Source organism: Gossypium arboreum, chromosome 6 (assembly GCF_025698485.1).
Source record: "Gossypium arboreum isolate Shixiya-1 chromosome 6, ASM2569848v2, whole genome shotgun sequence".
Lineage (NCBI taxonomy): Eukaryota > Viridiplantae > Streptophyta > Magnoliopsida > Malvales > Malvaceae > Gossypium > Gossypium arboreum.
In genome coordinates this window covers 94,619,411-94,691,499 of record NC_069075.1, presented here as the reverse complement: position 1 = coordinate 94,691,499, position 72,089 = coordinate 94,619,411, and the positions used below count along the sequence as shown (strand labels likewise).

Genomic DNA, 72,089 nt, shown 5'->3' with positions numbered 1-72,089 from the left:
TCTTCTTCTCTTCTCTACCGAAATTTTCAGCAAGAAAGGGGTTTTGAAAGCTTGAAAATTTCAGCCATTAAGTTCTCTCATAAGTAGGTGATCTTATGACTTTTCTTGATAATTTTTTGTACTTTTGGGAGCCTTGTAGCATAAGCTATCTAATGAAGGGACTATTTTGCAAAATGGTTGAGAGTCTAGGGTTTTTCCATGAAAAAATTTATGTGGTTAACTAAGATTTTATAGAAGAAAATGAATCGTGGTTGTTAAATAAACAACTTTTGTGAAAGGGGTTTCATGAAAACACCTAAATGGGTTGTTTTGTAAAGCTTGTAAAATTGGTGGTAATTGTATGAAATGTTTGAAATTTTGAGTTGCTATAGGTATAAAAAGAGTTCAGTTAGGCTTGGTTAATGAGGAAACTCGATAAAAATTGATTTATGAGCCTAAGGGAAAAATCGTAATTTTTGTAAAGTATAAGGGCGAAACGGTCATTTTTTTGGATTGTGAATTGTAGAATATTTTTATTAATCTGATGATGAAATGAGTGAAATTTTATTATTTTAGATCAAGAAATACACAATCCGGACATAGACTGGGGAAAAGTCAAGCAAGCTGATTAAATACAATTAGTCGCCTACATTTTGTATACCGAGGTAAGTTGTACGTAAATAATTTAATTAATTTGTATTTATGTATTGTATAATTAATATGGCATAAATTGTGGGCTATTGCTGTGAATGTGCATGATGAGAATTGATGTAGTAGAGACTCCCGATTGAACCTCAGGAATAATTTCGATATCAATGCCATGACAATTGGGTGATGTATGTGTTAGTGTAAGACCTGTCTGGGACATGGCATCGGCCTCATGATATGCAAACTAGTGTAAGACCTGTTTGGGGCATGGCATCAGCCTCATGATATGCAAGCTAGTGTAAGACTTGTCTAGGGCATGGCATCGGCTTGAGGTGTGTTAGTGTAAGACCTGTTTGGGATATGGCATCGACACAGATAAGTGAGCTAGTGTAAGACTTGTCTAGGACATGGCATCAACCTCGATGTATGTAAGTCAGTGTAAGACCTGTCGGGGACATGGCAATGACTTAAATGTGTGAGCCAATGTAAGACCATGTTTGGAACATGGCGTCGGCATCGTACCCTATGTTTAAGACTTGGTGATTATCCTATAGTATTCCAAATGGTTCAACGGGAAATTTACGGTTTATGTCAAAATGATAGCACTTATGACCAAGTTGTGAGTGGTACAGGTACTTACATGAAATTGATGATATGTCAACTTTGTTCTTGTTGTATGAATAGCGAGGAATGAGCATGAGTAAGAATTGTTATGAGTATTTTCTGTTTGTGCGAGTTATGATATATTGGGAGTATGATAACAAGTGGTAACATGGTTGTTATTTCGATATTTACATGCAACTTAGTAAGCTTTGTGCTTACCCTTTTCCTTTCCATTTTCTTGTAGTGCCGCCAAATCAACCCGTGAATCAAAGAACATCGGAGGCATCACTCACACTATCACTCTAAGCTTTTTTTATAGTTAGTTTTATTAATTTAAGTATGGCATGTATAGGGATTGAGTCTTTTTGTTATGTGTCATATTGTTAAGTTAGCCAATTGTGTTGGCATGGGACAAAAACCTTCTTTTTGTATAAGGCCATGGTTAATGGTTAATATTCATTATTGATATTTGCAAATGATGATGCTTCCCTGGATGAACAAATGTGTGAATGATCGAGTGCATGTTCGGTTGTTAGAGTGTTATAAGGTTTGCATTTGAATGACATGTTATGGTTGATTTAGTCTTATATTGTTGTGTGGATTGGAGATATCTGTTGTTGTGTAGGCTGGTGCAAGTAAGGGTGGAAAAAATGCTTGGTATATAGCCTTGTTTTGTCCACACAGGTAGACACACGGGCATGTGGCTAGGCCGTGTGCGACACACGGTCAGCCCCATAGGCATGTTGTCTGGCCGTGTGTCCCTTGCACCTTAAAATTTCAAGTTAGTATGCATGGTAGTAAACACACGGGCAAAAACACGGCCATGTGTCTCAGCCGTGTGCAGGACACAGCCTCTGGGAATGGGCGTGTGCCCAGCCCGTATGAAGTCTGTACCTTAAATTTGGAATTTAAATTCACCACACGGCCTACCACACGAGCGTGTGCCTTGGCCGTGCACGTGTGCCTAGGCCGTGTGCCCCTAAATGGTTGCTGACATCAGAAACAGAATGTCAAGGTTTTTGGAAATGGACGTGTCATGGTCGTGTGAGGGACACAGGCCATAGACACCGGTATGTGCCAGGCCGTGTGAAAACCCCTGTAGGTTTGAATTAGGATTTAATTCTACACGGGTTAGGGACACAGACGTGTCTCGATGTGTTTAGGCCGTGTGAACAGCACGAGCCTTCAACGCGGCCATGTCAAGAAGGCCACACGGGTGTGTCGCCCCTTCCACACGAGAGTGTACCTCTTGTTCAAGAGTCATTTTCCAGAGTTCTTTAAAGGACCCGGTTTGGTTTCGAATCGTCCTTAAAGTTTGTTTTAGGCCTCGTAGGCTCGTAATAAGGAATACTAGACATGGTTTGAAAATTTTTAAGTTTGATCAAGTTTTTAAGATTTGTAAATGTTGGAATGCATGTGTTTAAGTTTAGTAATGCCTCGTACTCAGTCCCGGCCTCAGACTCGAGTAAGGGGTGTTATAGTGAAGGGGGAGCGAAAGGACTGTGATGGGGGAAGAAGAGAGGGGATTTTTTTTTATTAAATCTTAATATAACTATATTTATTTAATATTAATAGTAATATTAATATAAAATTTAAATTTATTATTATTATTATTATTTTGGAAATATTTATGTATTTTTTATATATTTCCTTTTAGTTTTTAGAGTTAGGATAAAATTGAGAATATTTGTAAATTTTGAGGTTAATTTTAAAATTATGACTAAATTGATATAATATATAAAAGTTGACTACTAAATTTTTATTATACCTATTTTTTAACTATCATGTTAGCTTGTCGTTTGTGATTTTAACGAGAGTGACCAAAATGACCAAACTATCTAACGTGAGTGGTTAAAATGCAAACTTTTTATCTTAAGTGCCTAAAATGAATTTTTTTTTATAGTTGGCTGACTATCTTTGTAGTTTACCCTTATTTTAAATCACTTTGTTACACTTCTACAGTTATTAGGTGGCATTTGGTACATTCTTATTGTAAGATTTCAATAAAATGTGATTTTTGGGAATGTAATTGTTAAGAATGTGAGTACGAAGATCAATTAATTCTAGCATTTGGTATATTTGGAAAGTACTAATTAAAATATCGAAAAAGTTACATGGATGCATTTTGTTCACTAAGCACTGTACTAGTGTCACGGGCCGCAAATCAAAGCCCATGATCAATACGCACAGGACGTCCCATAGAGATCAACAGATGAAATAAAGCTCATTTGACCCACTTGAACTACCCGATTCATAAAATATAAGCAAAATCCCATCTCCTTGAAGCCTTGGTGGCTTAGTGAAACACTCTAGTAAAACTTGAGTTACTAGGGCAATTAATGTAAATCCTAAATAATGAATATGTATAGAGTTCAAACCCCTTAAGACTCTCATCTTATAGATAGGTACCAATCTTAGCCATTAATGTAAATCGATCTATACAACCACATTTGGGGAGCTCAACTATAAATACAGGTCTCCCCCTCCATTTGTAATCATTTCATTCTTTCTAAGTTAATAAATTGAGAGAATTTACTTAAACACTTGATGTGCACTCTCTTTTTATGGCTTTCTTTAGTTCATTTGTAGCTTCTTTCCTTTCAGAGTTTGCTTCCACTTTGTTTTGGTGCCTTAGAGAAATTTTACAAGAATTCTCACTTTACGAGGGAAAGACTAACTTAGGCAAATTTGAAGTGAAGAGATCGCCTAAGGTCATATGGATTCTGAGACGAAAGGTGTAGTCTTGTGATTGTTGGTACTAGAGCTAGTGGTTGAAGGCACAGATCAAAATGTGGAAAGAAGTTGCTGAGGATAATTAGCCTATAGAGAACCGTGGGAGGGGCAAAAAAGATCGCATCTCGAGGGATATATCATCACTCTTGAAGGTAAAGTTTCCAAACTTGAAGGTTCTATAGGGAATGTGAAGGAGACCCTTAAGTTAGTCAAAGGGTGCATCGATGAGTTGAACAAAATGAAAGAATGGCTCAAGGACTATGTGAATAAGGCTCTTAATGGCAATTGGAATGTGATGAAAAAGGTCTTTAATACCGCAAAGAGTGATCAGACTGAGAAGAATGAAGCTTTCGAAGCCATGATAACAGATTTGAAGTAACAGGTTGCGGAGCTCATGGGGGAGCTCACTATCTGTAAAGTTGTTCTAAGTAGTGGGATGCTGGTTTTGACTCCAAAGCAAAGTAGCATAGATGTTTTCAAACCAAATGAGTTCAAAGGAAGGAGGTTCGCAAGAGATGTGGACAATTTCCTCTAAGGGATTGAACAGTACTTCTGCGCGATGGGTATCAAGGATAATGCCACTAAGGTAAATATTACTGCAACTTATTTTATTGATATCGTTTTTTTATGGTTGCGTCGTGTGTCCATATATGAGAGACAAGGTGGGACCAAAATCAAAACTTGGGAAGAGTTCCAAAAGGAGTTTAAGAAGCAGTTTTACCCACATTATATGTCTAGAATGAGGTTTGGGCAAAGTTGCATCGACCTACAAAACAAGGCACTGTTCAGGAGTACGTTCATGATTTCAGTTAATTAATGCATCAAATCTTTAGCTTGAATGAGAAACAAACATTCTAATGGTTTGAAGATGGCCTAAAGATGTTAGCAAAACAAGAGTTGCATTGACAAGGCATCACCAAACTTACCATAGCCATGGTAAAGGTTGAGGCATTTTTTGAGTTTAAGGGCAAAAAGTTAGGTATTCTTAAGTATTCCAAGCCCAAACTTAAACACAATGGTAACGGTGGGGAAGGCCATGAGGAAAAGAAAGATGAAGAAGGAAACAATGACTAAGGTAAGAATGGTGGTAATATGAAACCATGTAACGAGAAGTGGAAGCCCAACAACAAACCGAAGGGGCCAATAAAGTGTTTCCTTTGTGATGGTCAACATATAGTGAGGGACTGCAAAAAAAAGTTTGTATTATTTGCCATCATGTGGGATGATGAGCCAGACAAAGCATCGATGAAACTTCGCTTGATTGTGTGTTCTATAAAAGCTAAGAGGGTAAGAGAGAATGAGAAGAAGCCATTGAAGTGTTTCTTGTGTTGTGGTCTATATAGGATGCGAGATTGCCCAGAACAATCCAAGACGTTTGCAATGAGTAAAGAGAATGAAGCGGAGCCTGTTGAGAGTAAGGATTTAAAGCTTAGGTCAATGATACTCAATATGGCAAAGGTGAAAAGGGATTGCAAGCAAGATTGTTTGACGTATGTGGACATCAATATTGTAGGTCAGAGTAAGAGTGGTCTTATTGATACTAGGGCAATAGATTTTTTTATTCATGGGTAAACTCAGTCTTTCAGTGAGTAAGTCAACTAAGAATATCAAGACTATTAATTCCAAAGACGTCCTAACAATGGGAGTAGCATAAGTAGTTGAGCTACAAATCAGTCAATGGAAAGGTAAGGAAGAATTCGAGGTAATCCACTTGGATGATTACGATTTTTTTCTTGGCTTGAATTTTTTTGTCAAGATTAATGCTCTTTTGGTTCCTTTTATCATGGGAAAACTCAATCTCTCAATAAGTGAGTCAACTAAGAAGATTAAGACTGTTAATTCCAAAGAGGTCTCGACTATGCGAGTAGCACAAGGAGTTGAGCTATAGATCGATCAATGGAAAGGAAAGGAAGACTTTGAGGTAATCCACTTTGATAATTACGATTTTATTTTTGGCTTAAATTTCATTGACAAGATTAATGCTCTTTTGGTTCTTTTTTCCAACTATATATGCATCCCGAGTACTAGACAACAATAATACATTGTGCCAGTGAATCGAGAAATGAGGGGTGAAACAAAGGTATTGTTGGCAATCTAACTAGCTAATGATATTTTGTATAGGAGGAATATTGATCAAGACCCCCTTGGTTTTTGCGATATAAAGCATGTTGAGTCATCAAAAAGGTTACCACCTAAAAGAAAGGTGGGTTGTGCATCAGACTTCGAAGGAAAAGTAGTGATGCAAACTAAACAATTAGAGAAAATAAATGCTATGAAGAGGTACATCTCAAACACTTTGGTAATGTTTTACAATATGATTTACTATTGCCCTTTCAGAGTTCGGAAGTGAGTAAGTTGATGGGTTTATAAACTAGAGGTAGCAGCAACACTCAAAGTGAACTCGATGTTCAACGTGGGCATGCCTAAGCCTATTTATTTGAATCATAAGGATTTCAATTGAGGCAAGTCACAATGGGGGCAAGTAAGAGTGGTGGCCTCTTACGAACGTAATGTACAAGAGAGGAATACATTTTGAGTTAGGCAATGGTAGAGTCATAAGCTGAGGCAAATATTCCAAGGAGTGGAACTATCCAACAGAGAGATTAGCTAGAAATTAGTTGAGGCATCGAGATCGTTCTAAGACGAGTTAAACTAGTTTCATTATAAAGATGTGATGAGGGCATCGTGAGAATGGATGGGGAGAATTTCACAAGCCGTGGATCAAAGCTCGTGACCAATGCACATGGAATGTCTCATGGAGTTCAATATATGAAATGGGGCTCATTCAACCCACTTAAATTTGCCTGATTCATGGAATATAAGTAGAAGCCTATCTACTTGAAGCCTTGGTTGTCATATCCTAAATATACGGCTAGAAGAAATAGGAGTAAAATTTAGAATTTTATTTTTTAAAGCATAAGGTAAGAGAATTAGAAGGCCTTAAAAATTATTTGTGTTAAGAAAGTAACAAGAATGAGTCTTCTAGATTGTGGTAGAGCCTTAGCTTACCCTTAGGTCCTAAGTTTGAAACCCCTTGTATGCATTTAGTCAAAAGATTTTTATTTTCCTATTTTTACCCCCATCAAAGTACCAAGATCTCAAAATACCCAGCCAAAAACCATTTTTTCAATTTAGTCCTTATTTTAAAATAGTTTTAATTTTACATAAATTCTTAAAACTTATTTCAATTAAGGGAAATAGTTTTATAAATAAGAAATCTTTTCAAACCCTAGAATTTTTATCTAGCAAACTTTTCAAGAAAAAATCCCAAGTTCTTCTTTTTCTCCACCATTACCAAATCAATCTTCAAGCAAAAGAATTTAAAGTTTTCAAACTAGTCCCTCTCATCCCGAGTAGATCGTCAATCTCCTCATCCGATTAAGGTTTTTGTGTTTTCAAAATCAAGTGTGGGATCTACACTTAAATCATTGTGTATAATTAATTGAAGTACTAGGAAATAAGTATCAGTATATGCGAACCTCCTATATATGCGAACCCTCAATGTACGAGCCCTTGTGTAGGAACCCTTGTATGTGATCCCCTTACATGTGTGCAAACCCATATGCATGAAAACCCTATAGTATACAAAACCCCCTATAGTATGTGAACAACCTATAATATACGAACCCCTTTGCATGTGCGAGGCTTCTCATGCGAACCCCTATAGGCGAGCCCCTTATGTGAACCCCCTATTGCGAACCCATATGTAAAATCATATATGATTTATTATGAGAACTTCTAATATATATCCTTGCGAACCCTACATGAAAATCATACGAACTTTATGTGTTATTCATGCAAACCCTTCATGATTATTTATGCGAACCCTATGTGTTATTCATGTGAACCCTATATATTTGTGTATATGTAAACTATATACATGTTATTACGCGAACCCTCATATTGCAGTATGCGAACCCTAACTGTTCCACTATGTGAACTTTACATGTTTAATATATGAACCCTTTATGTGTACTTTACGAACCCTGTATATGTGTTTATAAAAACCCCCTTGTATGTCTAAACCCCTGTACGCAAGCCATATATGCGAACCCCTTTTTGTATGTACAAACTCAGTATGTGCAAACCTTACTTGTGCGAACTCTTCTTGTGAACCTGGATGTATGCATTAGTCGAACTATGCCTATTAAATTCGAATGAAGATACTGTATATGCAATATTGTTTTAAATCACATAAATTAATTATATATGTGAAATTGATGGGAATAAGTGCATGAATACATGCCAATGAAGAATAGTATAAAATATTGAATAGAGCATCAATTAATGATAAATAGCATAACATGCTAAGTATATGTGCATAATTACATGAAATTGGGTATGGAGGATGGAAAAGTTCCATAGGAGGCAGTGGCAATTTAAGTCCATATTGAATGATAGTACTGCATGAAGTAGGCGGCAATGTCATCAAAATCAGATAAACTAGGATGTTAGTTTAAAAAGCCATCAAAACCAGGCAACCAAGATTGTAAGTTATTGAAGTAAAAGTCATCATCATAGATGACAAGTGAACGACCATCTTCATCGAGAAATCTAAGATGGTTAGTTATTGATATGTATTTTGGAGTGTTGAGCAATGCTCGAGGGCGGATAGGATGGACAACTGGGAAATTCAAATTAAAATTGCATTGCATCATGAACATAACCTGTTTATACATTGGTTTACCAAATTTCCTTACATTATGCTTATTTTTTTATTATGCCATTAATTGAAAGCTTTATTGTTTATAAGTTTGTATATAATGGTTTAAAAATTAGGCTCACGTTGAGCTGTTATAAGCTCACTCCCCCTTTTTCCTTACTTCACAGGTAACATAGAGAACTAGAACTCAAAATGGTATCAGAGGAACCTCAGATTAGTAGATTATTTTTCTTTTATTTTAAAAGTTTCCATTAAATTTTTCTATAATCGTTTTATTCTTTTTGGATTGTAATTATTAACTAATTTTTGATTTCACATCATTAGGTTTGGGTTTGCTTAGTTTATTTATGTTAAGCATGATACTTAATTAAAACTCTGATAAATACATGTTATATGGTTTAGAAAACTAATATTCATATATGTTTTCCATTGCTTTACAAAATACCTAAAATTTTGATAAATCTTTTTTTTTAGAACTTTAACCGTTTTCAAAACGCCACGATAATAATGTCATAATTAAATCTCTAAGAAAAGTCGACTTAATGAAAGAATGTTTTCCTAAAACCGAAAGGGTGTTTTCTATTCAAAATCAAATACATCTAAAATAGTGGTTTTATAGGATCATTTCGGTGATCGAATGTAAAGCCTTAGACTTAGCTAAAATTCCTACTCTTGGGAGGTGTTACATTGGTGGCCTCGTGAAATACTCCAGTAAAAACTAGAGTTATTGTTAGGGTATTTGAGTGGAGAAGATAGATTTGGAGACGATATCGAATTAAATAGTAGACTTGGAGGCGCAAATGACGCTTTCCAAGTAGAACAATTTCCCTCTTAAACAAAGCTGATAGAGAGTTAAGACAAAGATCCTCTTGTAATACAATGAAGCTTTTTTATTTTCTTTTATTAGCAAAATCGAGGAATTCCATAACTCTGACTCTAATTTCTAAAATTAGATTGATTATAATGATCATCTTTTAAGTACTATAGTCCCTCTATTTATATGCACTAAAAGGACATTATTGGAGAACCATAACTCTTCGTACTGGACATACTTCTTAGAAGAAACATGTCTTATGGAAATCAAATGCATCTATTAAATAAATCATCACTTTCTAATTTGAATAAGTGCTCATGAATAATGAATTTTGAATCTGCAAATTTCCAACAATCCCCTACTAGATTGCTAATTCTAGAAAATAAGTACACAATGATTATGCATAAGGAAGGGTGTATGCAGATTGAACCTTACTTTAGTGCAAACTCCCAAAGTATCAACAATATGAATGGTGGCTAGTCACTTGAACGACTACTCTTAAAGTTAATACCAAAAAAATTCACACATAACCATAAAGTATTAGAGTAAGATTTTCTCTGCTTTAGCACCGTTATGGCCATGTGTTCATCCCGTTTCATGAACATGTATGAGAGAAAACTATAAGGAAACTCTCGTTGAAGCAACACCACTTCATGTCCATATAGGTGGATTTCATGAATATTAATGTCCATCCATTAAGAGTAAAACTCATCCTCCTAAAATAGAAACACTAAATCCTGATTCTTAGTACATGTTATTATTCGATAACTTGTTATTACCTTTTGAACCTTGAAACTAACTTTTGGCTAGAATAAGGTAGGGTTTAAATTATCAATGACGCGATTAGAATGGTTTTAATCCCATCTTAATGGTGGTACTCTTAACCAAATCCCTTGACAAACCTTTTGTCAATGGATCCGCTAAATTTTCAATTGACTTAACATAGGTAAAAGTTATCACACCGTCCCTAATCAATTGTCTCACATTCTTATGTCTCAAACTTATATGTCTAGACTTTTCATTATACACTTTATTGTACGCTTGAGACATGGTGGACTCACTATCATAATATACAAGAATGGTGAACCTACGTTGTGGCTAAAACTTTATATCAAACAATAAATCTCTTAGCCATTCCGCTTTCTTGTCGGTAGCAGCCAAGGCTATAAATTCAGCCTCTATATTTGAATGTGAGATGCAAGTTTGTTTCTTGGAGGCTCAACTAATAACTCTACCCTCTAATCATAAAAATCCATCCTGATTTGGACTTATTGTCACTTAGACTTGTAATCCAACTTGCATTCAAGTAATCTTCTAGTATCGCAGGATAATGACTATATAAAAATTCCAAATTTTTTATTTTCTTAAGATAGGCAAAAATCCTACAAATTCCGTTCCAATGATCAGTACTAGGAAAACTTGTAAATCTTGCCAATTTGCATATAGAAAATGCAATATCGAGTCTAATGCAATGCATTGCATATAGTAGACTTCCAATTACACTGGCGTACTTAAGTTGAGCTATAGGCTTACCATTATTCTCACTTAACTTGAAGTTTGAACCGAATGGAGTGTTCGAATCCTCGAAATTCAAGTGTTTGAACTTTTTCAATACTTTCTCGATGTAGTGAGATTAGCTTAGTGCAAAGTCGCTTTCATTCTTTTTCACCTTTATACCTAGAATTGTATATAACTCGTTGAGATCTTTCATCTTAAAACTTGAGGCTAGATACTCTTTGGTCTCGCGAACGCCTTCCATGCTCGTCCCAAAAATCAGTGAATTGTTTACATATAGACAAATAATTACACTGTACCTATCGGTAAATTTAGTGTAAATACTTTTATTCATACTATTATGTAAAAAAACCATATTACAAGAAAATCGAGTCTCATGTCACTGTTTTGGCATTTGTTTTAAACCATATAATGACTAGATCAACTTACACACCTTATGTTAATTCCCAGAAAGCATAAAGTTTTTTGGTTGCTCCATGTAGACTTCCTCTTTGAGATCACCATTCAAAAAAGCTATCTTAACATCCATCTAATGTACATATAACTTATGGATAGATGAAAGTGCCATAAGAATTCGAATGGAAGTCATCCTAGCCACTGATGCATAGGTGTCAAAATAATATAGGTCTTTCTTTTGCCTAAATCATTTTGCCACCAACCTAGCCTTAAAGGTTGGAGAACCCCCAGATGGAGTATTCTTTCTTTTAAACACCCATTTGCACCTGATAGGATTTGATCCTTGAGGGATATCAACAAGAATTCAAGTATTGTTGGAGAATAAAGAATTCATTTCATCATTGATCGCCTCTTTCCAAAATATCGCATCCCTAGGAGTCATGTATTCACCATAGGATTGTGGGTCACCATCCACATTAAACATTATGGGGATATTCTTAATTATGGATTCTCTATTTCCCTCAATGAGGAATGCTAGAGATTGTGAGGAAATAAAATTGAGACCAAGTTCCTTAACTTTTCTCACTCTTTACTTTTCATCAGGTCCGTATGTAACAACCCGATTTTAACTAAATCAGATCAATGGTTTTGGGACCAAAAATATGAGGTTATCAAATTATTTTAATATTATTTTTGGTGTTTATAGCATGTGAATATATATGTATAAAAATTTCGCGAGCTAATTTTATCATTTAATAGCTTAATTTGAGAAAATGACTTAATCGCGTAAAATGCAAAGGTAGCATGCTATAAGTTAAAAGTGCTTAATTGCTATGGCTTATTAAATTAAAGGTCCTTATGTTGCAATTAGACCATTGATAGTGGAGATGGACATTAATAACCTTATATTTGATGATTAAATGGTTTAATAACCAAGGGTAAAATCGTAAAATATGCATTAAGTTTTAATAAATAAAAGAAAAACAATTTTAAAGCCTAAATTATCATCATCTTCCACCGAAAATCAAAAGAAAATAAAAGGTGGAAGCTCATCTGGGGTTTGACACTTGTGTGGATTAATTGAGGTATGTTTTGAGCTCAATTTTTTATGATTTCTACGTTTTTGTGATCGTTGCTTCGTGTTCTAGCTAGCCCATGTCTCAATTTTTGAAAGTGTTGATGATTTTGAAAGTTACCATTGATGAATTCATGTGTTTTTGGATGCTTGATGATGAATTATGAAAGCTTAGTGATAAATGTCTAAGTTTTGTAAAGTGATTTTTGATGAAAATGTCAATTAGGGATTAAATTGAGAAAATGTGAAATTTTGTTGTTAAAAGTGTGAAATAAATGAAAATATGGGTTGTTATGAAGCTATAGAGAATTCGGCTAAGCATGAGTCTTATTGAATTTTTGTGAATTTGGTGTACTTATAAAATAAGGACTAAATTGTAAAAAAAGTGAAAGTTTAGGGCCAAAGTGTAAATTGGCTTAAATATGTGATGAAATTGAAAAATTATATGATTAAATGATTTGAATTTGTTATAATATAGATCAAAAAAAGAGGAACCCATACTTAGATCGAGGCAAGAACAAAGTACTCTATTAATCGACAAGTTTCGTCGTTTTTACATCCAAGGTAAGTTCATACATGATAAACATTGTTACAATTATTTTTTAATGCTTTAATATTGCGTAAATTATATATATGAGACGATGGTTGTGTACGACGATGAATCGATTATATATGGCACTTAGTGTGCAAATCGGAATAGCTTCGGCTACATATGGCAGTTAATGTGCAAGACTGAGATAGCTTCGGCTATGAAAGGCACTTAGTGTGTGAGATTATAATACCTTTAACTATGCTTTGGCACTTAGTGTGCGAGATATCGAGTATTAGACATTATTACAAAAAGGTATGAGTTCGATATGAATTTGTACATGTATGTACATATAAAGCATGAAATCCAAATAGAAGAAGTTATGAACTTGTTCATAGACACTTGAGTGAGTATGAGGAAAGTTTGTTGGTCATCATGATTTAGATATTAATTAGTATGAATTGATGATTTGTATATTATGAACTGTTGAGTATATTTAGTACGAACTTGCTAAGCTATGAAGCTTACTCTGTGTTATTTGTTTATGTTTTATAGAGAATCAAAGCTAACTTGGACTCGAGAATTATTAGGAAGCGTCATCATACTATCGATCATTTTGTTGGTACTTTTGAAGCTTTGTATATATGGTATATGACATGTATAGGCTAGCATCATCTTAGTATGTTTTGAGTTATGATTTTAGCCATGAGATTTGGCTTGTAAATGTTGGCGTGCATGGCCATTTAAGTTGGCTTGAATTATGTGTTTGATAAATGTTATATGTGATGAATATAGTGCTTTATGTGTTAGCTTGTTTGGAATGGTTATATGGTTGCTCTTTTGGATAGTTATAAGTTGTGGTATTATTGCTTGGAAGTTGGCATATTGTGGATTGATTGAGATGATGATATGGTGTGTTATGTGTCTTGAATTAAAGGATAAGTTGATGAGTAAATGCAATTATAAGTTATGTTTGTAACATCCCAAATTAAGGCCTAGTAGGAATAGTAGTTTCGAGACCACAAAATTGACATAAAAATATTTATTTTATAATTGTTTTGAGGTCTGGGACATGAAAGCATGCATGTGTGAAAGTTTCATAAATAAAATCTAAGTGTAGGGTGTCCAATTTAAAAATTAGGGACCAAATCGAATAAATTGCAAAACTTGTGTTCTAGAAGCAATTTGTATGAAATTGCTTTGGATTATTAATTAGGAGGTTTTAAATAGCAATTTGCCCAAATTCTAAGTTTTTGGACAAAAATGGGCATGGATAGAAAATTTTGAAAGTTTAGTAAGGAAGGACATTTTGGTCATTTAGTAATAAATGAAATGAAAAGGGAAAATCAAAGAAAAATTCACTCATTTTCTTCCTTATGGCTGCCGAAATTTTCATGGGTTTCATAAGCTAGGGTTTTGACATTTTCAAGCTTGATAGTAAGTGACTCCAAGCCCCGTTTTTAACGTTCTTTACATTTTTGAGATCCTCGTAACATGCTCTATCCATTTCTACCCATATCTCAAGCCAAGGTTGATGTTAGAAATTTGACCCATGCATGAGATGATTGTTCTTTGATGATTTATGGAGGATTATGAAAGTTAGATGTTAGATAAACATCTTTTACTAGATGATTTTTTATGAAAACACTAACAAGGAGTCTATTTGTAAAAGATACAAAATGGGTGGTAGAAATGTGAAATAGAGGAAAAATGTGGCTGATATAAGCTTAAAATAGATTCCGCTAGGCTGGGGTAACCAAGAAAATACATGCATTTCGTTTTACGAGCATTAGGACCAAATTGTAAAAATGTGAAAGGTTAGGGGAAAAGTGGTCATTTTGCCCAAGAGTGAAATTTTGGGCTGAATTTGAATAATGAGATAGAATAATAATTTATTTTGTTTATATAGACCCTGAGAGACCGATTCTAAAGGTTGACCGTGGAAAACAAAAGGTTTCGGAATAACCGAAATCAAATCCGAAACATCTTCCAAGTAAGTTCATGTAACTCAAAGTAATAATTTTAAAATACTTAAATGTATATCCTTGAATGTGATATCAATTTTGATACTCAATGTATAATAATTCATGAAACATGATTGTATTGATTTAAAAAGGATTTAAATATCCCGGTTGAATGAAAAGGGTATCCGATGGAATTCTTGAAAATGAATTGACGGTAAAAAGGACCTAACCTGGACGGGTGTTCCTTATGTGATTTGGCCTCCCGAAGAATATGTGTTTTAAATGGATTTAGCCCGGACAGGTAGTCCGAATTAGGATTTGAATTTAGCTTGGACTAGTAACTCAGATCCAAGCTCATTAGAGTATTTGTCATTGCAGGGGATTTATCCTGGACTAGTAATCCCAACATTACTCTATGAGTTTCTACTACGAGGGATTTAGCCTAGACTGGTAATCCCACCGTAAAAGAATGAGGTTCACAGGAATGCACTCGTTGAAAAGGTCACTAATATGAATTGATGATAAATGATTTAGTACGCCATAAGTGTACTAAAGAATATTCATCGAGATTCCGAGAAATTCAACGAGATTAGTATGAGAAGTGGAATTAAGATTTTTGTTATGACGAGCTCATCTACTGATTGTTTATTATCATATATTACTATGTGTCTAACTTGATGATTGAGTACATGTGTTAGGGAAAATATTCTATACTTGATGGATTGCCTATTTAATGTGGTTGTATGTTAAAATAATCGGTAAGTTTACTTTCTTGTTATATGGACTTATTGAGCATGTCAATGCTTACCCCATTTCAGTTTTTTCCTATTTTATAGAGCTCGTGGACTCATGGAGCTTGGAAGATGGTGGGAGCCTTGGTCACACTATTAACAAGTCTCGTTTTGGTATAAACAAACATTCATTTTGATATAATAGCATGTATAGGATTTTTGATCATTTTTTTATAAGTGTCATTTGGTCAGCCAAAGAAATGGCTTATGAAGATATGCTAATTCATTTTTTATACGGCCATGAGATGTGGCTCATATTGATATGGGTGGTAACCCTACTAAATATACATGTTTAAGTTTAAATGTTTCTTGTGATGTGATTGTATAGTCTAGCATGAATGGATGTGTAAAATGAGGTACAATAACTTGAGAATGGTTATGGCATAAAATGGTTTGTGGTTATATCATGGCCTAAGTACAAAATGTGGAATGTGATAATGATAACCCTAATACAAAAAGTGTAACTTGAACAAGTGTAATAAGGTTTACATGTATAAATCATGTCAAGGATGTTTAAGTGTAATTATATCCCATGTTAAGTGTCCTTGAAGTATATGAGTGTGTATGGATGTAAAATGGTGACCAAAGGCTTGGAAAATTGCCCCCAAACGGTCTGCCCCCATGGGCGTGTTGTCCGGCCGTGGGTCCCTTGCACTTGAAATTTCAAGTCAGTATGCATGGTAATAAACACACGGGTAGAGACAGGGTCGTGTGTCTCAGCTGTGTAGAGGACACGGCCTCTGGCCATGGGTGTGTGCCTTGGCCTTCTACATCTAAATGGTTGCTGACATCATACGCAGAATGTCAAGGTTTTGGACACGGTCGATGATACGGGCGTGTTCATGGCCGTGTGAGGGACACGAGCTTGGAACACGAGTGTGTGCTAGGCCGTGTGAAAACCCCTGTTGGTTCGAAGTGAAAAATAAATCCATACGGGTAAGGTACACGGGCGTGTCCCGAGTACACGAACATATGCCTTGCCTCTATATGGGCGTCTGAGGCTTAAAGCATGAAAAGTTTCTAAGTTTTCCTCAAGTTCTCGGTTTAGTCCCCGACCTTTTTTAATGTCTATTTTGGGCCCCGTACGCCCATAATAGGGACATTGTAAATATGTTTGAAGGTTTTAATTTGAAATGAAAATTTTATGACCCGTCTTACCAGAATACTAGTGAAATTATAAGGTAATGCCTCGAACCTTGTCTCGATCTAGGGTACGGGTAAGGGTGTTACATTTAGTGGTACCAAAGCTACGATTTAGTCGATTCTTGAACTATCGTAGCATGTATCGAGTCTAGCTATACATGCCATTATACAAGTTATGATAGTGTGACATCTCCTAACCATTTCAATTGTATTTGTATATAGTAATGTCTTCCAATCAAGCTCAAGATGAGTCAGAGGGAGCCGAGAACTATGCTCCAGCTTCCGTACAACGAGTTACTTCTAGTAGTGGTAGAAGGCCCATATCTAAGGGTCGGAAAAAGGCGAGAGCCACCTTTTTCAAAATGATGGATGAGTAGTTTGGTGATTACCTGAGAAATTGTCCCAATATACCACGACCTCCTCCGTCCCCTGCTCGATCTAAAGAAGAAGTGCCACAAGGTATGGCATCAGTGAGAATTGGTAAGGCCCCAGTGGATAAACTTAGGAAATATGGGGCTAAAGAGTTTAGGGCCAAGATTGATGTCAATCCGAAACATGCTGAGTTCTGGCTTGAAAACACCACATGAGTTCTCGACGACTTGTCTTGTACCCTCGCAGAATACCTAAAGTGCACGGTATCTTTGTTAAAGGACATCGCATATCGCTGGTGCAGGACTATATCTTTGGTGACACCGAGAGAGAGTATTACATGAGAATTCTTTCAAGCAGAATTTAATAAGAAGTACATCAGTCAAAATATTTTTAGATCAAAAGCGAAAGGAGTTCTTGGAACTCAAACAAGGAAAAAGAATCGTGTCAGAATACGAAAGAGAATTCATAAGACTAAGTCAGTACGCAAAGGAGTGGGTCCAGACTGAGGCAGAAATGTGCAAGCACTTCGAAGAATGTCTGAATGAGGAAATTAAACTGTTAATTGGGATCCTTGAGATAAGGGAATTGGCTGCATTAGCTGATCAAGCCATGAAGGCCAAAGAGCTAAATAACGAAAGGAAGCAAGCAAAAAGAGAAGCTCAAGTTTTGAGTAAGAGATCCAGTGGTAAGACACACTCATTCCCCACAAAGAATCGATAAGTCATCAAGAACGCTCCACTGCATCGGTGGGATATTCGGGTAGAGCAAGAAGCTCTTAGTGTCACAACCCGAAGTTTTCTTCTCCTATGTCAGCTAGTGTGAGAAGTGTGGGAGATCAAAAGCTGAGGTGTAAAAGTTGCAATAAATTCCACTTCGGACAGTGCCGGAAGAGGAGCAGAGCATGCTATGGGTGTGGTTCTCTTAACCACTTTCTTAGGGACTGCCCAAAATGTGTTGATAGAGAGGTTTCGCTAGCCCTGAAATTGAGTGCTCCAATCTCCCAAGGTAGACCTCCACGGCATCCCGAAAGTACTAGCAGTAGTGAATTGTTGCAAAGGATTCTATTACAAAATCAGAGGCTTGAGCCCCAACGAGAACTTATGCTAAACGCACTAGAGTGGAAGTCTTAGCTCCTGATGTCATTACGGGTACATTTTCTCTTTATAATGTCCATGTTATTCCCTTGATTGACCCGAGATTAACCCATTCATATATTTACATGAAATTGGTGTCTAGCATTAATATGTATGTGGAGCCTACGAAATTTATGATTAATGTGTAAGACCCTCTAGGCAAGTTAATGTTAGCAGATAAAGTTTATAAGAATTGTCCTTTGATGATTCAAGGTCATTGTTTTCCGGCTAACCTTATGCTTTTTCCATTCGACGAGTTCGATGTAATACTTGATATGGATTGGTTGACTGTTCATGAGGTGATTGTAAATTGTGGTAGCAAGGATATTAATTGAAATGCTCAGATGGTGAGATTCTTCGGGTTGATTCAAATGAGTTGAATGCACTGCCGGTTGTGATTACCTCAATGTTGGCTCAAAGGTATATGAGAAAAGGGTACGAAGATTACCTTGCTTTTGTATTGAATACTAAAGAATCTGAGTTGAAGATTGAGTCGGTACCGATAGTCTATGAATATCTAGACGTGTTCCAGAAGAGCTACCCGAATTACCTCCTATTAGAGAAGTGGAGTTTGGTATTGAGTTAGTTCTAGGAACGATGCCTATTTCTATTGCCCCATACAGGATGGTCCCGACTAAGTTGAAGGAGTTAAAATCACAGTTGCAAGAATTGACTGACAAAGGTTTAACAAGACCGAGCTTTTCACCTTAGGGTGTTCCTATATTATTCGTGAAAAAGAAAAATGGTTCGATAAGGTTATGTATAGGCTACTGACAACTCAACAAGGTAACTGTCAAGAACAAGTATCCTATGCCAAGGATTGATGACATGTTCGATCAATTGAGGGGAGCCACTATGTTTTCAAAGATAAATCTGAGATCCGGCTACTACCAGTTGTGAGTTAAAGAGTCGGACGTGCCTAAGACTGCCTTCAGGACAAGGTATGGTCACTACGAGTTCCTTGTCATGCCTTTTTGTCTAGCAAATGCCCAGCTGCGTTTATGGATTTAATAAATCATGTTTTTTGACCATACTTGGACAAGTTTGTTGTGGTATTCATCGATGATATTTTGATTTATTCCCGTAATGAGTCCAAACATACCGAACATTTAAGTACTATTTTGCAGACTTTACGAGACAAGCAATTATATGCTAATTTTAGCAAAAGTGAATTTTGGCTTCGAGATTTAGGATTCTTGGGTCACATTGTGTCGATTAATGGCATCCGAGTTGATCCAAATAAGATTTCTGCTATTTTCGAGTGGAAGCCGCCAAAGAATGTAACTGAGGTTAAAAGCTTCTGAGGTTTAGTAGTTTACTACCGACGCTTTGTAAAGGGAATTTCTATGATTGCAACTCCCTTAACGAGGTTGCTGCAAAAAGATGTTAAGTTTGAGTGGTCAGAAAAATGTCAGCAAAGTTTTGAGAAATTAAAGGCATTGCTGATAAAAGCTCTAGCTTTAGTGAAACCCAAGCCAGGAAAAGAATTCATGGTCTATAGTGATGCGTCCTTGAATGGACTGGGTTGCGTGCTTATGCAAGAAGGAAAAGTGATAGCCTATGTTTCGAGACAATTAAAGTCGCACGAGAAAAATTATCCAACACATGACTTGGAGCTAGCTGCCATTGTTTTTGCCTTGAAGATTTGGAGACACCATTTGTATGGTGAAACTTGCCGTGTATTCACCGATCACAAAATTTTGAAGTACTTAATGACTCAAAAAGAATTGAATTTGATACAATAGAGATGGTTAGAATTGATTAAAGATTATGAGCTGATTATTGACTATCAGCCAGGAAAGGTGAACATGGTCGCCGATGCCTTGAGTAGGAAGTTCTTGTTTACTTTGAGGGTTATAAGCACACGATTGGCGTTGTCTGATGATGGTTCGATTTTGGCAGAGTTAAGAGCCATACCGACATTTCTCCAAGAAATTTGCACAGCTCAGATCAATGATAGTGACTTGCAAGTCAGGAGAGCACAACGTGAGACGGGCGTTGAATCAAATTTTTGAATTGGTTTCAATGGTTGCTTGATGTTTCAAGATAGGGTCTGTATACCCAAAGATAGTGAACTTATTCAGAAAATTTTTCAAGAGGCACATGATAGTCATTTTTCTACTAATCCGGGTAGTACCAAGATTTACAATGACTTAAAGACAATGTACTGGTGGAATGGCATGAAAAGAGATATCTCTAAATTTGTATCAAACTGCTTGATATGTCAACAGGTCAAGGCTGAACACCAAGTACCTTCGGGCTTGTTACAACCTATGATGGTCCCCGAATGGAAGTGGGAAAGGATTACTATGGATTTCGTGACAAGGTTGCCTTTGAGACTGAAAAATAAAGACACTATTTGGGTTGTGGTTGATAGGCTGACAAAGTCGGGTCACTTTATTCCAGTACGAACTAACTACTCACTTGATAAATTGGTTGACATGTATATTTCTGAGATTGTGAGATTACACGGGATACCGTTGTCGATCATCTCAGATAGGGACCCAAGATTTACTTCGAGATTTTAGAAGCAACTACAAGAAGCTTTGGGTACAAGTTTGAGCTTTAGCACGGCTTTCCACCTGCAGACTGATGGTCAGTCTGAGCGGACGATTCAGATTCTTGAGGACATGTTACAGTGTTGTGTTCTTGAGTTTCAGAGTAGTTGGGAAAAATACTTACCATTGGTGGAGTTCACCTACAACAATAGTTTCTAGATGAGTTTGAAAATGGCATCTTATGAGGCATTGTATGGAAAAAAGTGTCGAACTCCATTGTTTTGGACAAAACTCAAAGAACACCAGATTCACGGAGTTGACTTAATAAAGGAAACTAAAGAAAAGGATAAGGTGATGCGTGATTCCTTGAAAGTGGCATTGGATAGGAAAAAGCTATATGCTGATTTGAAAGGAAAAGAGATTGAATTTCAAGTTGGAGATAAAGTATTCTTGAAAGCGTCTCCATGGAAAAAGGTTTTTAGATTTGGCTGGAAAGGCAAATTGAGTCCTCGGTTTATTGGACTATATGAGATTACCATGACAGTTGGACAATTAGCCTACCGATTAGCCTTACCATCCAAATTGGAAAAGATTTATGACGTATTCCATGTATCCATGCTGTGAAGATATAGGTCAAACCCCTCCCATGTGATTTCACTGGTGAAAGTTGATATTAGATCGGACATGACTTATGGTGAAGAATCGATTAGGATTTTGGTTCGAGAAGTTAAACAGTTGAGGAATAAGAATACTGGTAAAAGTGTTGTGGCATAGGCATAGAGTTGAAGAAGCTACATGGGAGCCCGAGGAGGCTATGAGAATCCTATATCCAAACTTATTTTCGGAAAGACTTTTGAGGATGAAAGTCCCTAAGGGGGGAGAATTGTAACATCCCAAATTAGGGCCTAGTCAGAATAGTGGTTTTTGGTCCACAAACCCAGCATAAAAATATTTTTTTATGATTGTTTTGAGGTCTAGGACATAAAAGCATGCATGTGTGGAAGTTTCATAAAAAAATATAGGTGTAAGGTGTCCAATTTAAAAATTGGGGACCAAATCGAATAAATTGCAAAACTTGTGTTCTAGAAACAATTTGTATGAAATTGCTTTAGATTATTAATTAGGAGGTTTTAAATATAAATTTTCCCAAATTCAAAGTTTTTGGACAAAAATGGGCATGGATGGAAAAATTTGAAAATATAGTAAGGAAGGGTATTTTGGTCATTTAGTAATAAATGAAATAAAAAGGGAAAATCAAAGCAAAATTCACTCATCTTTTTCCTTGTGGCTGCCAAAATTTGCAAGGGTTTCATAAGCTAGGGTTTTGACATTTGCAAGCTTGATAGTAAGTGACTCCTAGCCCCGTTTTTAACGTTCTTTACATTTTTGAGATCCTCGTAACATGCTCTATCCAATTCTACCCATATCTCAAGCTAAGGTTGATGTTAGAAATTTGACCCATACATGAGATGATTGTTCTTTGATGATTTATGGAGGATTATGAAAGTTAGATGTTAGATAAACATCTTTTACTAGATGATTTTTTATGAAAACACTAACAAGGGGTCTATTTGTAAAAGATACAAAATGGGTGGTAGAAATGTGAAATAGAGGAAAAATGTGGCTGATATAAGCTTAAAATAGATTCCGCTAGGCTGGGGTAACCAAGAAAATACATGCATTTCGTTTTACGAGCATTAGGACCAAATTGTAAAAATGTGAAAGGTTAGGGGAAAAGTGGTCATTTTGCCCAAGAGTGAAATTTTGGGCTGAATTTGAATAATGAGATAGAATAATAATTTATTTTGTTTATATAGACCCTGAGAGACCAATTCTGGAGGTTGACCGTAGAAAACAAAAGGTTTCGGAATAACTGAAATCCAAATTCGAAACATCTTCCAAGTAAGTTCATGTAACTCGAAGTAATACTTTTAAAATACTTAAATTTATATTCTTGAGTGTGATATAAATTTTGATACTCAATGTATAATAATTCATGAAACATGATTGTATTGATTTAAAATGGATTTAAATATCCCGGTTGAATGAAAAGGGTATCCGATGGAATTCTTGAAAATGAATTGAAGGTAAAAAGGACTTAGCCCGAACGGGTGTTCCTTATGTGTTCTGGCCTCCCAAAGAATATGTGTTTTAAATGGATTTAGCACGGATGGGTAATCCGAATTAAGATCTGAATTTAGCTTGGACTGGTAATTCAGATCCAAGCTCATTAGAGTATTTATCGTTGCAGGGGATTTAGTCTGGATTGGTAATCCTGACATTACTCTATGAGTTTATACTACGGGGGAATTAGCCTGGACTGGTAATCCCACCGTAAAAGAATGATGTTCGTAGGAGTGCGCTCGTTGAAAAGGTTACTAATATGAATTGATGATAAATGATTTAGTATGCCATAAGTGTACAAAAGAATAATCATCAAGATTCTGAGAAATTCAACGGGATTAGTATGAGAAGTGGAATTGAGATTTTTGTTATGATGAGCTCATTTACTGATTGTTTATTATCATATATTACTATGTGTCCAACTTGATGATTGAGTACATGTGTTAGGGAAAATATTCTATACTTGATGGATTGCCTATTTAATGTGGTTGTATGTTAAAATAATCGATAAGTTTACTTTCTTGTTATATGGACTTAATGAGCATGTCAATGCTTACCCCATTTTAGTTTTTTCCTATTTTATAGAGCTCATGGACTCATGGAGCTTGGAAGACGGTGGGAGCCTTGGTCACACTATCAACAAGTCTCGTTTTGGTATAAACAAACATTCATTTTGATATAATGGCATATATAGGATTTTTGATCATTTTTTTATGTGTCATTTGGTCAGCCAAAGAAATGGCTTATGAAGATATGCTAATTCAGTTTTTATACGACCATGAGATGTGGCTCATATTGATATGGGTGGTAACCCTACTAAATATACATGTTTAAGTTTAAATGTTTCTTGTGATGTGATTGTATAGTCTAGCATGAATGGATGTGTAAAATGAGGTCCAATAACTTGAGAATGGTTATGGCATAAAATGGTTTGTGGTTATATCATGGCCTAAGTACAAAATGTGGAATGTGCTAATGATAACCCTAATACAAAAAGTGTAACTTGAGCAAGTGTGATAAGGTTTACATGTATAAATCATGTCAAGGATGTTTAAGTGTAATTATATCCCATGTTAAGTGTCCTTGAAGTATATGAGTGTGTATGGATGTAAAAGGGTGACCAATGGCTTGGAAAATTGCCTCCAAACAGTCTACACGGGTAGACACACGGCCATATGTTTGGGCCGTGTGTGACACACGTTCTGCCCCCATAGGCGTGTTGTCCGGCTGTGGGTCCCCTGCACCTTGAAATTTCAAGTCAGTATGCATGGTAATAAACACCCGGGTAACCGTGTGGAGGACATGGCCTCTGGCCACGGGTGTGTGCTTGGCCGTGTGCATCTAAATGGCTGCCAACATCATAATCAGAATGTCAAGGTTTAGGACACGGGCGTGTTCATGGCCATGTGAGGGACACGAGCTAGGAACACGGGCATGTGCTAGGCCGTGTGAAAACCTCTGTAGGTTCGAAGCGAAAAATAAATCCATATGGGTAAGGTACATGGGCATGTCCCGAGTACACGAATGTGTGTCTTGCCTCTACACGGGCGTGTGAGGCTTAAAGCATGAAAATTTCCTAAGTTTTCCTTAAGTTCTCGGTTTAGTCCCGGACCATTTTTAATGTCTATTTTGGGCCTTGTAGGTCCATAATAGGGACATTGTAAATCTGTTTGATGGTTTTAATTTGAAATGAAAATTTTATGACCTGATTTTACTAGAATACCAATGAAATTGTACGATAATGCCTCGAAATTTGTCCCGATCTAGGGTACGGGTAAAGGGTGTTACAATGTAAGTTTTTGATGATATTGGTATATTGAATTGGTATGTTTGTCATTATGATTGCATAAATGTATATAAATGATGTGTATTATATGGTAATGCTTCGTAACCCTATTCTGGCGACGGATACGGGTTAGGGGTGTTACATTTATTGGTATCAAAGGTACGGTTTAGTCGATTCTAGGACTAACGTAACGTGTAAGAGTCTAGCTATACATGCCATATATATAAACTGCGATAGTGTGATGATTCCTGACAGTTATAATGTGTTTTTATTAAGCAAATGGATCTTTATCGAGCTGTAGCTGATGATGTTGAAAGTAATACACTCGCTCCCGCTCAAGGGGCAGTGCAGTCTGATTTTAGACTCATAACTAGTAGCCAAGGGGGAGAGGCTAAGCAAGCCTTCTTCCAGATAATGAATGAGTGGTTTATGGAGTTCTTTCGAATGAGTCTGGTTGCTCAACAACCTCCACCCCTACTTGTTCCTCAACAAGTCCCAGTTGTGCCACAAGTGATTGATCCGATTCGATTGAATAAGCCACATGTTGATGAGATTCAAAAACACAAGGCTGAGGAGTTCTGAACTACAGTTGATGATGATGCTGAAAGAGCTAAGTTTTGGCTCGAAAACATGATCCGGGTATTCGAGGAATTGTCCTGTACTACAGAAGAATGTATCAAATTAGTGGTATATTTGCTTAGAGATAATGCATAGTATTAGTAGAAAACGTTGACATCGGTGGTTCCTAAAGAACGAGTTACTTGGGAGTTCTTCCAATCTAAGTTTCGAAAGAAGTACAAAAGTCAACGATTTCTCGATCAGAAACATAAAGAGTTTTTAGAATTAAAATAAGGCCACATGACTGTAACCGAGTATGAGAGGGAATTTGTACAGTTGAGCAAGTACGACCAGGAATATGTTTCAACTGAAGAAATAATGTGTAAGTGGTTTATTGATGGGCTAAATGAAGATATTAAACTTCTATTTGGGATATTAGATTTGAAAGAATTCGTTGTGCTAGTTGAACGGGCATGCAAAGCTGAAGATTTTAGCCGAGAAAAGAGAAAGGCTAATTCAGAGGCAAGAGATTCGAGGAAAAGATCGATGAATAAATCTTATCATTCCTCTCCGAAGAAATCTATAGACTATTTTAACCGATCGACAGCTTCGGTGGGATATTAGAATAGGGATCACGGGAAGCAATACACCAACCCTAAAGCTCTAGCCATATTGGTATCTAGTGTTGGTAACGTAAAAGATGTTAAACACGAGTGTCAACAATGTGAAAGACGGCATTTTGGAGATTGCTAGGTGAAAAATAATAATAGAACTTGTTACAGTTGTGGTTCATAAGATCATTTTATTAGAGATTATCCTGAGCTAATTGAAAAAGATAAATCTCATAATATAAAATCGAACAACACAGCTACTCGAGGGAGGCCACCAAGAAATACGAGAAATGCAAGCGATAACCGTGGTACAATGAAAGATTCTATAGTGAGATTTGAGGCCAGAGCACCTGCTAGAACCTACACTATTCGCGCTCGCGAATAAGCGTCATCTCCAGATGTCATTACTGGTACTTTCACTCTCTATGATACTAATGTGATTGCATTGATAGATCTAGGATCTACAAACTCGTATATATGTATGAATTTAGTATCCAGTAAGACTTTTCCTATAGAGTCTACTGAATTTGTAATTAGAGTATCGAATCCCTTAGGCAAGTGTGTGTTGGTTGATAAAGTGTGCAAGAACCATCCATTGATGATTCAGGATAATTGTTTTCTGGCTAATCTGATGTTGCTGCCATTTGACGAATTTGATATAATTCTGGGTATGGATTGGCTAACGTTGCATGATGCTGTTGTGAATTGCAAACGAAAGATGATAGACTTGAAATGTCAGAATAATGAGATTATCCGAATTGGGTCAGATGATCTGAATGCCTTGCTAGCAGTGATTTCATCGATATTGGTTCAGAAATATGTGAGAAAGGGTTGCGAAGCTTATTTGCTTATGTGCAGGGTTGCGAAGCTTATTTTGCTTATGTGCTTGATACGAAAGTGACTGAAAAAAAGATTGAATCAGTGCCAGTTGTGTGTGAATATCCGGATGTGTTTCTTGAAGGGTTACCTGGTTTACCACCGATAAGAGAGGTTGAGTTTGGCATTGAGTTAATGCCGGGAATAATGCCTATATCGATAGCTCTGTACAGAATAGCACCGAAAAAGTTAAAAGAATTAAAAGCTCAGTTGCAAGAATTAACCGATAGAGGATTTGCAAGACTGAGTTTCTCGCCCTGGGGCGCTCTCGTGTTGTTTGTGAAAAAGAAAGATGGCACAATAAGAATATGTATAGATTACCGACAGTTGAATAAAGTGACGATCAAGAACAAATACCCTCTACCGCGAATTGACGATTTGTTTGACCAATTGAAAAAGGCTACAGTGTTTTCAAAGATAGATTTGAGGTCAGGCTATTACCAGTTATGAGTTAGAGACTCTGATGTGGCAAAAACTGCATTTAGAACGAGGTATGGTCATTATGAATTTTTGGTTATGCCTTTTGGACTAACAAATGCACCTGCTATCTTTATGGATTTAATTAACCATATTTTCAGACCGTACCTAGATCAATATGTTGTTATATTCATAGATGATATTTTGATATATTCACGAGATGAAACTAAGCTTGCCAAGCATTTGAGAATTGTATTGTAGACTTTGCGTGATAAGCAGTTATATGCAAAGTTCAGTAAATGTGAAATTTGGTTGCAAGAGGTTGGTTTTCTTGGGCATATTGTGTCAGCATCAGGTATTCGAGTCGATCCGAGTAAGATTTCTGCAATAATAGATTGGAAGCCTCCGAGAAATGTTTCTGAGGTTCGTAGTTTTCTGGGACTAGCGGGATATCATAGACGATTTGTTAAAGGCTTTTCGATGATTTCGACTCCGTTGACGAGATTGCTTCAGAAAGATGTAAAGTTTGAATGGTCTAAGAAATGTCAGAAAAGTTTTGATCAGCTGAAAGCTCTTTTGACTAAAGCTCCAGTGTTAATACAACCAGAATCGGGTAAAGAATTTGTGATCTATAGTGAAGCATCGTTGAATGGCCTAGGCTGAGTTTTGATGCAAGAAGGTAAATTCATAGTTTATGCCTCGAGACAGTTGAAGCCGCATGAAAAGAATTACCCAACGCACGATTTAGAGTTAACAGCCATTGTGTTTGCATTGAAGATTTGATGCCATTATCTGTACAGTGAGAAATGTCACGTTTATTTAGATCACAAGAGTTTGAAATATCTAATGACTCAGAAAGATTTAAATTTGAGACAGCGGAGATGGTTAGAATTACTAAAAGATTAAGAGCTAGTAATTGACTACCATCCAAGGAAAGCAAATGTTGTTGCTGATGCTTTAAGCCAAAAATATTTGTTTGCTCTGCGTGCAATGAATACTCAATTGGCTTTATTTGATGACGTTTAATTGTAGCTGAGTTGAATGTGAGATACTCAATTGGCTTTATATGATGACGGCTCGATTATAGTTGAGTTGAATGTGAGACCATTTTTTTAAAGCAAATTTTTGAACCTCAGAAAGTTAATAACGAAATGTTAGCAAAACAAGCTCAATGTGATTCTAACCCTGATTCAGAATTTTAAGTTGATTTCGATGATTGTTTAAGATTCAGAGGCCAAATATGTGTTCCAAGAAATTCAAAGTTAATTCAGATGATTTTGAATGAAGCACATAGTAGTCATTTATCTGTTCATTTGGGAAGCACGAAAATGTATAATGACTTGAAACAACTTTATTGGTGGCATGGCATGAAACGGGATATTTAAGAGTTCATTTCTAAATGTTTGATTTGCCAGCAAGTTAAAGGTGAGCATCAAGTAACGTCTGGTTTATTACATGCGATTATGATTCTCGAGTGGAAATGAAATAGAGTGACTATGGATTTTGTGACAGCCTAAATTGACCCTAGTCGGAAAGTGGTTTCGGAACCACTAAACCGAGTCATAAAAATAATTAGCCGTTATAGTGGATGCTCATTATATGTACATATGCATGTGTGAAAATTTCATGTTTGAATTTTGTTAATTGTAAGTGAATTTTATCAAATAGGACTTATGTGAGAAAATTTAGAAATGTGCTAGGCAAATGTAAAGTGGCCTGTTAATGCATGTTGTGAAAATGATGGGCTTGCATGTCAAATTTCCCTAAATTAAAGCCTAGTGGCCGGCCATGACAAAGGGTGATGGGCAAAACATGTCATAAAACATGTTGTGTAAATGGGTTATGTTGGAATAAATAAAATAAGGAGTATGGGTAATAAAGAAATGGAAAAAGGAAAGAAGGTGTGTGATCCCCCCCATTACCGTGAGTTGAGGGAAAGGAAATAAAAAAAAAAAAGTGTGTTCATCCTTTTCATTTCTTTTGGCCGAAAATTCTAAGGAAGAAAGAAGGAGTTCTTGCTCCATGTTTGGTTTAGAAGAGGATTAGGAGGAGGTTCGGCCATACTTGTATCAAGATTAAGGTATGTTTGATGTTGTGCCATGAGATTCATGCATATTTTTTTAGTTGCTAGCTTGATGTTCTTATTAGCCCATGGTTCAAATCTTTGCTATGTCATGGGGATGGTATTCGGCCAAGGTGGATTTTGTGTTGATATCATTGCATGCTAAATGTGAAGCTTGTTAATGATGCATGTGATGGTGGATTGATAACTCTTGAATCTCCTTTTTAGCATCCTTGAGTGAGACATTAAATTCCTTGTTCAACCATGACCAAAATTGAAATGGTAAGGTGTTGTGATGCATTCGGCCATGGTAGGATATAGAAGAGAAATAAGGTTGTTGTTAGATGAAGTAGAGTCTAACAAATGAGCTCGTATGTGCATTAGTTGCTAGATGGAGAAGAATCGGCTAGCAAGTTGTGTGCTAAGGCGAATGTAATTTGGTATATTATGGGTAATGCATGTGTTGAATTAGTGTAAAGGAGAGGATGCTTTAATAGTGTATATATGTGTATTAGCCAAGTTTTGAACTTGAAACAAATGGTGTTTAGTCAACACAAGTGACCATACTTGTAGAATGTATTAAGTGTTGCAATCGGCCTTAGCATAGATGTGTATGTTCGGCCATTGGTAGCCTATTGATGGCTTTAGCTTGACTTAGAGAATTGACTAAGGGAAATATTAGCTAGTATGTTGAATTCGATTCGTGATTTCGTACATATGTGACTCTAATGTCTAATGTATATATGGGCTAAGTACCTTGAGCTTCTCTTTTGATGTTCGAATGAATTGTATTAAATTGTTGATGTGATTAAAAATGCGTATGATCATTGTGTATTTGAGCTAAAAGGTGGCCATATGACCTATCAAACTCCTTGTCATATTCGCCATAAGCTAGCAAAATGAGACTTTGATAAGTTAAATTTGTTTGAATTAGCTCAAGAGCTTAGGGGACCACAGTTGGATAAGGAAAGGAAAAAGTGATCGAATAGCCGTTGAGCCGTTCAACAACATTCGAGGTAAGTTTTGAGTAATGGAACTTAAATTATGATTCGATTAGATTATGTCTTAAGTAAATCAAAATCATGCTCTTTGTATGTGGCTATTGAGCCGAAATTGTAAATATGATAAGTGTCTTGTGTTGAGCTTTGGTAATGAAAATGAAATATGGATGTGTCATGATTTATTGATACATGTGTGCATGGTTCTTGAATGATGTCCTGCTAAGTCCCAAGGCTTTGTGCTAAGTGACTATATCCGGATTAAGATCCGAAGGCATTTGTGCGAGTTACTAAATCCGGACTAAGATCCAAGGCATTTGTGCGAGTTACTAAATCCGGTTAAGTCCAAAGGCATTTGTGCGAGCTACTATAACCAAAGCTATGTCCCAAGGTATTTGAGCGAGTAGCTATATCCGGTTAAACTCAAGGTATGTGATTCGGGAATGAATGAACTTGCTGTAAAAATTTCAGTTAATACGCTTGTGAAATCCCAACAATGAGGTATGTTTCAGTATGTGCTTTGAATTAGTTGAGCCCTTACAAATAAGTATTCGCTCGGTTGATAAACGAGCTCTGGGCCTTTAGCTAAGTTGATCTTTTGTGTATGAACATAAGGGTTGGTAATGTGAAGTAAGTATGATATTGAGAATTTGTGCATATGGAATTATCCGTTTAGCTATATGAATGCTATGCTTTTGTTGTCTTGGAATCCTTGCTCAAAACTTACTAAGCATAAATTGCTTACTCCATTTCTTTGTTTCTCTGTTTTATAGATTTTGGCTCGTCACCATCGGACTCGGATTTTTGGAAGTCAAGTCTCCCACACTATCAAAGCCCCTTTTGGTACAATTTTGGTTGAACTTTGAAATGGCATGTATAGGACTACCCTTTTGTTGTTGGTCATGTACCCATGGATTTTGTGTAAATTTGGATAGCCATGCGAAAATGGCTTATATAATGTTTTAGCATAGTACTATAATCGTTTTGTATGTTGATCACTAAGAGGTATGGAAATGTTTGGAAATGATTAGCCATTGGAATGGTTAATCATGATTATACTTTGTGCTATGTATGCAAAAAGGGCTAATTGAATCATGGAAACTATGAAATAGGTAAAGTCTACCTTAAAGGCGATCTTGACAAAGAAGAGCGATGTGGATGTGAAAATCACTAAAAATAGTAGGAATGGAATTAAATAGTGAATAAATTATGTAAATTAACCTTGATGAATCTACTTTCATATGGAAGAAACGAAACGGTCATATGAGTTGTATGTTAAGAGATATTTAGGTTTTCGTGAAACAGGGCCAGAACGGTTTCTGGATTCCCTGTTCCGACTTTGGAAATTCATTATAAATTAACCAGAGATAATTAGGAGTCATTACATATATTTATAGATTCCTCTTTGAGTCTAGTTTCTATAGAAACAAACGGAATCAGTATTGAAGCCCTGTACAGGGAGATATCCAAGTCGTAATGCGCGAAGGTCAGTGTAGTCGATCCCTGTAACATGGGAGACTTTAACTAATAAACTGTACTAATTGGCCCGACCAAAAATTCTAGAAAAAAATTTTAGATGTATATATGAGTCTAGTTTCAGGGAAAAATCACGAAACTGATTTTTGAATTGTGGAACTCAAGATATGATTTTTAAGGTGACAATGACACGCTTAGCCACCGTCTGAAATTTTAAATGGACTGTGAAAATAAATATATTATGTCTCATTAGCACCTCGTGTTCGATTCCGGCCACGGTCTCGGGTACAGGGTGTTACAATTAAATTGGTATCAGAGCTACGGTTTAGTCGATTCTAGGACTACCGTAATACGTTTGGGTCTAGCTATACATGTCATTTTATGTGATTATTTGATAGTGTGGTGATTTCTGGCATTTGCAAATGTGTTTATTTATAGTAATGGATCCCGATCCCGACCGAAGCGATGGTGATGATCTTGAGAGTGTAGCGCTTTGCTCTCGACAGGGGACAATGCCATGACTCTCAACCTAATGCTAGTAATCCAAATGATGAAGCTAGACAAGCTTTCTATAGCGTGATGAATGATTGGTTCAACCAATACATTCGAACTAATATTGTTGTTCCACAACCTCCATTCCCAACAAACACAACCCCGCACCTACAATGCCTCCGAATCGACCAAATAAGGTCAAATAAGCCCCAGTTGATAGAATCCAAAACACGGGCTCTTGAATTTAAGGCTACGGATAGTGATGATGCCGAGCAAGTGAATTTTGGTTGGACAACACTATTCGGTACTCGATGAACTATCTTGCACACCTGATGAGTGCCTAAAGTGTACTATCTCCTTGCTATGTGATTCTGCCTACTATTGGTGGAATACGTTGACTTCTGTTATGCCTAAAGAGCAAGTAACTTGGGAGTTCTTCCAAACCGAGTTTCGAAAGAAGTATATCAGTCAGAGATTCATTGACCAAAAATGGAAGTTATTTCTTGAACTCAAACAAGGTTCCATGTCGGTTACCGACTATGAATGAAAATTTGTGAGGCTTAGCCGGTACGCACGAGATTGCATTTCCTCAGAAGCCATAATGTGTAAACGTTTCGAGGATGGACTAAATGATGATATAAAGCTGTATGTTGGCATCTTGGAAATCCGAGAATTTGTAGTACTTGTTGAGCGAGCTTGCAAGGCCGAGGAGCTCAAGATGGAGAAAAGAAAAGCTGAGGTGGGAGCAAGAGAGTTTCAGTAAGAGGTCTTGGGAAGCCCTTCCCACGATCATCGAAGAAATTTAGAGATGGCTTGGGCGGTCTAGGGACACTTCGGGCTTTTCTAGACGAGATCGCGATCGACCACTGTGAGCACACGAGTCACTTGATCGCCGATGTTGGAAATGACCGTCGAGATAGAGCGAAATGCCGATATTGTGGTAAATAGTACTCGGGAGTTGTAGGTTCCATGACGCTCCTGTTACAAGTCTTGGTCACCACCACTTTATCAAAGATTGCCCGAGATTGTCCGAATGAATGTAAATCGAGTGGGAAACCGGTGCTACCACTTTCTCGGGTAGACCATCTAGGAATACGGAAATGCTAGCGGCGGTCGAGAGGATCTAGAGATCTGCGACCAGATCTGAGGCTCGTGCTCTGCTAGGGCTTATGCTATCTGCCGCACGCGAGGATGCTTCCTCGCCGGATGTTATTACCGTACTTTTACTCTATTTGATACTAATGTGATTGCTTTGATTGACCTGGGTTCTACTTATTCTTATATATGCGAAACCTTAGCATCCAAAGAAGACTTTACCTATTGAGTCTACTGAGTTCGTAATTCGGGTGTCAAATCCCTTGGGTCGTTACGTGCTTGTTGACAAAGTGTGTAAGAAATGCCCCCTAGTAATTTGAGGTTCCTGTTTTCCGGCGGACTTGATGCTTTTGCCGTTCGATGAATTTGATGTTATTCTTGGTTTGGATTGGTTGACCGTGCATGATGCGGTTGTGAATTGCAAAAGCAAGACTATGGATTTGAGGTGCGCAAATAACGAGATGATCCGAGTTGAGTCTCTGAGACTTAAAGGGTTGCCAAATGTAATATCATCAATGTTGGCCCGAAATATGTAAGAAAGGGTGCGAAGCATACCTTGCGTATGTACTTGATGATAAGGAGTTAGAAATAAAACCGAATCGTGCGGTGGTTTGTGAATACCGGATGTTTTTCCCAAGAATTACGGGTTTGCCACTGTTCGGAGATAGAGTTTGGTATTGAGCTTGTACACGGACTACGCCGATTTCGATAGCTCCGTGATCGTATGGCACCAACCGAGTTAAAAGAGTTGAAAGCTCGGTTGCAAGAATTGACGGATAGAGGTTTCGCTCGACCAAGTTTCTCACCTTGGGGTGCACCGGTGTTGTTTGTGAAAAGAAGGACGGAACCATGAGGTTGTGCATTGACTATCGTCACCGAATAAAGTGACGATAAAGAATAAATACCGTTACAGCGTATTGATGATTTGTTTGATCAACTAAAGGGAGCCTCGGTGTTTTCAAAGATAGATTTGAGATCGGGTTATTATCGATTCTGGATTCGAGATTCGGATGTACCCAAACCGCTTCGAACGAGATACGGTCACTCTGAGTTCTTAGTGATGCCGTTCGGGCTCACTAATGCCCTACGGTATTTATGGATTTGATGAATCGGATCTTTAGACGATGTTTGGACCAGTTCGTAGTTGTGTTCATTGATGACATCTTGGTCTATTCAAGAGATGAGACCGAACATCTTTGAACACCGAGATTAGTGTTGCAAATTTTACGGGATAAGCGGTTATATGCTAAGTTCAAAAGTGTGAGTTCGGCTAAGAGAAGTTAGCTTCTTGGGTCATGTGGTATCTGCATCGGGTATTCGAGTCGACCGAGCAAAATTTCAACCATACTTAACTGGAAGCCTCCAGAAATATTACGAGGTTCGAGCTTTTTGGGACTTGCTTACATTACTACGACGGTTTGTAAAGGTTTCTCGATGATAGCCACACCCATGACGAAGCTACTTCAAAAGATGTTAAGTTCGAATGGACGGAAAAATGTCGAAAAGTTTTGATCAACTGAAAACTTATTTGAAGGAAGCTCCAATTTTAGTGCGACCGAATCGGGCAAAGAGTTTGTCATCTATAGTGGCGCCTCCTACTTGGGTTAGGTTGCGTATTGATGCAAGAAGGTCGAGTTGTGGCCTATACGTCGAGACAATTAAAGCCACATGAGAAAAATTACCCGACCCATGATCTCGAATTAGTCGCTATCGTATTCGCTTGAAAATATTGCGACATTACTTATTTGGTGAGAAGTGCCATGTATTTTCGGATCACAAAGTCTCAAATATTTGATGACTCAAAGAGACTTGAATCTACGACAAAGGCGTTGGCTTGAGTTGTTGAAAGATTATGAGCTAGTCATTGATTATCACCCGGGAAAGGCTAATGTGGTTGCGGACGCCTTAAGCCGGAAGTCACTGTTTGCTTTACTGACGATGAATGTACACTTGTGCATTCTACCCGACAATGTGTTAATAGTGAATTTAAGGCCAAACCATTATTGATTCATCAAATTCGTGAAGCTCAGAAAGTCGACGATGAGTTGGTTGCAAAACGGGCTGAATGTGTTCCGAATGTGGAATCGGAGTTTCAAATTGATGATGACGATTGTTTGAGGTACAGAAATTGGTTGTGTGTTCCAAGAAATTCAGAACTCATTTCGATGATTCTAAACGAAGCTCATTGTAGCCGAATGTCAATTCACCCGGGGAGTACGAAAATGTACAACGATCTGAGACGTTGATTTTGGTGGCATGGTATGAAACGAGACATTTCTGATTTTGTCTCGAAGTGCTTAATATGTCAACAAGTGAAAGCGGAACATCAAGTGCCTTCGGGTTTACTTCAGCCGATCATGATACCTGAATGGAAATGGGATCGAGTAACGATGGATTTTGTATCTAGGCTGCCAGTGTCGGCAAGTAAGAAAGATGCGATTTGGGTCGTTGTTGATAGATTGACTAAGTCGGCTCACTTTATCCCCGTACGCACGGATTTTACAATGGATAAATTAGCTGAATTGTATGTTTCTCAGATTGTGAGATTACACGGGGTACCTATTTCTATCGTGTCGGATAGAGATCCGAGATTCACCTCACGATTTTGGAAGAAAATGCAAGAAGCTTTGGGTACCAAGTTGCATTTTAGCACCGCTTTTCACCCCAAACCGATGGTCAATCCGGCGGATAATTCGAGATACTTGAGGATATGTTGAGATGTTGCATCCTCGAGTTCGGCGGTTCGTGGGAGCGGTATTTACCTTTGATTGAATTAAGCTTACAATAATAGTTTTCAATCAAGTATTAAGATGGCACCTTACGAGGCCTTGTACGCGGCGTAAATGCCGTACACCATTGTTTTGGACCGAGCTCGGTGAAAGTAAAATTTTCGAGTTGATTTGATTAAAGATGCTGAGCGGAAAGTAAAAGTAATCCGTGCAAGTCTGAAGGCGACCACAGATCGCCGTAAGTCGACGCGGATCTCAAACGAAAAGACATTGAGTATCAGGTAGGAGACAAAGTGTTTCTTAAAGTTTCACCTTGGAAAAAGATACTCAGATTTGGGCGTAAGGGCAAATTGAGTCCGAGGTTCATCGGGCCATATGAAATATCCGAACGAGTCGGTCCGATTCGCGTGTCGATTGATTTTGCCCCGAACTTGAAAAGATTCACGGCGTCTTTCATGTTTCGATGCTTCAACGCTATAGATCTGATCCATCGCACATAATTAGTCCATCAGAGATCGAAATTCAAGCCGATATGAGTTATGAAGAAGAACCGATTCGTATCCTAGCTCGTGAAGTGAAGGAGTTGCGAAACAAAAGGGTTCCGCTAGTGAAAGTGTTATGGCTCAAACACGGATAGAAGAAGCTACTTGGGAACCAGAGAACTCTATGAAAGAGCGATACCCAAATCTATTTACGGTAAGATTTTGGGGACAAAAATTTTTAAGTGGGGAGAGTTGTGATACCTAAATCGACCCTAGTCGAAAAGTGGTTTGGGACCACTAAACCGAGTCATAAAAATAATTAGCCGTCATAGTGGATGCTCATTATATGTACATATGCATGTGTGAAAATTTCATGTTTGAATTTTGTTAATTGTAAGTGAATTTTATCAAATAGGACTTATGTGAGAAAATTTAGAAATGTGCTAGGCAAATGTAAAGTGGCTGTTAATGCATGTTGTGAAAATGATGGGCTTGCATGTCAAATTTCCCTAAATTAAAGCCTAGTGGCCGGCCATGACAAAGGGTGATGGGCAAAACATGTCATAAAACATGTTGTGTAAATGGGTTATGTTGGAATAAATAAAATAAGGAGTATGGGTAATAAAGAAATGGAAAAAGGAAAGAAGGTGTGTGATCCCCCATTGCCGTGAGTTGAGGAAAGGAAACAAAAAAAAGTGTGTTCATCCTTTTCATTTCTTTTGGCCGAAAATTCTAAGGAAGAAAGAAGGAGTTCTTGCTCCATGTTTGGTTTAGAAGAGGATTAGGAGGAGGTTCGGCCATACTTGTATCAAGATTAAGGTATGTTTGATGTTGTGCCATGAGATTCATGCATATTTTTTAGTTGCTAGCTTGATGTTCTTATTAGCCCATGGTTCAAATCTTTGCTATGTCATGGGGATGGTATTCGCCAAGGTGGATTTTGTGTTGATATCATTGCATGCTAAATGTGAAGCTTGTTAATGATGCATGTGATGGTCGATTGATAACTCTTGAATCTCCTTTTAGCATCCTTGAGTGAGACATTAAGTTCCTTGTTCAACCATGACCAAAATTGAAATGGTAAGGTGTTGTGATGCATTCGGCCTTGGTAGGATATAGAAGAGAAATAAGGTTGTTGTTAGATGAAGTAGAGTCTAACAAATGAGCTCAGATATATGCATTAGTTGCTAGATGGAGAAGAATCAGCTAGCAAGTTGTGTGCTAAGGCGAATGTAATTTGGTATATTATGGGTAATGCATGTGTTGAATTAGTGTAAAGGGAGAGGATGCTTTAATAGTGTATATATGTGTATTAGCCAAGTTTTGAACTTGAAACAAATGGTGTTTAGTCAACACAAGTGACCATACTTGTAGAATGTATTAAGTGTTGCAATCGGCCTTAGCATAGATGTGTATGTTCGGCCATTGGTAGCCTATTGATGGCTTTAGCTTGACTTAGAGAATTGCTAAGGGAAATATTAGCTAGTATGTTGAATTGATTCGTGATTTCGTACATATGTGACTCTAATGTCTAATGTATATATGGGCTAAGTACCTTGAGCTTCTCTTTTGATGTTCGAATGAATTGTATTAAATTATTGATGTGATTAAAAAAACGTATGATCATTGTGTATTTGAGCTAAAAGGTGGCCATATGACCTATCAAACTCCTTGTCATATTCGGCCATAAGCTAGCAAAATGAGACTTTGATAAGTTAAATTTGTTTGAATTAGCTCAAGAGCTTAGGGGACCACAGTTGGATAAGGGAAAGGAAAAAGTGATCGAATAGCCGTTGAAGCCATTCGACAACATCCGAGGTAAGTTTTCGAGTAATGGAACTTAAATTATGATTCGATTAGATTATGTCTTAAGTAAATCAAAATCATGCTCTTTGTATGTGGCTATTGAGCCGAAATTGTAAATATGATAAGTGTCTTGTGTTGAGCTTTGGTAATGAAAATGAAATATGGATGTGTCATGATTTATTGATACATGTGTGCATGGTTCTTCGAATGATGTCCGGGCTAAGTCCCGAAGGCTTTGTGCTAAGTGACTATATCCGGACTAAGATCCGAAGGCATTTGTGCGAGTTACTAAATCCGAACTAAGATCCGAAGGCATTTGTGCGAGTTACTAAATCCGGGTTAAGTCCCGAAGGCATTTGTGCGAGCTACTATAACCAGGCTATGTCCCGAAGGTATTTGAACGAGTAGCTATATCCGGTTAAGCTCTGAAGGTATGTGATTCGGGAATGAATGAACTTGCTGTAAAAATTTCAGTTAATACGCTTGTGAAATCCCAACAATGAGGTATGTTTCGTATGTGCTTTGAATTAGTTGAGCCCTTACAAATAAGTATTCGCTCAGTTGATAAACGAGCTACCGCCTTTAGCTAAGTTGATCTTTGTGTATGAACATAAGGGTTGGTAATGTGAAGTAAGTATGATATTGAGAATTTGTGCATATGGAATTATCCGTTTAGCTATATGAATGCTATGCTTTTGTTGTCTTGGAATCCTTGCTCAAAACTTACTAAGCATAAATTGCTTACTCCATTTCTTTGTTTCTCTGTTTTATAGATTTTGGCTCGTCATCTATCGGACTCGGGATTTTTGGAAGTCAAGTCTCCCACACTATCAAAGCCCCTTTTGGTACAATTTTGGTTGAACTTTGAAATGGCATGTATAGGACTACCCTTTTGTTGTTGGTCATGTACCCATGGATTTTGTGTAAATTTGGATAGCCATGCGAAAATGGCTTATATATGTTTTAGCATAGTACTATAATCGTTTTGTATGTTGATCACTAAGAGGTATGGAAATGTTTGGAAACGATTAGCCATTGGAATGGTTAATCATGATTATACTTTGTGCTATGTATGCAAAAGGGCTAATTGAATCATGGAAACTATGAAATAGGTAAAGTCTACCTTAAAGGCGAATCTTGACAAAGCAGACGATGTGGATGTGAAAAATCACTAAAAATAGTAGGAATGGAATTAAATAGTGAATAAATTATGTAAATTAACCTTGATGAATCTACTTTCATATGGAAGAAACAAAACGGTCATATGAGTTGTATGTTAAGAGATATTTAGGTTTTCGTGAAACAGGGCCAGAACGGTTTCTGGATTCCCTGTTCCAACTTTGGAAATTCATTATAAATTAACCAGAGATAATTAGGAGTCATTACATATATTTATAGATTTCTCTTTGAGTCTAGTTTCTATAGAAACAAACGGAATCAGTATTGAAGCCCTATACAGGGAGATATCCAAGTCGTAATGCGTGAAGGTCAGTGTAGTCGATCCCTGTAACATGGGAGACTTTAACTAATAAACTGTACTAATTGGCCTGACCAAAAATTCTAGAAAAAATTTGTAGATGCATATATGAGTCTAGTTTCAGGGAAAAATCATGAAACTGATTTTCGAGTTATGGAACTCAAGATATGATTTTTAAGGTGACAGTGACACGATTAGCCATTTGTCTGAAATTTTTAAATGGACTGTGAAAATAAATATATTATGTCTGTTAGCACCTCATGTTCGACTCCGGCCACGGTCTCGGGTACGGGGTGTTACAGATTTTGTGTCAGGATTGCCCATATCTCCGAGAAAGAAAGATGTGGTCTGGGTTATAGTTGACAGATTGACAAAATCAGCTCATTTCATTCCGATACAAGCAGACTATTCACTTGAAAAGTTAGCTAAGTTGTATATCTCTAAGGTTGTGAGATTACACGTTTGATAAAGATCCGAGGTTCACATCAAAGTTTTGGAAGAAACTGCAAGAGGCATTAGGTACAAAGCTACATTTTAGTACCGCTTTTCACTCACAGACGGATGGTCAATCCAAGTGAGTTATTCAGATACTCGAGGATATGTTGAGATGTTGCATTCTTGAGTTTAAAGGTACATGGAAAAAGTTTTTGCTATTGATTGAATTTACGTATAAAAACAGTTTCCAATCGAGTATTAAAATGGCACCGTACGAAGCTCTATATGGACGTAAGTGTAGAACACCGTTGTATTGGACTGAGCTAAGTGAGAATAAGATTCACGGGGTTGATTTGATTAAAGAGACTGAAACAAAAGTGAAAGTAATTCGTGATAGTCTGAAAGCAGCATCAGATCGACAGAAATATTATGCAGACTTGAAACGAAAAGATATTGATTTTCAGATTGGGGATAGAGTGCTTTTGAAAATATCTCCGTGGAAGAAAATACTTCGATTTGTTTGTAAAGGCAAATTGAGTCCGAGATTCATCGGGCCGTATGAGATTATCGAGTGAGTTGGACAAGTTGCTTATTGGCTAGCATTGCTGTCTACGTAACATCCCTTACCCGTGTCCAACGCGGGGATAGGGTACAAGGCATTACCCGCCTTAAACATAAGCAAACATACAAAATCGAGCCATAAAATTTCGTTTAAATTAAATTCATTCATACATATGTAAATTGTCTCTTATATAGGCCTACGATGCCCAAAACATACATCAGGTACAGATCGAGACTAAACCGAGAACTTTAGAAAACTTTGGGAAAACTTAGAAAATTTTCATGAAACAGGGTCACACATGTGGTCACACACGTCCGTGTGTCTTGGGACACGCACGTGTCCTCAGCCTATGTAACTCTTTGTTTCTGATGCCATCAACACAGTTAGGGTCACACGGCCAAGTCATACGCCTGTGTGCTTAGGCCGTGTGGCAAATTAAATTCCAAAAATTAAGTGCAGACTTCACACGGCCTAGGCACACACCCAAGTCCTGCGGTCGTGTCCTTCACACGGCTAAGACACATGCTGTGTCTCTACCCGTGTGTTTACTACTGAGCATTCTGTTTTTCATTTAATAGGGTGCAGGAGACACACGGCCGGATCACATGCCCATAAGGCAGACCATGTGTCACACACAGTCTAAACACTCGTGTGTCTACCAATGTGGACAACTTTGAGGTTATTTTCCAAGCCTTTGTCACCCCCAATAACACATGCACACTCACTCATCTCAATGACATCTTACATGACATAAATGAGCACTTACACATTCATAAACATAACTCATGTATGTCAACTTCTTATCGATTTATACTAGCTTAAGGCTTCATATTTTATTTAGGCTAAGCTTACCAAATCACATACATTATATATATAGATATAACATTAATTTACTTCCATTTTACACATTCATGCCTTAGTTGTTATTATGCCATCTACTCACAACTCCATCACCCAACATCTATGGTCACATCCACAATTCATCCATGCTAAATGAATTTAACCACATCAAGAGTGATCTTAGCACATGCATGCATATATGAATAGGACTACATCCCCATAATTAATATGAGTCATATCTCATGGCCATATACAAAATGAATCATCAAACCATTATATGCCAACACACTTGGCTAAACCAATATGACATATAACAACAACAAAAAAGACCAAGTCCCTACACATGCCATACTCAAAATACTTAAATTCACTATACCCAAAAGATTAGTTTGATAGTGTGAATCGAGCTTCGACTTCCTTCGATCCTCGAGCTAGCTTGGCAACACTATAAGGAAATGGAAAAGGAAACGGAATAAGCATAAAGCTTAGTAAGTTTGCATGTAAATAATTAAAAACATTAACCATGCAATATTATATGCATAACACAATAATATATTTATCACAATGTCATCAAGTATCATAGATACATTTTAAGTCATGCCATTTACATAATGTACAATAAAACTCATGATCATAGTTCATTCATTCACTTCTTTCGAGGTTTCATCGATTCATAATCTCAATGTTTATGAGCTTTGTGTACGTACCTGTACCCTTTCAACATGATCATACCTTGTCATCTCTTTGACATAATCGTTGGATTACCCGTTGAACCACTTGAAATACTAAAGGATACTCGGGAACTCTCATACACAAGGTAGGATGCCAGTATCATATCCCAGATATGGTCTTACATGGGATCACATATCGATGCCAATGCCATGTCCTAGACATGGTCTTACATGGGATCATAGGTTGATGCTAATGCCATGTCCCAGACATGGTCTTACATGGAATCACATTTCGACACTAACAGCCCAACTATGCTCTTACACAAAATTACATATTTATGCCAAAGCCATGTCCCAGACATGGTCTTACATGGGATCACATATCGATGCCGATAGCCCAGCGATGGTCTTACACAAAATTACATATCGATGCCAAAGCCATGTCCTAGACATGGTCTTACATGGGATTGTACATAACCCTAATGTCATGAAATTTGTATCCTAACTATTTCTAAGGTTCAACCGGGATTTTGAGGTATCGAACTCATCGAATCGTCATTGAGTCATCATTAATTAAATCCATAAAGACAATTATACAATTCATGCAATATTAAAGCATTAAATACATAATAATGTAACGTTACATTATTTACACACAAACTTAACTCGGTACCCAAAATATGGCTACTATTTGATTTAGTCCACGACCTTGTTCTTTCCTCAGTTTAGGTCCGGAGTCTATTTTTCTTGATCTATAATAGCAAATTTCGCTTATTTAATTATCACATTATTCAAAATAGTCCATAAATCATACTTTAACAAAATTATAATTTTACCCCTAAACTTTCACATAATTACAACTTAGCCCCTAGGCTCGTAAAATGAAATGTGTTCATTTTATTTGATACCCAAGACTATCCGAACTTATATCATACTCATATCATCCCACATTTTCTTTCAAATTAGATTTTTAACCACCCATTTTACAACTTTTACAAAAAGGTTCTTTTTAGGTGTTTTCATGAAAAACCACTTAGTAAAATATGTTTATTATGCATCAAACTTTCATATTCCTCCATTAAACACCAAAATATATGCATGTCACACATGGGTAAGTTTTTGAACATGAACCCTAGCTCAAAATAATGGTAGAAATAGCTAGATCATGCTTCAAAGATCTCAAAAACATAAAGAACATTAAAAACGGGGCTAGGGTGTACTTCCAATCGAGCTTGAAAGGATGAAAACAACCCTAGCTATGGCTCCTTGAGAATTTCGGCTAAGGGAGGAAGATGGACACAATTTGGACTTATTTTTCCCTTTTTATTTTTTTATTTCCAAATGACAAAAATGCCCCTAAGGCCTTTCTTTCAAATTTTTCCTATCCATGCCCATTTTTGTCTATAAAAATAGAAGTTAGGCAAATTGCTAATTATGGACCTCTAATTAACAATCCATGGAAATTTCAAGCTTAAAGCTTCTAGAACTCACATTTTGCAACTTTTGTAATTTAGTCCTAGATATCAAATTGGACACTTTATCAATAGAATTTCTTCATGAAACTTTCACACAAGAATGCAATCATATCATAAACCTCAAAAGAATCATAAAATAATTATTTCTACTTCAGATTTGTGGTCTCAAAACCACTGTTCTACTAGACCCTAATTTGGGATGTTATAGTCTAAGTTAGAAAAGATTCATAATGTATTTCATGTATCGATTCTCCGATGATACTGATCCGATCCTTCACATATTATTTCTCTGACAAAAGTTTAAATTCAATCAGATTTGTCGTATAGTGAAGAACCGATTCGAATTCTAGCTCGTGAGATTAAAGAGCTCACAAATAAGAAAATTGCATTAGTGAAAGTATTGTGGCATCGATACGGGGTTGAAGAAGCTACGTGGGAACCCAAGGATGCTATGAGAAAGCAATATCTAAACCTATTCACTGTAAGATTTTCGGGGACGAAAATCCCTAAGGGGGGAGAGTTGTAACAGCCTGATTTTAGCTAAATCAGAACAGTGGTATCGGGACCACAAATCTGAGGTCATAAAATTATTTTAATATTATTTTTGGTGTTTATAGCATGATAATATATATGTGTAAAAATTTCGTGACTAATTCTATCGTTTAATAGTTTAATTTGAGAAAAGGACTTAATCGCGTAAAATGCAAAAGTAGCATGCTATAAGTTAAAAGTGCTTAATTGCTATGGCTTATTAAATGAAAGGTCCTTATGTTTAGTGGAGATGGACATGAATAACCTTATATTTGATGATTAAATGGTTTAATAACTAAGGGTAAAATGGTAAAATATGTATTAAGTTAGAACAAATAAAAGAAAAACAATTTTAAAGCCTAAATTATCATCATCTTCCACCTAAAATCAAAAGAAAATAAAAGATGGAAGATCATCTAGGGGTCGGCACTTGTGTGGCTTAATTGAGGTATGTTTTGAGCTCAGTTTTTTATGATTTCTACATTTTTGTGATCATTGCTTCGTGTTCTAGCTAGCCCATGTCTCAATTTTTGAAAGTGTTGATGATTTTGAAAGCTGCCATTGATGAATTCATGTGTTTTTGGATGTTTGATGATGAATTATGAAAGGTTAGTGATAAATATCTAAGTTTTGTAAAGTGATTTTTTATGAAAATGTCAATTAGGGATTAAATTGAGAAAATGTGAAATGTTGTGGTTAAAAGTGTGAAATAAATGAAAATATGGGCTGTTATGAAGCTATAGAGAATTCAGCTAAGCATGAGTCTTATTGAATTTTTGTGAATTTGGTGTATTTATGAAATAAGAACTAAATTGTAAGAAATGCAAAATTTTAGGGCCAAAGTGTAAATTGGCTTAAATATGTGTTTGTGGATGAAATTGAAAGATTATGTGATTAAATGAGTTGAATTTTTCTAATATAAATCAAGAAAAGAGGAACCCAGACTTAGATCGAGGCAAGAACAAAGTACTCGATTAATTGACTAGTTTTGTCGTTTTTACGTCTGAGGTAAGTTCGTACGTGATAAACATTGTTACAATTATGTTTTTAATGCTTTAATATTACATAAATTATATATATGAGATGATGGTTGTGTACGTCAATGAATCGATTATATATGGCACTTAGTGTGCGAATCGGAATAGCTTTGGCTATATATGGCACTTAGTGTGCGAATCGGAATAGCTTTGGCTATATATGGCACTTAGTGTGTGAATCGGAATAGCTTCAGCTATATATGGCACTTAGTGTGCAAGACTGAAATAGTTTCGGCTATGAAAGGCACTTAGTGTGCGAGATTATAATAGCTTCAGCTATGCTTTGGCACTTAGTGTGCGAGATATTGAATATTCGACATTATCACAAAAAGGTATGAGTTCAATATGAATTTATACAGGTATGTACATATAAAGCATGAAATCCAAACAGAAGAAGTTCTGAACTTGTTCATAAACACTTGAGTGAGTATGAGGAAATTTTGTTGGTCACCATGATTTAGATATTAATTAGTACGAATTAATGATTTGTATATTATGAACTGTTGAGTAAATTTAGTATGAACTTGCTAAGCTATGAAGCTTACTATGTGTTATTTGTTTATGTTTTATAGAGAATCAAAGCTAACTTGGCCTCGGGGATTATTGGGAAGCGTCATTATACTATCTATCATTTTGTTGGTACTTTTGAAGCTTTGTATATATGGTATATGGCATGTATAGGCTAGTGTCATCTTAGTATGTTTTGAGTTATGATTTTAGCCATGAGATTTGGCTTGTAAATGTTGGTGTGTATGGCTATTTAAGTTGGCTTGAATTATGTGTTTGATAAATGTTATATGTGATGAATATAATGCTTTATGTGTTGGCTTGTTTGGAATGGTTATATGGTTGCTCTTTTGGATAGTTATAATTTGTGGTATTATTGCTTGAAAGTTGGCATATTTGGATTGATTGAGTTGATGGTATGGTGTGTTATGTGTCTTGAATTAGAGGATAAGTTGGTGAGTAAATGCAATTATAAGTTATGTAAGTTTTTGATGATTTTGGTATATTGAATTGGTATGTTTTTTTATTATGATTGCATAAATGTATATAAATGATGTGTATTATCCGGTAATGCTTCGTAACCCTATTCCGGTGATGGATACGAGTTAAGGGTGTTACACCATATCCTTATTGTCTTAAAGACTTCTCTTAGTTTGATCACTTGAAATCATTGGTTGATATTCTTTTTTCGAATCTGTTGAATCATCGAAAAATTTATTTTCAATGAATACAACATCTCTTGTTTCAATTATCGTGTTTGACACTAAGTTAAGAATAGGGTAAGGCTTAAAGTGTTGGGCATATCCAACAAATACACCCTTGACGGCTCTTGGTCCCAACTTCATTCTCCTTTGGTTGGAAACTCTATAGTAAGCCAAACACCCCCACATTTTGAAATAATATAAGTTTGGCATCTGACCCTTTCATAACTTATATGGAGATACTTTGAATTTTCTCAATGGTATTCTGTTAAGGATATAACATGCAGTCAATAATACTTCACCCCATAGATTATATGGAAGTTTAGTATTTAACAATATCGAGTTAACCATATCCATGAAAGTATGGTTCTATCTTTCCGCCAATCCATTTTGTTGCGGAGTATAAGGTGTGGAACACTCATGTACCACACTTTGTTCCTCAAAAAATACATTAAATTCATTTCAAAAATATTCACCACCTCTATCACTATGAAGCACTTTGATTTTCTTACTATACAAATTCTCAACCTCATTTTTAAAACGTTTAGACAACATATCAAAAATCTCATATTTACTTCTCATGAGATACATATAAGTAAATCTAGAGAAGCCGTCTATAAAAGTGATAAAATATCGTTTTTCACATCTTGTTAGAATTCTATTTAATTCACAAACATCCGAATGGATTAAATCTAACACTTGTGAATTTCTTTCACACTTATTAGGAAATAGTTTCTTGGTAATTTTTTATTGAATACAAACTTCAAATTTATCCACAAACTCACCATTACTTAGATAATATACCATTCTTTTGCTGTAGTAAAGTTTTAAAATTAAAATGAGCTTGACGCACATGCCATAAAGGATAAGATTCAAAAATATAAGCAGAAGAATTGGCTTTCTTCATATCAATGCTAAACTTGGACATGCCCTCATTACAATATCCTTTTTCTACATATATATCACCCTTAAGCAAGACTAACTTATTGGATTCCAAGATAACCTTGAACCTCTTGTTACATAAAAGACTCGCAGACACTAAATTCTTTCTCACATTTGGAATTGATCAAGGTCAATTTCTTCTCGGATGTGACGTTCAGTTCCATTGTTCCTTGATCGAGCACCTTAACCGATTAATAGTTACCCATAAGCACTTCACGGTTTGCCACTAGTTCATAACTCTTGAATTTTTGTCAGTCATTACACACATGGACAGTAGCTCCGGAGTCGAGCCACTAATTATAGGACTTATCGGTCATGGCTATGTTGAGTTTGGTAATCATACCAATCTCCAAACTCTCGATCTCTTCCATAACCATGGCCACTAAGTCTATGTCCTCCACTATATTGGCTTTAAAAGTTGTGGCATCTTGCTTCTTTTTGAGAAGTTTACAATCCTTAATGTCGTGTCATTTTTTATTGCAATTATAGCAATTGCGAGATTTTTCTTCTTGTCTTGCATGTGTTTCGAGAGTTCTTGGACTCGCTCACATGGTTCACTTTAGAACTTTAAAGAAGATTCACCGCGTCACACTTTTGAGTTTCCTTTTCAATATGCCAATGCCTAAGTATTTACTCCACATTGAAGTCCTCTGTCATATGCAGAAGTTTCTTCCAATAATTGTTCCAAGACAAAGGAAACTTCAAGATAATAACCCCGACTTGTAACAATTCTGGAATAACAACTTTCAAGTCACGAAACCTGCTTACAAGGACTTGTAGTTCATGGACTTGATCCATGATCAGGATACTATCGAGCATTTTGAATTCGTAATACTTCATCATTAAAAATTTATCAGTACATTATCGCTTGGTGTTGTCTTGCTCTTCAAGAGCTTTCCATATTTCCACCAAGGATTGCATCAACATGTAAAGATCATATAATCAGTTAGATAAGGTGTTGAGGATGTGTCCATAAAATGTGAAATTCTCTTCCTCACGCTTTTTCTTGAGTTTGGCCATTTTCGTAATTTCTTCAGGGTTTGTATTGGGTGTGGGATCCTCCACTAGTTATAGGTTTGGATCCAGAACGTATACCACATTCAAGATGGTAAGAAGGAACAACATCTTATCCTTTCAACGATTGAAGTTTGAGCCATTAAATCGATCAGGTTTCACAAACTCTTGGTTGATCACTTTGAATGCGGTGGTAGCCTCCGTCACCATCTTCAAAATTGTTCTCTTTTATTGTTTAGGTATTTGAGTGGGGAAGATAGATCCAAAGACGATGTTGAATTAAACAGTAGATTTCGGGGTACAGATGATGCATTCTAAAGAGAATAATTTTCCTCCACACAAAGTTGCTAGAAGGTTAAGACAAAGGTCCTCCTAAGATACAACGAAGCTTTTTTATTTCCTTTGATTAGAAAATTTGAGGAATTCCCTAACTCTTACTCTAATTCCTAAAACTGGATTGATTGTAATGATCATCTTTTAAGCACCATAGTCCTTCTATTTATATGCACTCAATAGATATATTGAAGAGCCACAACCCTTCGTATTAGACATAGTTCTTAGAAGAAACATGTCCCATGAAAATTAAATGTATCTATTGAATAAATCATCACTTTCTAATTTCAGTAAGTGCTCAAGAATAGTGAATTCGCAATCTACAAATTTTCAACAGTTACCAGGGTAATTAATGTAAATCCTAAGGGATAAAGATGTATAGAGTTCAAATCTCTTAGTACTCTCATCTTGTAGATACATATTAATCTTAACCGTTGATATAAATCGATTTGTACTGTTGGATTTGAGGGAGCTCAACTATAGCTAGAGGTCCCCCTTCATTTGTAATCACTTCATTCTTTCTAAGTTAATATATTGAGAGTATTTACTCAAACACTTGGTGTACACTCTCTTTCTGTGTCTAGTGTACACTCTCTTTCTGTGTCTTTCTTTAGTTCATTCGTAGCTTTTTTTACTTTCAGAGTTTGCATCAAATTTACTTCGGTGCCTTAGAGAAATTCTGCAAGGATTCTCACTTTTCGAGGGGAATGTTGACTTAGGTAGATTTGAAGAGAAGAGATTGTCTAAAACTGCACGGATTGTGAGACGAAAGGTGTATCCCCGTGACACTAGGAAGGTGATCATAAATTTTAAAAATGTCCTCATAAAAAATACAAATTTGATTACTTCTAACATTTTTAGCAATATTTATTATTAACAAACAAGTAATTTAATCTATTTATTTTAATGATATTAATTTGTTTTAAATAAAAATAAACTAATATCTTTGTCTCAATAATATATGATTAGATTTAAAATAAAATGTAAATATTTCATTTGTATTAAATTAGAATATAATTCAAATTTGAATTCAATATTTTTAAAATAATTTTAAATTAAATAAGTTTTATGATTTTGTGGTTAAAAGTATTGCAAGAAAATAATGAAAATAAACAAATAAAAAATGTAATTTATATGAAAGATAAATTTAAACTTTTGATCACATGAAAAACTTACTTTCACACCAATATATAAAGGAATCATATTCCTATCATTGAAAGAAAGTTACAATCTTAAGAAAGTAAATAGTTTTAACATATTAAATATATTAAATTCACGTCTTTTTAGTTGATTGGTCTTGAATTTTTATTGATAGTGAATCTCATAATCAAATCTAAAACAATTTGTTCCCTTATTTTTATTTTTTAAAATAAGCTTATGTGTTAAAATATCCTATAAAATAATTTAAAAATTAATTGATTACAATTTTTAATTAAAATTTAATTGATTTTTAATAATTTTAAAAGAACATTTTAGCATTCAAGCTTAAAAACAACACTTTATACCTTAATTGAGTATTTATTTGTCTCATGAATAATTTAGGTTGAAATCATCCTTATATATAAAATAATAAAGTAATTGTTTAAAAACACTTTGTTAAACATTTATTGCAACTATTTTTATTCTTTTTCTTTTAAAATTCTCATTCGGATGATAAAAACAAGTTTAAAAATTCATTAATTAGTTCATAACTTGCACTTTTGATACGTATATCTAATAGCTTGCACTTTTCATCCAAATTAAAATTTTGTTCATTTTTCTATTCTAATAAATAATTAGTTAGTATTTAGTATATTGAGAGTGTATTTTTTAATTTTAATCTTCTTAATATTTGATTATACCTCTATAGAAAATTTGTCAATCTTAACCTCGTCTCCATTAATAGTGTAGAAAATAATTTCCTATAATCAACTTCTATCTCAAACTTATAACTGCTAAGAATCAAATGATATAATTATTGATTTATTAGAAAAACTTTAATTAGACTCAAACAAAAGATAAAAAAAAAATCAAATCCAAGTTAATTTTAAAGGATGGTAATTTGAATTATGAATTTAAAAATATGTGGATATTCAATTAGTTTTATGAATTTAGATAATAGTCGGATTTAAATTATTTAAAATAATTATTTATTACATATTTCAAAAGAGATACAAATAAATACTCCAGATATTATTATCTAGATTTGTATTAGACATAGATATTTGAATCCACCTTATAACTTTTATTTTATATATAAATAAAAAGATTTTAGCGAAATTGAATTCAATTTTTACGGATTTAAATATCCTATTACTTGAATAATAAATAAATTTACATATTAATTTAAAAAAACAGATTCCGATTCCTAAACATAAATGATTGGAAGTCAAAATCAAGTGGAGTGAGATAGATGGCAATAATGATGGAGTTGCGAGAGACGCGGTTTCCAAATTTCCAATTGGGATTTGAGGTTGTTGGTGTTGAAGTTGATTAGACCTAAAGGCAAATTTGTTTGGTTTCGTAATTTTCCATATTTCCGTATCAGAATGATTTGCATTTGCATCCCTCCTTTCTACTTTTTGTTTTGACTTCAATTTATGCAAATGCCATTGCGTATACAAACTCCTCACAATACACTTCACATTTCTATTATTATATTGCTTAATTTCTATTAATACTCTTGTATTTTTAATCATTCTACTTTTTCAAAGTATTAAATTTATTAAGTTCTGTTGTCTTTAAAATTTTATACGACTAATGGGGTCTAAATGAGCCGTGCCCAATTACTGGTAAGCTTGAGCTCAACTCAAAATTTGGACATCTATTTTTTAAGCTAGAACTAGACTCGAGATATTATCAAGCTTGATAATGCTCTAGAATAACGTATTTTTATGTATTAATCATGTGTTTATTTTGGGCTTGATCCTACTAATTTGAGCTATTTATGTCTTTTTATCGATTAGGGACTGATTTGGAGGCAAAAGCAAAATTAAGGGACAAAAGTGCGAATTTGGAGACACAATGAGCTGATATGCGATGCAGGAAAAAGATTGTGCCAAAAGTGCAAGCATGGAAGACACAAGGAATAAAAACGCAAAAAGAAGAGATTTTATTTTATAAGATTCCATTTTATTAGTATAATTAATATTAAGATAATTATTAGGATTATTTAATTTTAGGATTTTATTTTAATTATCTTTATTTATATTTAATTAATTGTATTTATCTTTTTAGAATTTAAGTTAAATTAGACTATCTCCCTAGCACTATAAATAGTAGGTGAAATGACTCTATTGATGTTTATCTTTTTCTGTAAACATTTTCCCCCTGAAAGTCTAGACTTTTGTTTCTTCATATTTTCTTTCAATAAAATTCCCTTTTTCATTTTTATATTTATTTTCTTTTCCACCATTATCATGAGCCACTAAAACCTATCTAGCCGAAAGTTGTCAATATTCCCCAAAAAGAGTTCTTGAGGCCTAGAATCCGTACTTAGCCTTCTTGCCAAGTATTCATCGTTTCTTAGACTTTTCTGGTGGCGCTTCCGTCCATGGCCCTTAAGAAGTAAGCTTTTCAGCATATGCAAAGGCGGCCGCTTTGTATGTTTTGGAAGGATTGCATAGTCGGTTCGTAAACTTCTTTGCGTCGAGGTTGGCGAGCCAAAGAGACGAAATGGCGTGGATTCGCCATTGAGAAGCGTTGATCTAGCATAGATTCTTGGCTAGAGTCGGGTTCCCTAAAAATTGTAAGTCTAATCTTTGGAGCTGGTGGTCGTAGGCGTCCTCTTCCACTATAACTGCCTTACTTGAGTTGAGAAGGGTTATTTAAAAGCCGATGATTGAACCCAAGGCGAAATGAGACAACTGGAGGCTGGAATCTACCAATAAGAATTTCTTTTCCTTTAACTCTCTTTATTATTTTTATTAATTTCATAATCACAATTTCAATCAACTTTAGATTCTTTTTTTTTCATTTTTTCCAAATCAAATCTTTAATTCTGTTATTTTATTTTCCTCTCACACGAGTTTTCTTGGGCACGATTCGCCTGAGATTTGAAAACAAACATTCGTATAATCCGGTCCCTGAGGATTCGACCCTACTTCCCATTTACTGTTCTTTTTTATTATTTCTACTATTTTATAGGGAATAAGATATTTTTGGTGCTCTCAACGACCGCATCAAAGCTACTTGAGCTTGAGCCCGATTAATCTCGTTTATCGATTTTTATACTCATGCTCAAACCAGAGCTTTGTTCAATAATTAACTTTAGCTTTAATAATATAAATTAAGGGTCATAACATAATTTAATAATATAAAATAATAAAAATATATATTAAAACGAAAAGCTTGATAAGACTCATGAACCATTCGAGCCAAATATTACTAAGCGTGATTTATGCTCAAGCTTGGCTCAATAATTATTGAACTTGAATAGGATGTGAACACAAGTGTCTTATTTACACCTCTAGCAGCAAATACATTATCACGTGTGCAATGATACATTGGCTTATTATTTCCAGATATTACTTAAAAAAAAAGTTAGATAATGAATTTAATGGTTGTTGTTCGCATCGAAATTGGAATTTCTATATTTAAAAAATGTAGAGACTATGAGTGATCAAATTGGAGAGCATGGACTAAATTTGTACTTAACTTATACTACATTACTAATAGTAGAATTCAAACAAATGGATTTAATTACTACTGTTTGGATCAATACTAAAATTTAAAAATACAAATATATAAAGACTAAAGTGAACCAAATTAAAATATATAGACTAAAGCTACAACTTTCACTAGGGACTAAAAGAAGAAATCGACCTCTCTCAGCATATGGATTAATTTGGTTTCTTGGAGATAATTTCAGGTTTTTTTCTTATCAAAACAAAATTTGAATTGCTTAAACAAATTAAATTAGATAAAGCTTTTAGCAACATACTCACGTTTTACAATCGTATTGATTTGGATTACTATTTAGGTTAGATCAAAATAAATAAATAAATTCCCCGACAAATCATCCATTCTATGCTTCAATTGTCAAGAAAAAAACATTATTCAAGACAAATTATCCATTATATGCTTCAATTGTCAACAGAAACATTGAAAACCTCAAGAAATAAACTTGGAGCTGTGGGGTCTTATTGAATGAGGACAATATGGATGGAGACCCGTATTAACACATAGCTTTAAGGTCTCCACGTAGAATTAGAAATGATTAAACTTAATAAATACATAATTAAATTAGGTCTAGTCATCCACTTAGAAAAGCATTATGAGTTGAAAATGTATCAAATGGTAGTAGGGAGATCCCATAGCCATGATGACCACGACACATGCAACCGCGTACGTTGCCGAGAAACCTCCAGCAATTGTGCGTGTCCTAGGGGGATTTGATCCAATGTGGAATTAGTTTTTGCTCTCCATTTTTGACAAAAGTGAACTCATGATTTTCATTTATAATTTAGTATTAGGAGTATTTTCAGATTTCATCGATTTGTATCTAAATCAATACAATTCAATTAAATTAAATTAAAAAATTGGTTCAACCAATTAAATTGAATTCTTTTAATTTTTAATAATTTATTTAATTTTAATTAAATAAATCGATTGAACCAAAAATTAGTGATCTAATCAATTTTATTATTAATTAAGTTCAAGAAACAATGCTTATAAGTTGTTAAAATAAGTAACATTTTAAATTATTTTAATATTTTAAGCTCTCTCTCACTTGCAATTGTTAAGATAAAATGTAATTTTGGAGGGTATAATTAATTGGAGTTAGAGATGTCAAAAGGATGCACAAATTATTTTTTTTTTGCTTAATTCATCTGTCACAATTTGTTGTGACAAATTAGGTTCTTTCTTACATTTAATTAGTTTGTTTTCGAGTAATTTGATTATATTTTTATTAATTTTTCGTTTTAGCATTTTATGTTCAATTTCAATAAAACAAGTATTTTTACACATTTTTAGTTGTTTTAATGACTCATTAGGCCAATCCAAACACTAATGGGTTAATTAAGTGCACAAGACATTATTTCAAGCTAAAGAATCTGAAGAACAACTCCAACATCGTGACACCAACATCCCATGTCGTGACACCCAACTTTGACATTAAACAAGTCTCATTCGATGACAAATATCGCGATACTAATTCGACGAGGGTCAAATTACAAACTGAAGGTATTTTCATCTGCACAGTTCGTCCTAACTCATTTAATCAGTTGCATTTGACCTATATGGTCATAAAACACCAAAACTATAAATAGAAAAGTTTAAGGTTTAATTGGGGGGCTTATTTCCTTAATTAATTTTTAGTTTTCTAGGTTTAGGTTTTGTTTAATTCAGAATTTGTTGTTCACTTCTATTTCAATTCGAGTTTTATTTTCTTCATCAATCCTTAGTTTTTCTTTTGGGTTGGCTTTCAATCGTTGTTTTCTCAACAACTGTAGCAGTTCGCTTTTTAGTAGTGTCGGAAACAGTGGTTTTAATGTCACAAATCTGAAAAGTAAGTTCATAAATATTTTTATTTAATATTTACGAGTAAAATATGGTTTTTAAAATGTTTTTGATATGGTAATTATGTTATATATATGATTAATTAAGTTCAAGTGGTAAGACCCTAAAGTCAAGTGGTTTTAGAAAATGAGGTATCGGGACCTCGTTTCCATAAACTGAGTCGTAAATATTTTTATAAATATTTACGGGGTATCATTAAGTTTTTAATAAAGTTTCGTTAAGAAATTTTAATGTTTCGATAGTTAATTAATTAAAAAGGACTAAACTGAAAAAGGTATAAATTTTAGTGAATCTTGAATTTTCATTGATTTGATAGTTAATTTGTAATAAAAAAGGGCTTAAATAATAATTATCCCATTTGTATATTAATGACCATAATGGGTTTTTAAATTGTGGTTTTAAAAGGTTTTAATTAAGGGTAATTGTGTAATTTAGTAAATAAATTAAAGTTTAATAAATCAAAAGCCAAATTCATCATCTTTTTCATTATCTTGCCGAACACCTAAGGCATGTCACCATTTTTGGAAGCTTCACATTCGGCCAGGATAGGAAGCCTGCATGTAAGTACGTTTTAATTTCGTTTCCTGTAATTGTTATGTTTTTTAGATCATTGCAACTAAATCTAGCTAGTTCGTACCTCCGTTTTTTATTCTATTACAAATTTTGAATGTTTCCATTGATGAATCTTTATGAGTTTAGATGTTAATGGATGAATTTGAAGTATTAGTTGTTATTTAAAAGTATTTTGTTAAGTGATTTTAATGAATTTGTCGATTAGAGATTAAATTGTTAAAATAGTAAAAATATAAGGATTTATTGTGAAATTGTTACATAAATGGATTGAATTGGATGCCATCAATATTGATCTATTATGAATTTGCAATAAAATGGCTAATTTGCATGTTTTAGGCTCAAGACTAAATTGAATAAAAATAAAAGTTGAGGGTAATTTTGTAAAAATTTCAAAAATGACTAAATTGAATAAAATAATTTTTTACTATCTAAATTAATAAATTGAATAAATTTATTAATTTAGATAAAGACCGAGTGGAAAATCCATGAAAATAAAAAATTACCAAAAGCCCTTGTACTTTGATATTTCTGCATTTAACTAAGTAAGTTCGTTATATGATTATCCTTAATTGTATTGAATATTTCATACTATTTCACTATTTGTTAAATCTTAAATGCCATTTAGCTATATTTTAAGAAATTGAAATGTAACGTTAATTCGGGCTTTGTTCCGATGAATATTTGGGATATGTGCATAGTAGGCTTTGTGCTGGTGTAATTGTATCAAGCCTCGAGCCTAGCAGGCTCTGTTTTGGTGGGCTATATAGATAACTAGTACGATAAATATTGTTTCAATTATCCGATGTTGTTTTATTTGGTTTTACAGGCATGAAAAAGGAAAAGTAAGGTATGTGCTTCAAATGAACTATGTCATGAAATTTATGAAAAGGACTGAAACGGTAAGTTTATAATTGGGATGTAAATATAATGATTTATAATCTTATGAAAAGATTGATAATTATGTATTCGACTTATAAATCCCAATATGTTATATATGAAAAGTATATGTGATCTTATTGAATATACTCAATTTGTGAGTTGAATGGTGTTCAATAGGTTTATACTAAGTTTAAAGTATGAGTGTTGAATCATGTTTAATCTAAGTATTATACTATTGAAGTGATAAGTTATGTTTCATGTTTTACGAGCTTATTAAGCATTCATTGCTTACGTAGTTGTCTTTCTCTTACCTTATAGATTATCAGAAGCTTGAGCGGGTTGGAAGCTCGTCGGATATTCGATGCCAATTTGAATGAAAGAAAACGATATGTTAATGTATGTATGTAAATGGTATAAGGTTGAAATGCTTGAAATAATGCAAATGGTATTATATGTTAAGTTGTTGTGCACTGATGTTTTAAACATGTTGTAAAAACAATAGGTAACATCGCGATGACATACCTCCAACGTCGCAACGACACTCACTTTTTGTGTAAGTTGCAACGTGATACCTTCAAAGTTGGGACGCCAACCCGATAATTTTGAAAATATTACATTTTATTCCTCAAACGACCTTGGGTTATCAAAAGAGCTTTCGAAAGCTCGTTTAAATCCAAGATATGATTATATAACATGTTGTAATTATGTATTGAACTTAATAGCATGAATAAATTGTTTAATTAATTTTCAAATGAGATCATAGTTACTCTGATAATGAATGTGACATCCTGTAGCTCAGACCTAACAATCGGGTCAAGTACGAGGTGTTACAGAACGGATGTATCTTAAAAAGATTAAAGATATCCTATGAGGGCAACACACTTATGATAAGGTCATTGGTCGAGCATTGATTGAGTAGTTTTCGTAATGGTATGTAATTAGGGAGAGCTCAGTCACAATACTATAGTAGAATGACTTCGTGACTAAATAACTTTATAATTAACAGGCGAAAAGTTGGATCTTAATAATAAATTATTTGAGCTCTAATTATATATATCCAATTGGTCCCTCTACTAGCTTGTTGAGACCAAAAATGAATTGCATGTAGAACTAAATGAATAGAAATGGACGAAAATTATAAAGTTTGAGAAATGGGTCACATTCGCAAATGAATGTATTTTCTCACTGAGTATAGAAATGACTTAATAATTAATTTAAGTTTTTGAATTATTATTTAATTAAATAATTGAAGTTCAAAAATGAAATTAAATTAATTAGTCATTGTGAATCCATTAAATATGGAAATTAAATATATTTTCTCATATATTGACAAAGTTCTTGTGACTTTAACATAATTAGAATTGAGTTGAGAAATTTATTTAATTAGAAATTTATTTAATTAAATTAAATAAATAATATTGATTTAAGGAAATATAAAAACATGTATTGAGTTGGATTAAAAGACTAAAAAGCACATATAATTGGACCCAATACACAAGAGGCCCAAATTCTCCTCTATTACATATGAGGGGTGGCAACCCTAGTACATTTAACTAGGGTGTGTCGTCCATCTCTTCTAGTTCAACTAGAAAATTGGTTTTTCTATTAAAGAAATATTATGTGTTTTACTAATTCAACCAAGATTCTTTTTTTCTTTTCATATAAATAGGTGACACATGTATAGTTATACACAATAGAAGTTACACATAATTTCTAGATATTATTATTCTGTCAAAAAGTAGAGATAATTTATTTTCTAAGCATAAATTCTATTTTTTGTGAAACACAATTCTATCAGTTTCAATTGAGAGAGAATTAATTTCCTACTGAAAGTAATAAATTGTTTTTGGGTCTCTATTTGGCCCGTGATTTTGCAAGCCTATACTCGAAGTAATTCATGGTATAATAATAGTAAAGAAGGTTGTTTGATTAAAAGTTGAGAATGTCCAGGATCCATCTCGCACAAATCACAAGTATTTTTCAAGAAAAAAATTATTGTTATAAACATCACAAATTAGCTCGATTTTAAACTTTTTAATTTTTTGCTGTGATTGAAAATCGTTTTTGTAAACCGGATTTTTCCAACAACATCATCAATAGACATAATAAAAGTCTTCATACGAACTTTCTAGTAGGCATAATTAGGCATAATAGACACCGAATTTCCTTCCTTTATTTGTTCCATGTCTATAAATACTCAACCAGAACGTCTTCAAATACCTTATTAAGCTGAGCTCTGATACCAATTGAAATAAAATTTGGTACGAGTCACAAGGCCCAAAATCAGGCTCATGAACATGATAGGCTCAAATTTCCTCAAGACCAACAACGAGGTCGAAGGCCAAGCAAATCCAAGTAAGATTGAATGGGACCATCCAAGACTTTGTTACCAATGCCCTAGATGTGCACATGACCGGAAAAAATCAAGAAACCGAATCTTGGTCCAATTTTGTTGTTTCAAACAATTTCAAGAATCAAGAAAATCAAAATTTCAAATCTTAGAAATCTTGGTCCAAGAAATTGAATCTTGCAGCCAAGGTGCATTAGATTTCATGTACGAGCTTGAATGAGTCAATTTCGAGAGCAAACATATCACAAGACCAAGTTCTTGAAAAAAATGGCCCATTAAGATATCTACAAGCCCATCCTGAAGTTTGGAAAGTAATTTAATTTAATATCAGGATAAATTATCAAAGTGGCCCAAATTGTAAAATATTTAAACTATAAGTCCAATTTTATTTTAATAGGTGGATCATCATGTAAGAATTCAGCCCAGTCATCCCAATTAATTCCTTTGGCTGAATTCCCATTAAAAGTTCATACTTAAAATTTTTTGATTTTTTTTATTTGATGAGTTGTCATGTTAGTTATTCCATTAGAGTTAGGAAAACTTATTTTGGGGCTTATAGATGAACAATTGATTTCTGTTTTTTTTTTTTAGTTAACAATAATTCTCTTTGAGTTTTTCTTCAACTCTTGAGTTTACTTTAAAAGTTGTTTTAACAATATTTCAGGTTGTGAGAATTATCTTCAAGCCTTTTCTTGCCAAGATTTTTTTCTTATAAGGGGAACTAAAGCTATTAAAAGGAGTTGTGGATTCTTAATATTTCCAAGGCTTCTTAGGACGTCATCTTCTCTTTTCTAGCCTTAATTTATCGTTTCTTGTTTACTTTAATTTAGTTCTTGTTGTTTTAGCTTACTGGTTTTATTGATTTTCGTTCTAGCTTAAAATTGCTTAAAGAGAGACGTTCTCCTATCTTGTTCCATCAAAAAACATATCAAAATTAGGAGTTTTAATCTTTTCTTGTTGTTTCAAATATTCTTGCACAAAACAGGTTGCTTTTGTCTCCAAAATCACTTCTAACAAATCTATTTTGTGTTTTATTTTCCAGATCTAGTTGGGACATTTTCTTGAGGTTTAAGGATGATTTCTTTCCATCCAAGAAACCCGAATTCATTCTTTATTAGACTCTTACCAACCGGTTCATCTTTCTTTTGTTTTAATCTCATGTGACTCTTATTTGTGACAACTAATTTATTTTCATTGTTTCTCGTTTCATCTTACATTCGATCTAGGTTAAATTTGTAACTTAGACAAGCTACGATTCTATTCCGCACGCATGCCTTATCTGGCTTTATCAAAATTAGTAAGCAGTAACGAAACATTGACTTTAATAAATTTCATTTCAATGTGTGATAGGACAAAAACCATAAACTAATGAAAAAAATAAAAGCAATATATGGAAAAGAAAACACCAAAACCAAACTTTGTTAACTTAGTTTAGACATAAAGGTCATACATTTGGTAGAGCCTCACTCAGAGTATAATCTTATTCAAATAACCAATTAGAATACGTCTCTATCAGTTAAAGCCCCAAAACTCCTCTACAAGTAGAATCCATGCGATCCTAATAGAGAACCAATAAACAACTGACATACACTTAGTATCATTCTTTGTTTAGAATGCAAGAATTCTTAATACAAATAAAACACAAAAATCTCATAACAAAAACAAATAAAAGCTAGAAACAAGTACTTGAGCAAGAATGATCCAATCTTTTAGGATAACAAATCGCATTCCTCGCCAAGTGTATGATCCTTCTATATATAGATCCAATCAAAAAGACAAAATGAACTTGATTAGCCTTGCTAAACAGCTGATAAGTCTTCTAAACCCAAGCTTCAAATTTACCGGCAATCGATAATGATAAAGCAATGACTCTTAGCCATAAAGTTACTCATGATCAACAATCCATTCGGTTAAAGATATTTTAATTTAAATTAAATTAAATTAAATTTAAGGTTAAATGAAAATATTATTTTAATTAAAATTTCAATGAGATTTTTAACTTTAAATTAAATATTTAAGTTAACATATTCAAATTCAAATTTTAAAATAAAAATATTAACTTTAAAATTGTGTTATGGATTGTTATTAAAATTAAAATATTATTTAAAATTAATATTAATATTGGTTTAAGGGTATAAAAACCCTTAAACTTAAAAAAAAATTAAATTCCTGCTTTTTTTTCTTTCTTTGTTTTTTTTTTTTGCACCCATTGGCTACTTGAACCGTCAAAATGCTTTAAAAAAAGCTTTTTGACCGTCAAAGTTAACAACATCCCTTTTTTTTTTTTTTTTTTTTTTAGTTAATGCTTCCACGTGTATCATGCATTTATTTTGACACGTGGCAAAAAATGATAAAATTATAAAAATATTTAAATTTTATTAAAATTATAAATTTATTTAAAATTATATAAAAAATTATTAAAATTATATAAAATTTATTATAAAATATAAATATAGAGAGAAACATAAAATTGTTTCCTTATAAATGTACTTTACTACATTTTATAAATAATTAAATATTTAAAATTTTAATATTAAAAATAAAACCATCCCTTCTTTAGTGGCCTCTATGGTTGCTATGGTAAAAAGACGACTCAAAAATCTTATCTTGTCATCGTATTTATTCCCAACATAGCTGAATTATGTCGGGTGTGGGTCCCATTATGTGGGGAACCCTTACACCGGTCAACCTAACTTGAAAGGGGTTTTTATTTCTTTTGTTTGGTTACAAAAAGGAAAACTTCTGCCACATATTTATTACCCTTTTTTGGATTTGACAAAAAGCCATTCTTTTTGGCTTTTACGTGTGGATGTGGGCAACCATTTATTGAGATCCAAAAATCAAATTTTGAAACAGAAAGATTGAAGCTTGTCAAAAAAAAAATACAAAAGAGGAGAAATCAGTTTTTTCAAGTTTGGTGCAGCAGTGATCAACTCTTCGATCAAAGGTCCATCTGTAGTTCGATTGAGCTGATTTTTGGACAACAGCTAGGCAATAAGGTGTTCTTGACTTTGGATGGTCAGATTTTTCATTCGAGCCTTGTAGCGTCGAAAATACCCATTTTTCAGCAGTTGTATTTTTGGTGATGTTCTCCCATTTTTCTCTCTTTTGCTAAAGATTACATATTGTTAGCCTTGTTGGAGTTGAATGTTTGTTGTAGGCTTGATATTGTGATCTTGCAGTTGAACATTTGATGATAGTGGAGCTTTTGATCGGACTCTAAAGTCCCGTAGTTTTTACCCTTGATTTAGAGGGGTTTTTTACGTAAAAATACCGGTGTCTCTATTTATTTATTTTTGTTGTGGTTGCATTGGTTGATTAAGGTTGCTAGAGAACATATTTTGTGCTATTGTGTTTGCCATAATCTTTTTTACAGGAGTTATAAGGAGAGAAAGAACACCGACTGTGCTTTGCTTTGTTTCGGTTGTTCGGTTTCTTCCCAACAAACTGGTATCAGAGCCAGGTTATTGTGTCAGATAATTATGGAAATCAATACGAGTAAGATGATTATGTTGAATGGCACAAATTATCAACTTTGGCATAATAAAATGAAGGACTTGTTGTTTGTGAAGGCTTTGCATCTTCTGGTCTTTGCTACTCAAAAACCCGATTCGAAAAATGATGAAGAATGGGAATTTGAGCATCAATAAGTGTGTGGCTTTATTCGGCAATTTTTTGAAGAAAATGTTTACAACCATATTGATCAGGAGACACATGCTCGAACATTGTGGGAGAAGCTTGAAAGCTTGTACGCTTCAAGGTCGAGCAATAACAAGTTGTTTTTACTGAAGAAAATGATGGCATTGAAATACAAAGAAGGAACGTCTATAGCTGACCATGTTAGTGGATTTCAGAGTGTGATGAATCAGTTGCTTGGTATGGGTGTCAAATGTGATGAATCAGTTACTTGGTATGGGTGTCAAATTTGATGACGAGATTTTATGGCTTTGGTTGCTTGCTACTCTACCAGACTTTTGGGAGACCTTTAGGGTCTCACTCATTAATTCTGCCCCACAAGGTATTATTATTTTGGATTTGGCTAAGAGTGGTGTGTTGAATGAAGAGGTTAGAAGAAGATCTCAGGGTCCTACATCACAGTCTGAGGTGTTGGTTATCGAGAACAGGGGGAAGAACAGAGACAAAGATGGAAAGGGTAGAGATAAAAGCCGATGCAAGTCAAGATCGAGATACAAAAATCTTAAGTTCCATCATTGTGGTAAGAAAGGCCATATCAAGAAATATTGCTTCAAGTGGAAGAAAGAGAACAAAGATGGTGGTGATAAACACAATCGAAATGACGATAAAAAATCCGAGCATGTTACTACTGTTACTCGTGAAGATCTGTTGGTTATTTATGATGAGAATTTGGTCAACCTAGCATGCGACGAGACTAGTTGGGTGATTGATACTAGTTCATCACTTCATGTCACGTCGAGGAAGGATTTCTTCACATCTTATACTCTTGGTGATTTTGGGGTATTGAAGATGGGTAATGATGGTTTGGTTGCAGTTATTGGTATGGGAGATGTTAGCTTGGTGAGTAACAATGGAACAAAGTTAACTCTCAAGTATGTCAGACATGCACCGGATATCCATTTGAATTTGATTTTTGCAGGAAAGCTTAATGATGAGGGATTCTGTAACACCTTCAGTGAGGGGCAGTGGAAGCTGACTAAAGGCTCATTGGTTGTGACTCGAGGACAGAAGAGCTCAAATTTATATCTTGATGCAAGCTTCGACTTCTCGAGAGACGGTGAATGTGACAGTGAATGACAGCTCAACTGAGTTGTGGCATAAACGACTCAGTCACATGAGTGAGAAGGGCTTAACTGTTTAGAAAGAAAGAATTAACTTTCGGGTTTGAAGAATGCTACACTGAAGAATTGTGCTTATTGTCTAGCAGGAAAGCAGAGAAGAGTTTCATTTAGAAGCCGTCCTCCTCATAGAAGATCAGAGTTGCTAGAGTTGGTCCATTCAGATGATTGTGGTCCGATAAAAGTAAGGTCACATGGCGGTGCACTTTATTTTGTGACTTTCATTGATGACTGTTCAAGAAAGCTATGGGTTTACACTTTGAAGTCTAAAAATCAAGTCTTTGAGGTGTTTAAATAGTTTCAAGCATTAGTTGAAAGGGAAACAGGGAAGAAGTTGAAGTGCATTCATACTGATAATGGTGGCGAGTACACAGGGTCGTTTCATGAGTATTGTCTGCGACAGGGAATCAGACAGCAGAGAACACCACCAAAGACTCCACAGTTAAATGGGTTAGTTGAAAGAATGAACTGAACATTGATTGAGAGAGTCAAAAGTTTGTTGTCAGATGCAAAGTTGCCAAGATCGTTTTGGGCTGAAGCTTTGAATACAATGACACATGTGATAAATCTATCTCCTAGTGTTCCTTTGCGAGGTGATGTGCCAAATAGAGTTTGATTTGGTAAAGATGTGTCATATGATCATTTATGTGTGTTTGGTTGTAAAGCATTTGTTCATGTTCCAAAAGATGAAAGATCCAAGTTGGATGCCAATACTCGACAATGCATTTTTATTAGTTATGGTCTAGATGGTGAGTTTGGTTATAGACTCTATGATCCAGTTCAGAAGAAACTCGTGAGAATCAGAGATGTTGTCTTCATTGAGGATCAAACCATTGTTGGCATTGATAAGACGGAGAAAGTGGATTCACAAGATAGTGGTGACTTGATCGATGTGAATCCAGTTCCCCTAGACTCTTCACCAGATCCTATCCAGGATGATGTGCATGGTGATATTAGTGATGACCATCAGGATATAAGTGACTTTGATACTCCCATAAATGATGTTGTGAATGATTAACAACAAACACCTATAGCTCCACTAGCAGTTCCACTTCGAAGGTCTTTCAGAGATCGACGATCTTCTGTCAGGTATTCTTCTGATGAATATGTTCTTTTGACTAACGAGGGAGAACTTGAATATTATGAAGAGGCTATGGAGAGTGAATGCAAAGATCAGTGGGTTGAAGCGATGAAAGATGAACTTCAATCATTTCATGAGAACCATACCTTTGAGTTGGTGAAACTGCCTAAGGGCAAAAGAGCTTTGAAGAATCGATGGGTTTACAGGTTGAAGCAAGAAGATAAGTCTTCATCTCCACGATACACGGCTAGATTGGTCGTCAAGGGCTATACTCAGAAAAAAGGGGTTGATTTTGAAGAAATATTTTCTCCAGTTGTGAGGATGTCCTCTATCAGAACTATACTGAGTTTGGTAGCTTGTTATGACTTAGAGGTTGAACAAATGGATGTGAAAACTGCTTTTCTTCATGGTAACTTGGAAGAAGAGCTTTATATGGAGCAGTCAGAGGGGTTTGTTGCACAAGAGAAAGAGGACTATGTGTACAGATTGAAGAAGAACTTGTATGGTTTGAAGCAAGTTCCAAGGCAATGGTACAAGAAGTTTGAGTCTGTTATGGGGAAACAAGGCTACAAGAAGACTACTTCTGATCATTGTGTGTTTGTTAAGAGATTCTCTGGTGATGATTTTATAATTCTCGTACTCTATGTTGATTAAATGCTTATTGTTGGTCAGAATGCTTCTAGAATTGAGAAGTTGAAGCAAGAGTTGAGTAAATCCTTTGCAATGAAGGATTTAGGGCCAGCAAAGCAAATTCTTGGCATAAGATTGACACGTGATAGAAAGGCCAAGAAATTATGGTTATCACAAGAAAGGTACATTGAGAAAGTACTTCAAAGGTTTAGTATGGACAAAGCTAAAGTGGTGAATACTCCCTTTACTACGCACTTCAGATTGAGTGTTAAGCATAGTCCTTCCACAGAAAAGGAGAAGGAAAAGATGCAGAAAATTCCTTACTCTTCAGCCGTGGGTAGTTTGATGTATGCAATGGCTTGCACGAGACCAGACTTAGCTTATGCCGTTGGTACAGTTAGTCAGTTCTTTCTAATCCAGGCAAAGAGCATTGGAATGCAGTGAAGTGGATTATGAAATATCTTTGTGACACTTCCAACATGAAACTTTGTTTCGGCAATGAGAAACCTGTTCTTGTTGGGTATACAGATTCAGACATGGCCGGAGACATCGACTCGAGGAGATCTACTTCAGGTTACTTGATCACTTATGCAAAAGGAGCTGTGGCATGGCAATCAAGATTGCAAAAGTGTGTTGCATTGTCCACCACTGAATCTGATTTCATTGCAGCAATCGAAGCGTGCAAGGAGATGCTTTGGATGAAGAAGTTTGTGCATGAGCTTGGTTTTACTCAGGAGAAGTATGTCCTATATTGTGATAGCCAGAGTGCTATTCATCTTGGTAAGAACTCAACTTTTCATGCTAGATCTAAGCATATTGATGTGAGGTACCATTGGATACGAGATGTTCTTGAAGCTAAGCTGTTAGAGCTTGAGAAGATACACACTAATGATAATGGTGCTGATATGTTGACGAAGGCCTTACCAAGAGGAAAGTTTGAAGCATGTTGTTTGACCTCCGGCATGGAGGCATTCCCCACATAGTTGGAAGGGGAGATTTATTGGGTGTGGGTCCCACTATGTGGGGAACCCTTATACCAGTCAACCCAACTTAAAAGAGGTTGTTTATTTATTTTGTTTGGTTACAAAAAGGAAAGCTTCTGCCACATATTTATTACCTATTTTTGGATTTGACAAAAAGCCATTCCTTTTGGCTTTTACATGTGGATGTGGACAGCTATTTATTGAGAGCCAAAAATCAAATTTTGAAACAGTAAGATTGAAGCTTGTCAAAAAAAAAAACAAAAGAGGAGAAATCAGTTTTTTTTCAAGTTTGGTGCAGCAGTGATCAACTCTTCGATCGAAGGTCCTTCCGTGGTTCGATTGAGCTGATTTTTGGACACTAGCTAGGCAATCAGGTGTTCTTGACTTTGGATGGTCGGATTTTTCATCCGAGCCTTGTAGCATCGGAAATACCTATTTTTCAATATCTGTATTTTTGGTGATGTTCTCCCATTTTTCTCTCTTTTGCTAAAGATTACAAATTGTTAGCCTTGTTGGAGTAGAATGCTTTGTCGAAACCATCCTTTTGATTTAAAAAATTTTAAATTTAATAAAAAAGGGGGAAGTCGACTTTTGAAAAATAAATGCATGGAGTCGCCACCGATCTTTTGTTTTGGTGTGATGGGGTCACCTAAGAATGTGGTTATTTTAATAAAACATTTTCGGTTTACTAAAACACCGATTATGGTCTACGAAAATTTTAGAAAATGGGCTCGGGAGTCGGTTACGTATGAGGAAGGGTTAGCACCCTCACTACACCCAAAATTGGTACCAAATCGATTAAATACTGTTCTTATGTCTAAAATTAAAAATGTTTCTGAAATGTGGTTCTTTTTTTAATAACATTTGAATAACCCGAGTTGATTGTCAAAAATCTTCTTGTTTCGACGTCCGAAAATTTATAATTTGAAAACCACAAAAGGATGCTCAATTATTTAGTCCAACGGAACACCGAAACCCAGCACAGTAGGGCACGATTCCTCGAATTTCCAAACATTGACCATTGCCTCACCTTAGAAAATACGAGTGAAATTCCAAAGAAATATCCGATTGTTTTGAACAAACGAGAGATTGCAACCCAGCACGACAGGGCACGATTCTCGAATTGCCAAACATCGAACATAGCCTTTGTTTTAAAGGGTTTTCTTAAGAAACATGAGTGAAAACCTAAAGGAATATTCGATCGTTTTGAACAAACAAGAAATCACAACCCAGCACGATAGGGCATGATTTCTGAATTGTCAAACACCGAGTATTGCCTTCGTTTTAGAGGATTTTTAGAAGACCTGAATGGAATCTCGAAGGGATATTTGATTATTTTGAGCAAACGATAAATTGCAACCCAACACGTTAGGGCACGATTCCGCGAATGGCCAAATATCAAACTTTTCCTTCGTTTTAAAGAATTTTTTAAAAGGCATGAGTGAAAGTTTGAAGGGATATTCGATTATTTCGAGCAAACGCGAAATTGCAACCCAACACGTTAGGGCACTATTCCGCGAATTGCCAAATATCGAATCTCGTCTTCGTTTTAAAGAATTTTTAAATGAATACTTGTAAAACTAGCTTAAAACGCATTAATTCGATTTGAAATAAGACGAAGTTAATCATGAAATTTAGATTTTGTAAAACCACATTTCATAACCCAAGTGGAAAACGATGATATGAGGTAATAGGCACATATGAGATACCACGCTCGATGAATGAGAATATTAATCAACTAGCAGAGTAAGCAATTAAATATAATTAACCTAGAAATTATAACCTAATTTCAATCATGTATGAAGAGTAATTAACATATATAATATAAAACAACCAACGAAGCATATGCAAAACAAAATGGAATTTAGAAGTCAAAGTGGTTTAAGGTTAATAAACTCATACTATATAAGTTGACAAGTTTGAATAAAAACTAGGAATATATATAACTATTGAAATAAATATTAGAAAGTGAAAGTTTGAATTAAATTGTATGTAAAATGTTCTAGACACAAATGCATTTAAAATTGACAATGTACATAATAATTTAAATAATGTATATAATATGAAAGAATAATAAAGGTATATGACAAGATATAATGCACTAAACAGATTTACAAAACATATATACATAAATAACTTTTAAAAATAATTATTTGTAAAGACATAGAAATACCTACAAGCTTAAATTAATTTTATAACAAATTGTATAATGGACTTAAGAACATGTTTATATATATATAAAGAAGACTTTATGTATGAAACACATGGATTTAATAATATATAGATCAAATGTAGGTATCAATAAATATACATATATAAATAATGATTACTTAGAAGATATATTACGAGGACTATATAATGAAATACAAGAAAAATTTGAGAAATCATATGTATAAAATAATATAAGGTTAATAATATATATACTGAAATGAGTTAACTTTAATATATATAAAAGATATGTTCATATGTACGAAGTATATTTTCTTTTTAAGGAGTATCTAGTTAAAATGACCATATACATATAAAAAGAAAGAAAAATAATAATTTAAATGACATATACACCATATATATATAAAAGGATCAAATATGAGGATAAAATATAAATATGTATATAAAAATATATGAAAATTTTTAAATGAATGATAAAACGAATTTAAGGATACATCAAGTTTTAAAATGGGAAAATATGTAACAACACAAAACAAGTAGTGTGTATCTAAAATAAATAATATATGAAAACCTTAGATTAATAATAATTTAATTTAAAAGCGAAGGATACGACAAATTTAAAATTAATATGGAAAAGTGGTTAGAACTTAAATATGTACATAAAAACATTTAAGTGTCATAAATCAAGAAGTATTTTAAATAATCTATGTATCAACGTATAGATAAATATTTTGACAATAATTTTATAATAAGGTATTTAAACAATATAATGTAAAAAGAATTTTAAACATTCCAAAATAACAGTCATTATAAAAAAAATTGATTAGTATACTATTATATATATAGCATTTAAAGAAATAGAATACATAAGGTGAAAATATAAAGACAATCTCTAAAAGAAATCATACAAATGTAGCCAAACAAAATTATTAACATGGATTAAGGCATACACATATTAAATGTATTAAAAATTAATCAATGGTACAACTGTAAGACCAAATTAATACTGCAATAAAATAGGGAGGATAATTTACAAATAAAGTAATCATAATATGGACCAATGCTCAAAGCGCATAAATGTATAAGGACTGAATTTGTAAATATCTCGTGCCTACAATGCTGCATGGAACCGCGGATAAAAGTGAAATAACGCACAAATTAGCAGGCCAAATTTTAAAACACAAGGTAGGCAAATTGGACGCAAATTGAAGGCTGTGCGCAAGGGGAAGGACTTGTTGCATAAATAGACCATTTTAGGCGCAAAAGGTTCCCCCCACCCTTCTTACACGGTACCGTTTCAAAACTTTTATAAAAACAAACAATTCCTCCCAAAAAAATGAAACAATCGGTCCTTTTGAAATTGAAACCCTAGCCTCTTTTTAATCCCTCATTTGGTCGACCAGAACTCACCCCCAATCGCCACACCATCATTGTAATAGATGACTAGCAATGAGTTGGGCTTGATTTTGAAAAGGAAGATGCAACTCTGACAACCCGATTGATTCAGGTAAGTGTTTCTTTATCCCAATCCTTTTTATTCTATATTAAAATGAGAAATGAAAGAAAGAAAATCACCAAAGAACGATGCAAATCCTACTCCAACAAAAAAGAACAAAAGAAGGATAATCACCTTCTGCCCAAAAACTCTTTTTTTTTATTTTGATTCTTTTCTCTTAATTTCTATACATGTATGCGTAAAAAAGGGATCCCCTCTTTTTGTGTGTGTATCTTAGTAAAAAAGGATAAAAACTAGGCGAGAAAATAAAGAGAAAAAATAAGAATCAGAACAGCGAAAAAATGAACCACCTTCAAAAATATATTTTTTTCTCGATTGCTTGGTGTCCGTTCGCAGTTTTTACAAAAGGAAAGGTTCTTGGCTTTATAGCCGAACCAAATAAAACGACAAAGAAAAATACAATTCCTTTTCTTTTTTCATTGCTCAGCTTGTTTTTTGCTATTGCTGTTATGGTTGTCCTTTGCTTGTCTCTATTTGCAGGTACGGAGGCAACGTGGTGGGGGTAGCTGGCGCGTACGGAGGCTGCTAGTGGTGTCGACGTGGAGGCACCATTCATGGTAGTGCTGGAGGCTATTGCGTTCCTTGCTGCTAGGGTTCTGGAACATTGATAATTTGGGCTTTTCGGGCCTATTCTAGTAGTTGGGCCATAATTTTTGTAATTGGACTGTAAACTGGGCCGCTATTGACATTTGGATTTTTATATTATTATATTTTTCATTTTTTTTGTGGTTTTTGTTTGATTTGTGTTTGCACGGGCCCGGGCCAAAATTGGGCATTACAGCTGCCCCTCTTTGCTCATTGTCGTGTAACGAGAATAGAGAAAAGACTATAAAAAGGCCAATTTTCCCTGGGCCAGCTGAGTTTCGGCTCTTACTGGCGCTTCTTTCCTTCAAGTATCTTCAATGTGCTCCACTGCAACTACTCGTAGCTCTGACCTATTCCACTGCAACTTGAGGTTTATGGCTTTAATCTATTCTTCTGCGATTAGCTTGATCTGTTCTATTGCAGCTTCAAAGAGATAAAATCTGTAATTTTCAGCCTACTCCACTACAATATTAGGGAGTTAGGATGATGGCTTAAATCTGCTTCGCTGCAATATCAGGAAGCCTAGATTCGTCGTCTTCGATCTGCTCTCTGTCAACACAGAGATGCCAAATCTGCTATCTTCGATCTGCCCTCTGACAATACAGAGACGTCAAATCTGCTTGGATTTACTTCAATGTAAACACGTGAAAGCCAAATCAACTATGTCTTCGATCTGCTCCCTCGCTGATACAGAGATGCCAAATCATCATGGATCTGCTTCAACGTAAACACGCGACAGCCAAATCAACTATGTCTTCGATCTGCTCCCCACCTGATACAGAGATGCCAAATCATCTTGGATCTGCTTCAACGTAAACACGTGAAAGCCAAATCAACTATGTCTTCGATCTGCTCCCTGCCTGATACAGAGATGCCAAATCATCATGGATCTGCTCCAACGTAAACACGTGACAGCCAAATCAACTATGTCTTCGATCTACTCCTCGCCTGATACAGAGATGCCATATCATCTTGGATCTGCTTCAACGTAAACACGTGAAAGCCAAATCAGCTATGTCTTCGATCTGCTCCCCTGATACAGAGATGCCAAATCTGCTATCTTTGATCTGCTCTCCGCCGCTACAGAGACGCCAAATCAGCTATGTCTTCGATCT

The 72,089-nt window shown here is 35.0% G+C and overlaps 1 long non-coding RNA gene across 1 annotated transcript; it reads left to right on the top strand.

Moving 5' to 3' along the window:
* The first annotated feature begins 55,879 nt into the window (after positions 1–55,879).
* LOC128293980 (uncharacterized) lies at positions 55,880–57,305 on the top strand. Its single transcript, XR_008284145.1, has 3 exons — positions 55,880–55,954; positions 56,794–56,814; positions 57,165–57,305. It is a non-coding gene; the product is annotated as an uncharacterized LOC128293980 (long non-coding RNA).
* The last annotated feature ends 14,784 nt before the right edge of the window (positions 57,306–72,089 follow it).